The 72,089-nt window shown below is 42.7% G+C and overlaps 1 protein-coding gene across 1 annotated transcript; it reads right to left on the bottom strand.

Annotated features, from left to right (window-relative positions):
* Positions 1–21,274: 21,274 nt before the first annotated feature.
* LOC139020035 (semaphorin-4F-like) lies at positions 21,275–61,053 on the bottom strand. The gene is given in 15 exon segments (XM_070429558.1): positions 21,275–22,524; positions 22,526–23,048; positions 23,311–23,369; positions 26,499–26,659; positions 26,766–26,875; positions 27,015–27,237; positions 27,365–27,512; positions 27,723–27,901; positions 28,509–28,660; positions 28,763–28,888; positions 47,129–47,222; positions 56,929–57,027; positions 57,258–57,317; positions 57,919–58,070; positions 60,884–61,053. Coding segments are annotated over 15 exon segments (2,373 nt in total). The 5' UTR covers positions 61,011–61,053; the 3' UTR covers positions 21,275–22,364.
* Between the last annotated feature and the right edge of the window lie 11,036 nt (positions 61,054–72,089).

Genomic DNA, 72,089 nt, shown 5'->3' with positions numbered 1-72,089 from the left:
ATCAAATGCTCGGTTGGCCATTATTGTTAGATATTCTGATGGTCTCACAATGAGAGAAGAGTTGAGAAAGTTAGAATCAGTGCCAATAAGTACATCAGGAAACGAAATATGTAAGGTTGTTATAAAAACATTCAGTGACCTAAACATTGATATCTCTAAAATTGTGTCAGTCACGACAGATGGGGCACCAAATATGGTGGGAAAAAATGTGGGGTTCCTGAAATTGTTTATGGAAGCTATTAGACATCCACTTGTACCTTTTCATTGCATTATCCATCAGGAGGTGTTGTGTGCCAAATCGGGATTCTCAGAATTGAATGATTTAATGTCAGTTGTAACAAAAATTGTGAATTTTATAGCTTCTCGACCCCTTCACAAGCAAGAATTTTCTGCACTTTTACAGGAAGTTGATTCAACCTACAGTGGATTATTGATGTTCAATAATGTGAGATGGCTGAGTCGAGGTAAAGTACTTGAGCGATTTGTGGAGTGCTTTGAAGAAATTACAGTATTTATTGAGAATAAGGATCTGGCAAACTTTCCTCAGATCAATGATCATAAGTGGGTCAGCAATTTGATGTTTTTTACAGATCTCTCTGTTCATATGAATGAACTGAACTTAAAATTACAAGGTTTTGGCAAAAGTATTGACGTTGTGTTTGGATACATCAAATCTTTTGAAAGTAAACTTAAAATTTTCAAGCGAGATATTGAAACTAAAGCTTATAAGTATTTTCCTCAGATAAAAAAGTATTTCGAGAAGGCCACTACAACGAGTGTAATGGAGTCCATACTTATGTACCAGAATATAGTAAACTCGTTATTTGAACAGTTCAGCAAAAGATTCGACCAATTAAGAAGCCTAGAACAGACCATAAAATAATTAAGTATCCGGATACAGTTGTTTACAGTACTTTGAAATTAAAGGATTTCCAATGGATGCAAATTGACGATTTAGAGATGCACTTGCAGATTTTCAAGGTAGCATTTGGATTCATGTGTTTGTCGACTTAAGGTCAAAACTTGAAAATATGGAACGAAATCGTTTGAAAAATGAAGAAGAGTGCAACTACGAACAAGAAATTTTGAGTGCTTGGAACAGAGTACCTGACACTTTTAGCAACATAAAAAATCTAGCGATGGCTTTGCTAACAATTTTTTCATCAACATATTTTTGTGAGACTTTGTTCTCAGCATTAAATAGTATTAAAACATAACAAAAGAAACCGGTTAACAGATGAAGTTAGTGGTGCTTGCTTGGCCTTGAAGTGCACCAAGTATGAACCTGCAATCAAAGAATTAGCAGACAAACTTCAGCACCAGAAAAGTCACTAATTTATAGTTTTCATACCATTTGATTATCATTGTTTTTATTATTATTTTTTCCTAAATGTACATTGTTGTTCTGTTTTTGTTCATTTTATACATATTCTTGCTTGATTTTTCTTTGATAAATGGCATTTAAATATATAAAATAAATATCAAAAATATAAATCTTTTTTTTTACTATGGTTGCAAATATAAAAAAAAATTATGACTATTTCTATATGTGACACAGCACCAGAGTTAAGTTAGGGTTTTTCAAAATTTTGACACACCGAGCTCAAAAGGTTCGCCATCACAGCTCTAGGCCCTGCAAATTTCTAGAAGTACCAGGTATGAAAATGAAAAAGGGCCAGTCCATGGCCTCAGGAAACATCAAAGACACAGCAAACCAGGTTTTAAGGTGAACTTGAACTAAAGATTGTTTCTGTCTTCTTGCTTAAACCCAGACCCTAGAGCCAGCCTTTAATATACTATTCTCACTACATGACCTGCATCTCCCCAGCTCAAAATTCTCCCCTCTTAAAATGTTCTCAGTGGAATGTAAAATCCATTGTTAAAAGCTTTGTTCTGAATAAATATTTATCTTTTGTATTGCTAAAAAAATAAAATAAAAATGCTCCCCAGTTCATCAAGACATCAATCTTACATCTGAGTTACACTCCAGAAGAGGAGAGGGCAATAAGAGAGTGCTGTCTCACCCCTCTGTGCCTCGGTTTCTTCATCTGTCAAGTGGAAATCACGGTAACTACCTCTCATCCCAAAGGATCACTTTGAGGATAAAATTAGAACTGACCACCTGATAACCCACATCCAAGGCCACTTCAAGCAACGGTGTCTCAAGAAGGGCAGGGAAGAGCTAATTTGGGGTGAGAGACACTGATACTCTGGACTGTATGTCATGCACTAGCTATGCCAAGGTTTTAAGTGCCCATGTTACCCAGCATGTTAGCCTCAGGACTAATGGCCCTCAATTGATGCCATCTGGTATTTACTCAAATGATAAAAGAAAATTTAAGATCAATCCAAGCAGAACATAGTCTGGGAACAGCTCTGCAACAAAGACTAACTCTTCTACTCTGTTTATGTGGAAGGCAATTTGCAATATCTAACAACTCATGTGATGACCACACAAACCCATTTCTGGGAATTTATCCCACATGTACGGTACACCTACATTCCTATGAGATGGCATATATACCAGATTATAGGGTAAACACAAGGATTAGAAATAACCCAAGCTTTTATAAATAGGGACTAGTGAAATATACTATGGTACATCCTTACAACTCAATATCTTAAAATGGAACAAGGAAGCTTTCTACGCATTGATGTGGGAAGATCTCCTTGACACACCTTGTTAGAAAGAGTGGGAAATAAGAATGCACTTTACTATTTTTTTATTTGCTTGTATTTTCACAAAGAGTCACTAGAAAGATACATAAGAAATTTCATATGAGAGGTGGGAGGGGGGCTTTTCAATTATACCTTTTTATATTTTTACTTTTAAGTCATGTGAATGTTTTAACTTAGAAAAAATAAATTAATGAAGGGGGTGGGAAACCCTCTAGAATGCATTCCAAAGGGGCGAAGAGTGCTCACTGGGTGACTATGATCTGCCTGGGCCTCTGACCGCCCTGAATTTCCTCAACTGAAATACAGGAGACAGTAGCCCTGTCAGCTCTCAGTTCCTTCCAGCCCCACTCTTCTATAAATAAGATTCTTTCCTGGATCACTCCCTGTTTTATATCATCGCTACCTTCTGTGCCCTTTTGCTTATACAAATGATTGCAAGTTGACTGAGCACCACTGTCCAGAGAATTCCCAGAATCTTACAACCCATATTTGGTTCCTCCTCATTCTTGGATTACATTTGGCAATTGTCCATGACCCTGTGCTTCTCTCTTAGGCTTTGTTCAGAAGTTTTAAATTTGTACTTTACCTTGGACTACTCACTTTAGAAAGCAATTTGGTCATATAAAGAGTAAATACAGCATCCTGTTTCTTGAGTAATCACTTTCTATATGAGAAAGTTCAGTACTGCTCAATGGATTCATTTGGCAGTATTTCTGTTAAGGGCAATGGGAATGCAATAAAAACCCGTGAGTACGGCATATGGAAACTGCATGAGCTGGGTTGCCCTGCTGTGTCATGAGAGACAAGGGCAAGTCTGGGGATTGAAGAGGAGCCAAGAGGGCAGTGCACTGTGCCTGTGGCTTTTTGGTGCTGCTGTCCCCTAAAGGTTGCACATTGTAGGAGAGAGTGGAGAGAGGGCTAGGCTAAAGGCTAAAGGAAGAGGGAGGAGTTTTATGAATGTAAGACACCAGCTCCAAGATTGGGTCTGGGCCCAGCTATAAGAGGAGATGGCTCTACTGTCCCATCAAGGCAGTGCCTGATGCTGGTGTAGACAGTGTTGGCATAACCCACTGAGACACCCAGATATCCCAAGAGCACAATTTTATTTAAAAATCATTTTTGTCCAAAAACTTCACATTTTTAAATTTAAAAAAGTTCTAATTACTCTCCTCCAAACACAACTAATTTCATTTATCCATGTTTACTTCCAGGCCCTGAAGATAAGAACTTTCTTTTCCAGAAGTGGAATACTTGTGTGGGTCAATTTCTGCTATTGTTATGTAACATGACTTTCTAAGCCTGTGGCCTTGAAGTCTTTTAATGATTATTTTGATGACTGAATACTATTTCATTGCGTGTATCCCCTAGGGGTTAGTTGACCATTTCCCTATTATGTTGGAGCTCCTCAGACACTTAGCTTCTCTAGCCTTAAGAAGATTTTCTTTCAAATAAATTCTTACGCGGGAGATAATTAGGCTGAAGGATATGAACATGATAGACATTTTCATTACTTTCTTTCTTTTTTTTCCTTTCTTCACCTTATCCTATCTCCAGCCTGGAGTTTACTATACCATAAGGCAGAATATCTGTTTATATTGGTGACCAGTATTTAGAGTCAAGGTATTGTTTTCCTATTATTTAAATAAGATATTTTTAACTTGAGTTTATTTTACTGTAACCATTATCTTTTTTTTTTTTTTTCGCTAAAAGTATTACAAAGTGTATTACATAAGTGTCCTTTTTTCCCCCCCGCCCTTGACAGACCCCTGCCCTCCCTTACCCCCCAGTGTCTTATGTCCATTAGTTATGGTTATATGGATGCATACAAGTCCTTCGGTTGATCTCTTAATCCCCTCCCTCCTCCCCCCCAACCCTCCCTGGCCTTCCCACTGCAGTTTGACAATCAGTTTGAGGCAGCTCTGCCTCTGTATCTATTATTGTTCAAAAGTTTGTAATGGTCTTTATTATCCATGAATGAGTGAGATCATGTGGTATTTTTCCTTCATTGACTGGCTTATTTCACTTAGCATAATGCTCTCCAGTTCCATCCATGCTGTTGCAAATGGTAAGAATTCCTTCTTTTTTACAGCAGCATAGTATTCCATCGTGTAGATGTACCACAGCTTTCTAATCCATTCATCTACTGATGGGCACTTAGGCTGTTTCCAGATCTTAGCTATGGTGAATTGTGCTGCTATGAACATCGGGGTGCATATATCCTTTCTGATTGGTGTTTCTGGTTTCTTGGGATATATTCCTAGAAGTGGGATCACAGGGTCAAATGGGAGTTCCATTTCCAATTTTTTGAGGAACCTCCATACTGCCTTCCATAGTGGCTGCACCAGTCTGCATTCCCACCAGCAGTGCACAAGTGTTCCTTTTTCTCCACATCCTCTCCAGCACTTGTCCTTTGTTGATTTGTTGATGATGGCCATTCTGACAGGTGTGAGATGGTACCTCATTGTTGTTTTGATTTGCATCTCTCGGATGATTAGTGACTTTGAGCATGTTTTCATATGTCTCTTGGCTTTCTGAATGTCCTCTTTTGAAAGGTGTCTATTTAGATCCTTGGCCCATTTTTTGATTGGATTGTTTATCTTCTTTTTGTTAAGTTGTATGAGTTCCCTATAAATTTTGGAGATTAAGCCCTTATCAGATATGACGTTGGCAAATATGTTTTCCCACGAGGTGGGTTTTCTTGTTGTTTTGTTGATGGTTTCTTTTGCTGTGCAGAAGCTTTTTATTTTGATGTAGTCCCATTTGTTCAGTTTCTCTTTAGTTTCAACTGCCCTAGGAGCTGTATCAGTGAAGAAATTGTTTTGGCATATGTCTGAGATTTTGCTGCCTTTGTATTCTTCTAGAATTTTTATGGTTTCCTGTCGTACATTTAAGTCCTTTATCCATTTTGAGTTTATTCTTGTGTATGGTGTAAGTTGGTGGTCTAGTTTCATTTTCTTGCATATATCTGTCCAATTTTCCCAACACCATTTATTGAAGAGACTATCTTGGCTCCATTGTATGTTCATGCCTCCTTTGTCAAAAATTAATTGAGCATATTGGTTCGGGCTAATTTCTGGACTCTCTATTCTATTCCACTGATCTATATGTCTGTTCTTGTGCCAGTACCAGGCAGTTTTGAGAACAGTGGCTTTGTAATACAGCTTGATATCTGGCATTGAGATCCCACCTACTTTGTTTTTTCTCAGGATCGCTGCAGCTATTCGGGGTCTTTTTTTATTCCAGATGAATTTTTGGAGAGTTCGTTCTAGATCCTTGAAGAAGGCCATTGGTATTTTAATGGGAAGTGTGTTGAATGTATAGATTGCTTTGGGTAATATGGACATTTTAATGATGTTGATTCTACCAATCCAAGAACATGGTATGTTCTTCCATCTGTTTATGTCTTCCTCTATCTCTTTTTTCAACGTCCTATAGTTTTCTGAGTAGAGGTCTTTTACCTCTTTAGTTAAGTTTATTCCTAGGTATCTTAATTTTTGGGGTGCGATGGTAAATGGGATTGTTTTTATAATCTCTCTTTCTGAAAGTTCACTATTGGTATATAGAAATGCCTCGGATTTCTTGGGGTTAATTTTGTATCCTGCTACATTGCCAAATTCATGTATTAAGTCTAGTAGTTTTTTGATGGAGTCTCTAGGGTTCTGTATGTATAATATCATGTCATCTGCAAATAAGGACAGTTTTACTTCCTCTTTTCCAATTTGGATGCCTTTTATTTCTTCTTCTTGTCTAATTGCAATGGCTAATACTTCCAGGACTATGTTGAACAGGAGTGGAGAGAGTGGACATCCCTGTCTTGTTCCTGTTCTTAGGGGAAATGGTGTTAGTTTTTGTCCATTGAGTATGATGTTGGCTGTGGGCCTGTCATATATGGCTTTTATTATGTTGAGGTATGATCCTTCTATTCCCACCTTGCTGAGAGTTTTTATCAAAAATGGGTGTTGGATTTTGTCAAATGCTTTTTCTGCATCAATTGATATGACCATGTGGTTTTTTTCTTTCAATTTGTTTATGTGATGTATCACGTTTATTGATTTACGGATGTTGTACCATCCTTGCATCCCTGGGATAAATCCTACTTGGTCATGGTGTATGATCCTTCTGATGTACTGCTGGATCCGATTTGCTAAGATTTTGTTGAGGATTTTGGCATCTATGTTCATGAGGGATATTGGCCTGTAATTCTCTTTCATAGTGTTGTCTTTACCTGGTTTTGGTATTAGGGTGATGCTAGCTTCATAAAATGTGTTTGGAAGTGTTCCATCCTCTTGGACTTTTTGTAGTAATCTGAGGAGGATAGGTTTCAGTTCTTCCTTAAAAGTTTGGTAAAACTCCCCTGAGAAGCCGTCTGGTCCTGGGCTTTTGTTTGCTGGAAGCTTTTTGATGACTGCTTCAATTTCTTCCATCGTTATTGGCCTATTGAGATTTTTAGATTCTTCCTGATTGAGTTTTGGAATGTTGTATTTTTCTAGGAATTTGTCCATTTCCTCCAGGTTGTCTAGTTTGTTGGAGTAGAGTTGTCCGTAGTATTGTTTAACAATCATTTGTATTTCTTTGGGGTCTGTTGTTATTTCGCCTCTATCATTTCTGATTTGGTTTATTTGGGACCTCTCTCTTTGCTTCTTGGTGAGCCTGGCTAGGGGTTTGTCAATCTTGTTTATCCTTTCAAAGAACCAGCTCTTGGTTTCATTGATTTTCTGTATTGTTTTTTTGGTCTCTATTTCATTGATTTCTGCTCTAATCTTTATTATCTCCTTCCTTCTGCTCACTCTGGGCTTTTCTTGTTGCTCTCTTTCTAATTCTTTGAGTTGTAGAGTTAGATGATTAACTACCATTTTTTCTTGTTTTTTGAGGTAGGCCTGTAGAGCTATAAACTTCCCTCTCAGGACTGCTTTCATTGTGTCCCAGAGGTTTTGGATTGTTGTGTTTTCATTGTCATTAGTGTCCAGGATGTTTTTAATTTCTTCTTTGATGTCATCGGTAACCCAATCAATATTTAATAACATGCTATTCAGCTTCCAAGTGTTTGAGTATTTTGGGTTGTTTTTATTGTGGTTTATTTCTAACATTATGCCATCGTGGTCTGAGAAGATGCTTTTTATGATTTCAATCTTCTTGAATTTGTGGAGACTTTGCTTGTGACCCAATATGTGGTCTATTTTTGAATATGTCCCATGAGCACCTGAGAGGAATGTATATTCCGCAGCTGTGGGGTGAAGTGTTCTGAAGATGTCAATTAAGTCCATCTGATCTAGTGAGTCATTTAGGATTGCTATTTCTTTGCTGAGTTTTTGTCTAGCGGATTTATCCAGTGATGTTAGTGGTGTATTAAAGTCCCCTACTATGATTGTATTGTTGTCGATCTCTCCCCTGATACCTTCCAGGAGTTTTCTTATGTATGTGGGTGCTCCTGCATTGGGTGCATATATGTTTATCAGGGTTATATCCTCTTGTTGTATTGATCCCTTTAGTATTATGAAGTGGCCTTCCTTATCTCTGGTTATGGCCTTCACTTTGAGGTCTATTTTGTCGGATATAAGTATTGCTACCCCAGCTTTTTTTTCATTTCCATTTGCCTGAAAGATATTTTTCCATCCCTTCACTTTCAGTCTGTGTGAGTCCCTTCTAATGAGGTGGGTCTCTTGTAGACAGCAAATGTATGGGTCATGTTTTTTTATCCATTCAGCCACTCGATATCTTTTGATTGGACCATTTAGTCCATTTACATTTAAAGTTATTATTGAAAGGTACTTGTTTGTAGCCATTTCTATTTTTTTGTGGCTGCTTTCTTTCTGGGCTTTTTATTTCTTCTTTTTACACCAGTCCCTTTAGCATTTCTTGCATTGCTGGCTTGGTGGTGATGAACTCCCTTAGCCTTTTTTTGTCTGTGAAGCTTCTTATTTCCCCTTCAATTTTGAATGATAGCCTTGCTGGATAGAGTATTCTTGGATTCAGTCCTTTGCTTTGCATCACTTTGTAGATTTCCGTCCATTCTTTTCTGGCCTGATGTGTTTCTGTTGAGAAATCGTTTGATAATCTGATGGGGGACCCTTTGTAGGTAACTCTCTGTTTCTCTCTTGCAGCCTTTAAGATTCTCTCTTTGTCTTGTACATTTGCCATCGTTATTATGACGTGTCTTGGTGTCGGTCTTTTGGGGTTCATCTTGCCTGGGACTCTCTGTATTTGTGTAACTTTTTTCTTCCCCATATCTGGGAAGTTTTCTGTCATTATTTCTTCAAATAGATTTTCTAATCCTTGCTGCTCTTCTTGTCCTTCTTGCAGCCCTATTATGCGTATGTTACTTCGTTTCATGTTGTCCTGAAGCTCCCTTAGGCTCTCCTCCTGTTTTTTAATTCTTTTCTCCAGTTGCTGTTCAGATTGAGCTTGTTTCTCTGCCTTATCTTCTAACTCACTAATTCGGTCTTCTGCTTCTTCTAGTCTGCTGTTGAAACTTTCCATGGTGTTTTTGATTGTAGCTATATCACTTTTCATTTCTTCCTGATTCTTGCATAGGTTGTTGATTTTCTCATCCATCCGGTGAATGAATTGTACAACCATCATTCTGAATTCTTTTTCTGTCATGTTGCACGCTTCAGCTTCATTAATTTCCTTTCTTGGTGATTCTTCATTGTCTTTCCTCTGGGTATTGTGTCATCTCTTCATTCTGATTATCTCCTGATGGTTCAAAGGTTGAGTTGCGTGGGCCTGGGCCGTGCGCAGTGGGAGGCTCCCACCACCCTAGTGTCACTGAAGAGCTCTGACACTAAGATGTGTGGTTGTTGTTGGTTGGTGGGAACCAGGCTCGCTCTGTGTCAGTGTTGCCAACACTCAATGTGGCCTCGCGCGTGCCCTTAGAATTAGGGACCCTGCCTGCACTGTGCTGAAATAGAGGCCCCCCTGATGCGTGTTTAGCACCAGAGCAGAGCCCCCTAGCTTGCGCCAGGAGTCAGAGTTCCCCAAGAGTTCAGTATCAGAGTCTCTGTTGCTTCGCGCAACCTCACCTTGAGAATCAGGGTCCCTGTGTGCCCTCGCACCAGGAATTGGATTCACTGGCTCTTAGTATGAATGCACAGGAAATCAGGATCTCAGGCGCAGGTGATAAGAAACACAGTCAAGTCACTGGTGCTTGGTGCTGCCTCCTGCCCTGAGAAACGGGGTTTCTGGGCCTGTGCTAGGCGGACAAACTCCCGTTCGCGCGATTGCTCCCAGCCCAGGGCTCTGATGCCAGCAGTGCGCGCAGGATTAGTTCCTGGTGCTGTGCGCGTTTTTGCTCCCAGCCCAGGGCTCTGATGCCAGCAGTGCGCACAGGATTAGTTCCTGGTGCTGTGCGCGTTTTTGCTCCCAGCCCAGGGCTCTGAAGCCCGAAGTGCGCATAGGATCAGTTCTAAGGTGCTCGCGCACTTTCAGGCCAAAGTTTCTGCAGCGCTGAGGCCCCGGCAAGGGGTAGGTCTATCAGTTAGTTACTCTGGCACTGCCCGCGATCCTGGGGGAAGGGGGGATGGGCTCTGCTACTCACGGATCTGCAGCAGGGATCTCCGAACTTTCCGTGTCTGCAGGTCTGTAGCTGTGGTCACAGGTCTCTGTCCCCAGTGGCTGCAGGGTCCTGGTATGCGTCTGAGATCAGACTGGGTGGTGCTGAGGCCAGGATCCTAGTCTCAAGCAGCTCTGTTTCCCAAGATGGCGTGGTCGCTGTGCCTCTGCTGGCCGCCCAGGAGTGTCCGCCCCTCCGTGGAGGGGCGCAGGCCTCCTCTGGGCTCCCGCAGTCGCGCCGCCTGCAAGTCGCCGCCTCCGGGTTAGTAGCCGCTGGGTTAGTAGCCGATCTCTGGATGCCGGAAACCGCTTCCCAAGATGGCGCGGTCTCGCCGCTGCGCTGGCGCCCAGGGGGAAGTTTCAGCCTCAATCTCTAACCATCCGCATTTTTCAGGAGTTCTCTGTCTTTCCTGGCTGCAGACTGTCTCTCAGCTGAACCTCCCCAGCTTGATCGGGCTGGTTGTTACCCGTTTCAGCTGCTCGCCCCTATCTGCTCCGGGACGAAGGACCAACACGTCCGTCTAAGCCTCCGCCATTTTTTTCCTCCTCCCTTATCATAAAATTAATGCTTGCTCATTGTAAAACTTTGAATGTTTTTATAATGTTTTATATAATCAATTACATCTACACATATAATCTTATTATATTCTTATTGATGTTAATTCTTTTTTGAAATTTTCCAATATTATCTATCAATCAGTTTCTTTATCGTTTTTGCTATAGTTTCAATTCTCATAAAGATATTTCTCCACAATAGAAACAAATACTCTCATGTTGCTAGTTTTCCCATGGCTCGATTTGGATGTTTAATGAGCTATAGACTTGACATTTACTTTAGTGTGTGGTGTAGGAGTGGTAGGAAGTAGAAACCAGACTTGATTGATTGTATTGATGTTGTAAGGTATTTAGTCCCACTCTTGGGACGTCAGTTTGGCAAAATTATCAGGTTGCAGTACTTATTTTTAAGGTTTACCAGTCAACTAACACATGTTTTTGCAAGCAGAGGCATCAATTTGCCCACGTATGAGCCTTGCTTTACACTTCTATATTTCCTGCATGAGGCTAGCAAGCAACTAGCCTCATGCCTTCTACATGGCAGATGTTCCAGAAGCATTTGTTAAAATGGAACTAGCAGCACAGAGCTGTTATTTAAAAGAATAGTCCAGAAGCTGACGGTACTGTCGTTAACCATCAGGACATATCCCCACGGATCAGCCTTTCCCAAGTCATTGTTAGATGCAGAATGGGAATACTGGAGTGGGAAAACAGCTTTATCATTATTTCCAGATGATGTGATGTTAAGCAATAGAGGATTCATTAAAATAAGAAATATCAGTCCAACTGGTGTAGCACAGTGATTGAGCGTTGACCTAGCAACCAGGGGATCATGGTTCGATTCCCAGTCAGGGTACATGCCCTGATTACAGACTTTATCCCGGGTAGGGGGCATGCAAGAGGCAGCCAATCAATGATTCTCTCTCATCATTGATGTTTCTATCTCTCTTTCTCCCTATCCCTTTCTCTCTGAAACCAATAAAAACATATTTTTAAAAAAAAAAAAAAAAAAGAAAAGAAGAAGTATCAGGCAATAGGATTCTGTACAGCTACCACAGATGATGGTGTAGAACCACATGTATTGTTGTGGGAAAGTGTCCAAGATAGAGTACCAAAGGGAAGAAGCAGGTTACAGCCAGTTTTATACCATGATTTAATTTGAAATACACATGTACATACTATGTTGAATATATACTTAGAAATCAGGAGGAAAATTACCAAAATATTTTTAGAGATTATATATCTGGCCTATGGAGTTCCAGGTGGTTCTTATTTTTCTATACTTTTCAGGATTTTCTGAATGCTTCATAATAAGCATATTTATATAATTGAAAAAAACAATAAATCTCTTTTACTCACAAACAAACCCACATGGATGTGCATGCAAAACTCATTTCAAGTTCATTAGGAGCTGTGTTTCTCCCAAAGTGGTTAGTGTTTGTGACCTAAGGCCACTTCCCAACCCATCCCCACCTCCCTGAAAAACCAGATTGGTCTGCTCCACCTAGTTCCTTCCCTGAGAAAGGGGAGCCCTAGATCTGTGGATTCCAGAAAGGCCTAGTCTGGGCCTGATTCCCCAGGTGACCATGGGCCCTGGCATCAGCACCCACACCTAGTCCTAACTTCATCCTCTAAGGCTGCCCACCTTCTCCAAAGTTAACAGGGCTCTTCCTTGTGGTCACACAGAAGAAGCTTTTGCCTCCCCAGTGGGTGGATTTGGAAATCACTCTGACAGTCTCAAGCCTCCATATGCCAGGCTGCTCTGCCCCACTACTGGGCTGACGGTCATGAGCAGAGCATGCCAGGTCCAGTAACCTGATCCCAGGTCTCTTGGGGGTCTTAAATATCCCTCATCTGTGCCCATCCTGAAGGTCTCACACTGTACCTCAAATGGCTGGTTGAGCTCATTCTGCTACCTCATTCCTGTTGGCCACAATTTTGTGTCTGAACCTACATCTGCTGTTGCCCATCTCATTGTAGAAACATTGCCTGGCTATATGTGATGCATTCAGTCCTCTTAATGATTGTCCATTCTGCACCCCAGAGGTTGTAAGAAGGTCCTTATTTGGTCTCAATGTTTGCTGGAAAGAGGACTGGATTTGCCATCTCCCTGTTTCAACTTCAGTCATAATCTAGCAGCTGCTCCCTGGAGCCTCTTCTTCTAATCTCTCCTGGGCCAGAGACCACCACTCTGTGAGAGGATGGTCAGGTCAGCTCCAAAAGGCTGGACTCCCTCCTTCCAGCCTGGAGCATTCTCTAAATTGCCGCAGCATTGGAGTGAGCGACCAGGTCTCAGGGTGACTCAGTAGACTGAGATCAAGGCTGGCCTTGATTATCTCGAGACTTTTAAAAGATTGGTATAGTCATTCCTCATCTCTCCAAAACCAGCTCCCTGACATCTCATCTTGGTCATTTGCTTTCTAACTCCATAACATTTGAGGAAGAGCAAACAAGAAAAACGGAAAACAGCATCTACAAGGCAAGCATCAGGAAGTGAGATTCTGAGAATGACCACATGTAGGAATTGGAAAAGTATGATATCTCAGAGGGGAGAAGCAAACAGCCCTGTGTGTCTGATATACCTCCGAGTACAATAACTGATGCTTCTAATGTAAGCCCACCTCACATATAAACATGGGTCCCTTTCAACATGCTCCCCAAGAGTGCCAGGTGTTTTCAAAGAAGTCCCAGACATCTGAAGACTGCCTACCCTGCCCCGGTGGAGAGGGTTCCTTTTTGCCACGCATCCATCAGAAGCTTTCACACAACCACACTGCACAAGCAGCATGGGTTGGCTCTCATCATTTGAATGGCATTTCTCAGAAACTAATCCAAATGTATTTTTACTGTTGATATATTTGTATACCAATATACTTAAAGCGCATATAGTATTGTTTTACTGCATAGAACTAACCAATGATGGGAAAAGAAAACTGGACCAACAAACTGTTAATAACTTCAGTTTTCTATGTAACTTCATTTTCCTCATCTGTAAAATGAAGTACATATACCTGCCTGAAGTACTTCAAAAGACTACTTTGAAGATAGGGTGGCTATGTGAAAGCTCTGCCTATAAAAGGAATGTGTGTTTTACTGTAGTGATCATTCTTCTTATCTAAATTGGGTTAAAATTACAAGAGGAAAGAATGTTACTTATAATTAAAGTACTATGTAAAATTACAAGTACAAGTGCATAAATCAAAGATTAGTGATTAGGTATATCTTGCAGACAGGTACTTGATCTAGAATTGGGCACAGCTCAGAGAGGGCTTCCAGCCAGCATTAGCAATATGAAGTTCTCAAGGAACAAGTGACACCTATTGCACTGTACTGCAACTGACCTGGAAAATCAGAAGTCTTCAAACCAGCCATGACTTATATACAATTTTAGTCAGGCACAAAATGCCATTGCAAAAATAAAAATTAAAAACAGTCAGAGTATTTTCCTTGGAAAAGTCATGATTTTCACACATTTAAAAATAACTTTTTCTTCATGTTCAAATGTAATGCAAATTAATTGTAGAAAATAAAGATTGTCCAATAAAATCACTATCAACACATAGTTTAGAGCCACTACCTCAGAGAATGACATCACTCCCAGTTCATTCTTCTTTTTTTTTTAATTTAATTAAATCTTTATTGTTCAGATTATTACATTTGTTCCTCTTTTTTTCCCCCCATAACTCCCCTCCTTCCAGCACCCACCCCACCCTCCACCCTCACTCCCCACCCACTGTCCTCATCCATAGGTGCACGATTTTTGCCCAGTCTCTTCCCGCATGTCCCACACCCCTTTTCCCCCCAAGAATAGTCAGTCCATTCCCTTTCTATGTCCCTGATTCTATTATAATCACCAGTTCATTCTGTACATCAGGTTATTTATTCACTTGATTCTTAGATTCACTTGTTGATAGATGCATATTTGTTGTTCATAATTTGTATCTTTACCTTTTTCTTCTTCTTCCTCTTCTTAAAGGATACCTTTCAGCATTTCATATAATACTGGTTTGGTGGTGATGAACTACTTTAGCTTTTCCTTATCTGTGAAGCTCTTTATCTGACCTTCAATTCTGAATGATAGCTTTGCTGGATAAAGTAATCTTGGTTGTAGGTTCTTGGTATTCATCACTTTGAATATTTCTTGTCATTCCCTTCTGGCCTGCAAAGTTTCTGTTGAGAAATCAGCTGACAGTCGTATGGGTATTCCCTTGTAGGTAATTGAGTCTCTTTCTCTTGCTGCTTTTAAGATTCTCTCTTTGTCTTTTGCTCTTGGCATTTTAATTATGATGTGTCTTGGTGTGGTCCTCTTTAGATTCCTTTTGTTTGGGGTTCTCTGCACTTCTTGGACCTGTAAGTCCATTTCTTTCACCAGGTGGGGGAAGTTTTCTGTCATTATTTCTTCAAATAGGTTTTCAATATCTTGCTCACTCTCATCTTCTGGTACCCCTATAATTCGGATGTTGGTACGCTTGAAGCTGTCCCAGAGGCTCCTTACACTATCTTCGTATTTTTGGATTCTTTTTTCATTTTGCTTTTCCGGTTGGGTGTTTCTTGCTTCTTCGAATTTCAAATCTTTGACTTGATTCTTGCGCTCCTCTGGTCTGCTGTTGGGAGTCTGTATAATATTCTTTATTTCAGTCAGTGTATGCTTACTTTCTAGATGGTCCTTTATCACACCATCGAGGGTCTCATTAGATTTCCTGTACATCTCATCAAGTTTATCGACAGACTCTAGAAGCCTCTTGAGAGACCTCAAAAGTGTGGTTCTGAACTCAATATCCTCCCTTGATAGTTTTGTCCTGTTTCTTTGTCTCCGCATTTTTTACGCTTTCTTGGTACACCCCCTAGTGGTCTTTGTGCACAGTCTTGTTGTAGTTAAGCCTTGATTGTTGTAGTTAATACTAGAGGGATTTGACCTCCAGGCCGACTAGCTGTGATAATCAGCTGTGTCTGCAGTGGAAGAACTTGTGTCCTCTAGGGAGGTGCTAATCTAGCCTTTGCCTGAGGCTATCCAGCAAAAGCCTCCCTGCAGGGCTTGGGTGGGGCGGGTCCCACGGGATCAACAGGGCAGAGGAGGGAACAGTTATGGCTGCTCTCAGTCTGTCCCCAGGGGCTCTGCCTCTCTGTCCCAGCAACCGCTGCAAACCTCGGAGGGACCGAAGCCAGACAGTCCTGTTTCTCCCGTTTGAGTCTGGGTCCCTAGAGACTCGCCCGGATCTGGAGCTCAGTGTCTGAAGCTCCCTCTGGATTGAAACAGTCAACCGCACCCTCAGCCACCTGCCTGCACCTCGCGCACTCCGCACCTTAGTATTTTACTTCAGCACTGCGCCTCCTCTGATTCTCGGTTCCTCCTAGTTGTAGAACTTCCACTCAGCCAGCCTTCCTGTGGTTCTGGATGATGTCCGTTCCGTCTTTTAGTTGTATTTTTGAAGTGGTTGTTCGAGGCAGCAAACTCCTGCGTTAACCTATGCTGCCATCTTGGTTTCTCCTCCATTCTTCTTTATTTTCTTTTCATTTCTTCTCCTCTCTCTCTCTCCACGCATATTGTTTTGTTTTTTTTTTAAAAGGTAAAAATTGCCCAGTTGATGCAGCTCAGTGGTTGAGCATCTAACTATGAACCAGGAGATCCCCAGTTCAATTCCCAGTCAGGGCACACGCCCAGGTTGCAGGCTTAATCCCAGTGTGGGGTGTGCAAGAGGCAGCCAATCAATGATTCTCTCTCATCATCAATGTTTCGATTTTTCTCTCTCCTTCTCCCTTCCTCTCTGAAATAAATAAAAATATATTTTTTAAAGGTAAAAATTATTCATCAGGGATAACCATTGTTAACAGTTCTGTGTGTATTATTCCATACATATTATGACTATGGAAATATATATTACAAACTCATGGGGAACTGTGGGACGTTTCAGGAAGAGGCTATTAGAAGGAACTTAGGGCTTGCACTAGGGTTTGCAGGAGGCTTTAAGGAAGCAGGGGTTTGCTCTGCGTGGGGTTTTGCCAGGAAGTGGGGTAATTCTATGATGGGGTGTCTCACTAAGTCTCATCCAGACAGAGGGACGACTGGAGCAGGTGAAGGATTGGTAAAGCATCAGCAGCCACTCCTCCAGCCAGAACAGATGGATGCCTGGTCATTTTCGTGGTTTGGACAATGTTCCCGTTTTGTCTGTGTGCAGACACGATTATGGAGTGATCGTGTTTTTTCTCAGTCCGTCACATCCCAGCATGGCCTTAGCAGATGCTGGTGGCACTATGAGATGGGAGAATGCCAGGGCAGCAGACACTTTGGTTTGTCAACTAGGACACCTGGGAATTGCAAGGTGATCACAATCTATGATGAGTTATAGTATTACTAGAGGCCCGGTGCACAAATTCATGCACCAGTGTGGTCCCTCAGCCTAGCCTGCAAGATCAGGCCAAAACCAGCTCTCGAACATCCCCCTGGGAGTCCCAAATTGCGAGAGGGTGCAGGCCAGACCAAGATAAACCACCGGTGAACAATCAGGGAAGCGGGAGGTTGGCCAGCCAGGTAGGGACCGCAGGATGGATCCAAGGGATGTCTGTCCCATCTCGCTCAGTCCTGACTGGCTGGACCCCAGCAGCAAGCTCAACTAACAGTCAGCATCTTCCACCTGGAGGTCAATGCACATCATAGCGAGTGGTTGAGTGGCCTTAGCATATCATTAGCATATTATGCTTTGACTGGTTGAACAGCCAACCAGATGACCAGACACTTAGCATATTAGGATGATGAAATCATGGGCAAATTGCCTAAATCCAGTAAATCTGAGAGGCTATAGGTTTTAAGTGTTGATAACAGATTGATTTGGTGGCTATGTGTTGGGAGAAGCTACCTTTGGAGAAATGGCTTCTTCACTTTAGAAGAAGCCATCCAACTCTACCCTTCTACAGCTAGTTCTGTTCCCTCAGTCTATAGGCCAGTTCATAATGCAGACATCCAGACTCAGCTAATTCTAGAAATGCTGATGTTACAGTAGGCGTGAATGTTTCTCTACAAACTCACAGGGGCCAAGAAAACATTACTTTATTTCTGTGAATCAATTTAACCTGAATTCCCAGTCACTTCAGAAGAAAAATATTTTATCTCAGGCATCTTGAGGGTGGCCGTCTCTCTCCCTAGAATTGAATATGAATTCATGGGACTCATGTGGCTCCCAGCAAAGGACAGAAGAGTCTGTTTCCCCTGACTGTTGCTGCTGAGAAGCTCATTCTATGAACCCACTCAGCCAATGGGCAGGCAGCTCCATCCTTTCACACTGAAGACTCTTCACCCTCATCCTCAAGGCCCCAACTATCTCCAGCATCCACCCCTCCATCCCACAGGGCTTGTGTCAGTTTCTGGAGAAACAGTGTAGAAACACAGCACAGGTCTACGTCACTCAAAGACTAAAACAGCCACCCCCACTCTCACCTCAGGCAGGGGCCACTTCTGCCTCCTCGCTTCTTATAGAGGAAGGAATAGGAGCTTACCTATCATACATGAGTAAGCATGTCTTGAAAGGAGAATACTAAAAATGTGTGTTGACTCTTTGCATTCCTGGGCTTGCAGGGGAGAATTCTAGGAACTCCATCTGAGGCCTATTGGAGCCCCTCACTTGACAGATATAACCTATGCTTATGCAGGCCTGAGCTTTCCCCAGGACCTCTCTGCCTCAGCCTCTGAGCAGAGAGATCTAACCAGCTTCCTCAACACTGACCCCTCAGAGAGTGCCTACTGTGAACCTCAGTCCTGGAAGGACTTTGATGCCAGCCTCAACTCAAAGGACTTGCTTGAACCTGAGGGTGAGATGTTGGTCTTTGGATCCAGCATCAGTTGCTGACTCTTCCTGCCCCAATCATGGTTCCAGCTGTAGGTGGTGAAAGCCTTTAGCTTGTGGTCCAGGACTGCCAAATCTCGGAGTGCCAACACTGTCATAAATGAGGAGTGCCACACCCACCAGTGGGCAAGTCCAAGATGCATCTGTAGCCCTAAACCCCAGTCCCATGGGCTGGGAACCAAGGGGAAAGAAAAGAGAGGAAGAGATTTTGGCTCGCAATTATTTGTCCACAGGGCCTGGTGCAGCCCTCTTAACCTGACCCCTGGCTCCACCTAACATCCTCAGGAAACTAGACCCTTCCCTATTGCTTGCCGTTCCCCACCTCAACCAGGACCTGGTGTTTCACATCAGTCGAGATGGACCTGTCTGGAACCACACCTGTTGTCTACTGGTCACACAAGTTGCCATGTCACACAGAGGCCTGTGCTGGGGCCTATCAGGGAAAATTTAAAAACTGCAGAAAGATTTCTTGTACTTTCATTGCTAGTTTTTCCTCTAGTTGGTAAAAACAATCTTTCAAAATTCCAACTTTGCCTCTGCTACAACCAAAAAAGGCAAGTCTTATCACTACACCCTTGAGACAGGCAGGACCTGTGTATGGTTTGTTGCAGCCATGACTGCCCCCCTCTGACAGAAGCAGAGTAGCCAGGACAGACAGGACCCAGCAGATCCCAAAAGGACGTTTCCCGCCATCACTGAGGCCACCAGTGAAGATTGGGCTGCTGGGGAAAGGGAGGGACTGGGGGTCTCCAGGGGAAAAATGTGAGTTGGGCTCCTGTTGGGTTAGGCCAGTGCTGTGCTAGAGCTCCCTTGGCTCATACGAGCCAATAATGAGCATCTCTTTCTGGCTCTATTTTCAGTAAGGCGACGTGGGTAGCAGCAGGCAATGATAGGAGTGACAAGCTGAGGGTAACAGTTTAGGGATCAGGGACCAGAGCCAAAAACAGAAGGGAATTTAAGAGTGAGGGCCAGGAAGTGAGGCACAAGTCCCGTCTTCACCCCTGAAGTCAGCCAGGTCTCTGGCTGCCAGAATCCTCACAATTGTCCCTGTAGGAATCCTGCACCCTCCTTCAGCTCTCTTCCCTTCCCACACCCCAAAGATAGTGCAGTTACTCACAATATTTCTCTAGGGCAGGGGTGGGCAAACTTTTTGACTCAAGGGCCACAATGGGTTCTTAAACTGGACCGGAGGGCCGGAACAAAAGCATGGATGGAGTGTTTGTGTGAACTAATATAAATTCAAAGAAAACATCATTACATAAAAGGATACGGTCTTTTTTTTTTTTTTAGTTTTATTCATTTCAAACGGGCCGGATCCGGCCTGTGGGCCGTAGTTTGTCCACGGCTGCTCTAGGGGTTGGCTTCACATTCCTGAGCTCTCTCACTCTTGTGGCTTGAACTTTCCAACTAAGAGGTGATTTTCCTCACCTCATGTCTATTCCCATCATTCCTCATTTTTCCTACATTCCTCATCCCATTTTCCTCAAATCAGAACCACTGTTCAAGAACTGAATGCTCAAATCCACCATGATCTAATCCAAGCATGTCAAACTCAAACTCGTGGCCGGTGGGCTGCATCACGAATTTGATATGCTTGAATTCCTCCCCTCCCACCCGCCTTGGAAAACTCTTCTCATCCCCTCCTTAGAGACACCAGGCGCCTCTGGCATCTCCTCATCTCCTTTCCTCCCTCAAATGGAATTAACACATAACCTTGAGAGAGTAAAGTGAGGACAAACCCAAGAACACACACCTTCCTCCATTCCCACAGAGAAGGACTAATAGGTCACTAAGTCAGACATCTGAGGATTACAATAAACCAAGGGCTCTGTCTCCCATGGGCCTTATACACTGGCTGCTAAGATCTGGCCAGAGATGACGTCTGTGTGAGGCTCCGTCCACCAAATGGAGCTTAAAGTGATACATGTGTCATGGTTACCATTTGGTTAAGCTATATGATTATGGCGTAATAGTTCCATTTTTACACAACCACCTCTACTGGTATGCATAGAGCTTTATTGTTTACATGTTCTCATTTAATCCTTGTAGCAACCTTGAGGTAGGTATTATTATCCCCACTCTACAGATGAGTAAACCAATGTTCCTAGGTTAGATTACTTGCTGAAGATCATACACTTATTAGGGCACAGCCACTGATAAGTCCAAACCCAAGGGTACTCTTTTGGGTAATTCACAGGCTGCCGCCAAGGAATGTAGAGCTGAAAACATCAACTGGGAAGGGCTGGATCATTCATTGGAGCTCAAAGGGGGTGAGGAGGGTTCACTCATCAGGGATGGATGAGGCACATTTACAGGCCAAGACCAGAACCGAGCTGGAAAAGCCTAAAGCAAGTGCGAGCCATGAAGCAGGAAAAAGTCTTTAAGTTAGTGAGAGTTGATAGTGTCTTCAAATATGCACAGAGCTCAGCTTCCAGGGTCTGGAGAAATGAGAGGGCATCCAGGAGCTGCAAGTCCAGTGACTGGCCACAGAGCTGGTGGGCCGAGGCAGAGAGCTGCTGCTGAGTGTCACCATCTCAGCTTGGCCAATGGTGTCATGACTTGGGGGCAGTGGTCCTTTAACTTTGTTAAGGCCTTGAGAATCTGATGAAAGCAATAAAACATCGCCGCCCTCACCCCCCCCCCCCCCCGAAAAACACAGACACAGACAGACAGACAACATTTTGCATACAATTTCAGGGAGTCCATGGACCCCCACTGGAGAACTAACTGCTTTAGGGCAAGGGTGCCAACCTGAGTAAAGTCACTGATACAAACTTATCTTTACACTGCTTGTATTTCCTGACTGTTCCCCTTTTGTTGTTCCCTAATATTTAGAATGTTGTGAAATTTATTTTTAATTGGAGTCAAGGAAAGGGGGTCCAGCCTGAACTCCAGTCAGAGAAAGAGACCAGCTGTGCATGGCAGTGGTAGCAGCCAGGAGGCAAAAACAAACAGAAATGTGGGGTCACATGTGCTGCTACCGTTCCCACCCATGTGCTTTGGGAGTTTTTCTCAACTCAAGAGAAGGGTGGTGAGAAGTGATTGGGGGAGTGGGGGCAGTTGTTTATTTCCTTTTAGAAAGCCAATCCTTCACTGGCTCTAGGGTCTAAAGTTCTGCACTCAATCCCCCACCCCAACCTTCCCCCTCCTTACCCCGATGAATACACCTGAGCAATGGCCCCGTGATTCATGCACATTTGGCAGGTGTCCTATTAACACTCATATATACACATGCTTTTTCATGGAAGAAGGAAAAGTGGGGTGGAGGGGGATCATGCACTCTCTACAGAGAATTAGACTAACTGGAAGAATCAGCAAAACCACTCCAAGGACTCAGTGCACATTAGCTTCCAACCACCTCCATAGTTCCTCCTTCTGGCCAAAGCCCAACCAGAAGGCAAAGTCATAACTATGTCCTATGTCCCTCCCCAAATTTACGAGCCCAAAATAATGGGCCAGGACTGAAGGGGTCACCAGGGTTCAGAGAGCAGGGGTGGGAAAAGCCCTGATTCACTGCAGAGAGAAGTTCTGATCTCTCATGGGAATCAGGAATCAGGACACAGACAAAGGCCTAGACTGGAACCCATCTAGGACCAGAGAGGGCTGACACTGAAGTCAAGTGATCACTCAAAGGCCAAAGAGAACTCAGAGGCCATGATGGTTTTCTAGGCCCAGTGACCCCAACATCTCAATGGTCACTCCATTCCAGTGGCCAGTCATGCACTAGTGGTCACTTGCCCAGCCCTAGATGGGTGTTTCATCACATGTGGCCAGAGGAGCCCCAGTTAACCGAATATGGGCTGGGCTCGGGCAAGGATCAAGCAGAATAGGTGGAGGGAAGCCACCAAAGCCACTGCCCCTCTTGCCTAGAGCCAGGGGCAGCCGCTCATCTTCAGGAGAGGGAGGGAGGATCCTAGCTGGAGCTTGTGGTCCCAGATGGTGGCGCCCCCAGGTCCGAGCCCACCTCGCTTCTAGCCAGAGGTTCCCTCTCTTGCTGTCGCTGCTGATGTCGACCAATCAGGTTGAGAGTTAGGGATGCTGCAAGAACCCCCAGAAGGAAGCCAGCCAGTCCAGCCCCCACAGTGTGGGCCCAGCATGAAGGGGGGCTTGAGGAGGGGGGCAGAAGGGGACTTGTGGGGGAGGCCGGCGAGGGGTTTATGCGGAGGAAGTGGGGAGGGACCTGATGGCTGCCCCATACCAAGCTATAAGCTGCTACCACGCGGGCTGCCCCACCCTCCTGACATTCACAAGCATAAGCACCCATGGCCCCTGGGGTTACCACCACCTCTAGCCCATCCCTCCGGGGGGTAAAAGCAGTCACTCCACTGGGCTGGTGCCACACACAGGATGCCCAGGCTGAGCTTGGGGAACATGGCAAGACCACATGCACAGCTGTAGCCACAAGAACTTCAAACACTACTGGGTGTTCTGCAGAGAAACAGCAAAGGCATAAAAGGTAGTGAGACTATAGGCTGGGGGGTGGAGGGCTGATGAAGAGACACATAGAGGGATATCAGATTTGAGAAGGAACCATGGGGGCAAAGCTAAAAGGGGATTCCCAAAAAGGGTAAGGCCCAGGTCACTGGCTACCATATCTTCCAGGATCCAAGTTGCAAAGTGGGTCCAAAATGGACAACTTTCTAGCCTCTTTCCACCCAACTCCACCCACATTTCCCTAAACCAGACAGACCTCCAGGCTCTTTAGGACACGAAGAAGAGACATCCGCTGACTCTATGTCTTGGACCAGCCTACAAAGAAGAGAATATTTGATAAATCCAGTGTCAATATTCCCTTCTATACTCCTCAGTACCACAGAATACTCACTCACTCGTTATATCTCCCATCATCTCATTAATCACTCCTGGAATTATCAGTCAACATTCTCATCATTAAAATTTCCCCCAATACTCCTCATGACGATTAACATGTCAAAGTCTACATACGTTCTAGCAGACCATAGAAAATTAAATCTGCACTAGGTCTGTTGGAAGGATGTTTGGTGGTGTGCTTTAAAAAAAACATCGGAACCTTCCAAGAAACATGGCTGACTGTCCAGACCATAAGATTTCTCTGGAAAAAAATATTAAAACTACAGTGTGGTCTGTTTTTTTTTTTTTTTTTTTTTTTCTGTTAAAAGAAAGTGAGGACTTCTCTATAAAAGTTAATCAAAATTCTGTGAGGGTCAGTGACATGACTTTGTTTCCTAATGCTGCTCATCTCTATGTAGGAACTCTTTCTTCAACAACTCTTGGTACCTATTGGCCTCTAACAGGTGTGTTTCAAATCATACAATCTTGGTATTTTCAGGGTTTCAATGAACTGTGTCTGACAGAAGGACAGCAAGACAGGCTGCTCACTCTGAACTTCCTGGCACCACTACCACAGGGAGGGAGGGAGGCCAGGGAGACCTCTAGTGGGCTGTCAGTGAAGACCAGGTGGAACCCACAAAAGCTTCAACCAAAAGGAGATTCCCTTTGAGTGTGAATTCCTTCAACATGAACTGGAGCCCCTGAAATAAGCTCTGAGACTAGTATGAATATGTTAAAGTCTCTGGGTAAAACCAAGTTTGCTTAGTCTAGCTGACAGTGGGGAACATGGGAAGGCCATAGGTGTGGCTATAGCCACAGGAACTTCATGGTCTATGTTTTCTCCCTTATATGAATTGAGATATGAAGGGTAGAGTGCACAGAAGTACCAGCTTGGTCATTTCTCATATTGCTAAGAAGTATACTGGCATGTATGCACACCCCACATCCTACACACACATACATATATATGTGGAGGGGACCCCAAGGCTCAAGTACACAGGATATCCTACACCAATTAAATTCTTATTTTAATGAATATTAAAACAATAAAGGAAAGAATAAAGCACTTGTTTTCATGTGAGATGTGTCAAAGTTCTCCCAAGAGAAACTAAAATACCAGATCAAAGTTCTTAACCAAAATCAGTTCCCAAGAACAAGTACTTTTATTTCTAAAATATTTAAAAGATTGGGATTTAGCAATATGCACAAATATACAGTAAATTTACTGGACTTCAAAATAGGAAGTCATGAAGTCAGTCTGAAAAAATACTTTCCAAGCAATCAATTAAAAATTACTCATTTGAAAGGAAACTCAATTAAATAAAGATTAAAAGACGTACAACTGATGGACATTATTTTGATTCTGACTTAAGCAAACTATCTTTAAGTATATGTAATTTTGAAAACCAGACATTGATTAGATAGTTGATGACATTAAGAAAGTGAGTTTGCAGTATGATAATGATAATATGGTTACATTTTTAAAAAGCCTTTCTGTGTTACAGATACATGCGGGAAGATATATGGATGAAGTGGTATGATGTCTAACATTTGTTTTAAAATAATTGGGAGTGAGTGAAGATAATGATCAAGTAAAACTGGTCAGTTGATGGTTGTTGAACCTGAGTTATAGATACATGGAAATTCATTATACTATCTAGTTGTTGAATATTTGAAATTTCCTATAATAAAATGTTTTTAAGAGAGTTCTTATCTGATATAGATATATAATGAAATACTGTAGATGAATAGAATGTCAGGGATATGCTTCAATGTGGCACATGATTTTAAGTTAACTGCTGAGTTGAAAATGGATGATGGGATTCCCAAATGGATAAAACAAGACAAATTTGGAGGTTATTGGAGTAATGCAATTAAGAAATGATGATGGCTAGGACAAGAGTGATAGCAGTAGAGAAGGAAAGAAGTTGCTGTGGACTGAGGATATAACAGACGGAGCTAGAGTCAGTACCAACTGCAATATAGTGCGGGCAATTTCCAGCTTGAGCAACTGGATTCACAGAGGTCCCTTCAGAGAACCATGTGAAAGAACGAGAAAACAACAGTGCATGCTAAGACCTGCTAAATTTCAGCAGTTTATAAAGCATCCAAGTAGGCAGTTGGATAAGGAATTGTGTAGCTCAACTACAGATACATCTGTAGTTGTCAACAATACTCAGTTGGTGTTGAAAATATTGGAAATAATATCATCTAGAGAGTGTGTAGACATGTAAAAATGTAAGAGGCCGTGGGGGTCCAGGAAAGGCCTGACCCCACTCCAAGTCATGTAAAGGACATGAACTTGGCTTGCACCCCAGTTCTTGTGATCTAGCCAAGCAGACATTTTGTCATAGCAACTGTTTGTCATAGCAACTGTCAAACATAGATGGAACTAGACAAACCTTGCCCAGTCTTGCCCAGCCTGTAACAATCTGCTACTTCCTCATCAGAGGCCAAGCCCTAGCAGTGATCTATGAAGCATGACCAGCCACAGCTTAGCTATAAAACAGTGTGTGTAAAAAATGAACTTCCTGGTGCTTTGTGCCAGTCCTCCTAAACCCCAGTCTCTGGTGCTTTCATCCCACACTGCCATTACTCCACGGGACCATTTGGGAGCAGGTCTCCGCATAAAAAGAAGGACTGAACCATGAAAAATATCAAAATTCAGAAAAAGGATGGAAAGGAATGAGTAAAGGGAGATGGCTGGTGAGACAGGGAGGAAAACTGGGAGAATGCAGAGTCATAGAAGGCAACAGGAAAGAGTACTTCAAGGCAGGAAGGAGGGAGTGGGCAGCTGTGGAAACACTTCTAGAAGCTATTATAACAGGGAAACTGAGCAGTGTATGGCACCATAAAAGTCAGTCACATGGTCTGGGGCAGGTCCAGCAAAGTGGCAGGAACATGCATAAGGCCGCATGATGGACAAACAGATGAGTTAGTAGGGACTGACAAACACAGTGACACTAAAAGAAACACACATGGCAGCATGAACAGATGAAAAACAGGCAGATATATGGAGAAGTCGGAGCTCTGTGACAACAGGCAAGAGGCCAGGGCAGCCACACTCACCCTCCATGCTCGTCAGCATGGGCCACACACGCATATAGCCGGAAGCTCCAGGCACAGACAGGGTCTTGGGCCAGGATGCACTCTGAGCAGCTCTGGAGACGTCCACAGTTGGTTGTGTTCACTTGTGTTACCTCAGTATGGGAGCCAACCAGGAGCCAGCTCTAGAGAATGTGAGTAAAAAGGAGGAGTATGCTGCATCTCCCAGACTTCAGAGTCACAAGCTAGCTCAGATGTCTCCCCAACAGACTCCCAAAATCTATGACTCACTTGATACAATTTCAAATTCTCAACTGGCTGTGGCTCTGGGAATAAGGCCAGATCCTCAAGGACGCTGAGCTTGGCTCCAATCCGCACAGCTCTGTGGAGGTGTCCATCCTCTAGGAAGCAGGCAGAGGGCACGACATAATGACACACTGTACCTGTGCCTGGGACTCTCATACTTGTAAGTATACAACCCTCTCTTTGACAAGAGCATGTGTGCATGGAATGGGCAATATACTTGGCTACTAAACATACCTGTCCCCAGGTAGAGCACATCATACTCTTTCCCTGAGAGGCTGGCCACCCTGTGGCCCACAACTCTGAGATAGACTGTATCTGTAGTGACCAGCAGGGAGTGGCCATCAGCTGGAAGCACTGGCCTGTACATGAGGGGGTGATCCCGGATGAAGGTGAGCACACGGTCAGGCAGGGAGAGTGATGAGTTAAACTGCTGGAATTTCGGGTTATTAGCGATGCACTAGGGAAAACACAGGATAGGTGACAACGTTTCCCAGGGGCCAGGAAGAATCCGCAATGCTTACTTGGGCTCATGCTCTAATGAGGCGATTCTGGCATGGGGTGAAGAGCTGCCCCAGACCCCTTACCTCTCCAGGTCTGGGCTGGGGTACCTCACTGTCTGTGACAGGCTGTCCCCTGTTGCAGACATCTTTCAGCTCTCTGAAGGGACCATTCAGCACTGTCCGAATGTCTTGTGGTCGGAAGGCACAGATAGCCGAGATGGCAGCCCCCTCCCTGGAAGAGACACAGGTTGGAGCCAGATATCTGAAGAGCACTAGGGACCAACTCATGCCTTGTTAAATGAGATGACCCATAAGAAATGCATAGGAGCCATGCAGCCGGCTCCTGGGAGAAGCCACCCCCTCTGGAAGAGACAGCAAGGAAAGGTGCCAGCCCCACGTATCTCCCACCCTGTCATTCTCCTCCACACCAGGACCCCCTCACCATTGCGAGAAAAAGATGCCATAAAAGATGGGGGCCCCCACTCCAGTCTCAGGTCGAAGAATAGCCATGTCCTGCAGGACACTAGAGGCCCGGCCACCTTCAGGCCCTGGACACCGCAGGTCAGCCTTCAGAAAGGTCGTCCACCTCTTCTGGAGGCTCCTAAGGCCCCCAAAGTCCCCCTGGGGTGACAAGCAAATGGGCATTTCTCTTTTAAAGACCAAAATTGTAGGGAAAATGTGGAGACCAATACAAGTTTCCCCCAGACAAGGAGAGATGGAGAGACAGACACTTAAAAATTCAATGTAGAGAGACAGACAGAGTTAGCAGTAGGGAAGGATACATGGGTAGACAGGGTCACAATGACGGGGACTAAGTTCATTGTTGCCCTTACGAAGTACTATACTATGTGCTTTACATACCTTATCTCAGGTAGGCCTCACAACAACCCTTATAGCTAGGCATCATCAATATCTTCATCTATAAGGATGCTAAAGAACCTGCCCAAGTCACAGAGGCAGGATGTAGTGGAGCAGGGTCTGGAGCCCAGGTCTGTCTACAGTTCCCACCTTTCACCTCTACACCTCCTAGGAACACTGTGTCACAAGGGTAGTTATGGAGTTAAAGGGGCAAGAGCCCTTCCCCATACTCTTCAAGCTCCCAGAAAATAAGTCAAGACAGGGAAAATGGAGACAGAGGAGAAATCTAAAGATGGAGACCCAGAGAAGAAAAGATAGAGACTAGGCAGAGCAGGAGACAACAGACAGACAGCTGGGCTCAGAGTCTCACCGCACACACACGGGCCACCCGAGGAACTTTAAGGCGCTCCTTTGAGTCAAAGGCTTGAGAAGTCTCCGTAAAGAAGAAGTAGATTTCCTTGTCTCCGTCTTCATCCCCCCACTCAGCTGGCCTCAAAGCCATGGCAGCGACAAAGGCTGAAGCTGGGGAGACCTGTGGCCTCAGATCCCACAGACTCAGTGAGGGGCCAACCAACCTCCACCCCTACTCCGTGTCCCCAGAGTACCCCTCCTTCCTCTCCCCACCGTCAAGCCAGTATGCCTCTGTCCGAATCCAATCCTCAGCCTGTCCCTCAGCATGGCGCACAGCCCGGGAGATAAAGGGCTCTGTCCCCAGGAAGTTTCTCACAGTGGCAGCATAGAGAGCCCCCCCTGCAGGGAGACAGGGAGAAGATGAGCTGTGAGACCTGCTGAAGGATGCAAAAGGGACCACAGGCAGGGCAGGGATAAAGCAGGGGTAGGAACTCTCAGGGGCTGAAGGCCCATTAAGTGCAGGGCACTGCTAAGCACAGGAGAGGATTCCCTCATTTAAAATCATCCTGGATATAAAGTGCTCCAGGACAGAGTGGGGAACCAGTGTTTACAGGAAAGTGCCAGAATGTTAATGTATATGAAGGGAGAATGAAAGCTGCCCTCGTATCCCGAACAGTGTGGCTCAATGGGTGAGCATCGACCCATGAACCAGGAGGTCACAGTTCAATTCCTGATGAGGGCACTTGCCTGGCTTGTGGGCTTGATTCCCAATAGGGCACATGCAGGAGGCAGCCAATCAGTGTTTCTCCCTCATCATTGATGCTTCTAGCTCTCTATCCCTCTCTTCCTTCCTCTCTCTGAAACCGATATACAAAGAAGAAAGCTACCCTTGTGGCAATCAGGCTGTTTGGTTTGTTTGCTTGTGTTGTCTTTGTTTTAGGGATTTCTCTACCCTGTAATATGCTAATTATACTGCTATTCTCCAGGAAGGAGGTTTGCTTTGCAGCAAGTCCCAGTCTTACTTAAGTTCTCCCCCTGTGGTAAATGTCTGAAGGGACTAGCATTCTTTCTCAACATTAGAGGGTGTACACTGCTCTGGAACTAGTCACAACCTTAGGGAATACTAGCATCATTTGGGGAGTTGATCAAGATGCAGATACCTGGGAGAGAAGGGAGTGGTGCAGTTCTGGGCTGAATGTGAGAGCATTATAGCCACTCGGAGTACCACTGCCAAGGGCTCAGACATGAGCCAGAGAAAATGATTCGGGCGAGTAAAAGGTCACAATCCCTCCTCCTCACAGTTTTGTGTATCACAGGGGACAGCAGTTCTGGAGAGAACAGAGTGGCATTACTTTATCACTTACTACATACAAGGCACTGTGCCAGGTGTTAAGCACGTCAATGACCCCAAGAACCCTCATCTGACTCTGTTTAATCAGATGGATACCAAGAGGTGTGGATGCACAGATGTGTGCAGGAGCACAGAGGACAGCCCGGCCACATCTGACTGGGTAGCAGCATCTCAGAGGTGACATTATAGCCAGGTCTGAAGAATGAGCATTTGCCAGGTAGAAGGGCTTCAGGGAGGACAAAAAACATGTGGGAAGGAGGATGCCATGTTTAAGGATGTGGGCTACTCCCCAGGCAGAAGTGCTGATGGGATACAGGAGCTGACAGGCAAGCAAGCAGAGGTGCAGTTGGAGCAGAGATGGGCACCCAATTATGATGACTCTGCTCTGCCAAAACCAGGAACATGGACTTGATCTTACAGGTAACAGCACAACTGCAGAGATTTTCTTGAAGACAGGTGACATAATCAGTTTCAGTTTTTAAGAAGCTAATGCTACTTAAGAGGCCATTCATACAGTGCAGGCAAGAGTGTAGTGCCTAAATTAAGGCAGGGGCAGAGGGAATGAAGGGACTGGACTTGGGAGATACTTCTGAGGTAGAGTCCATTAACAAGGTTTGAAAATCAATGGAGTATGAGATGTGAAAGAATGGAATAAAGTGTTTCTCTAAGGTTTCCTGTTTAGAAGATGGATGATAGTAGATAGTGATATTATGAACCAGGAAATGACAGGAGAAGGCCCCTAAAGGAGGTGGCTGGAGAAGAAGTGAGCTTAGTTGTTGGACATGCTAAGGTTGAGGAACCTTCAGGACATCTGGTCACAGATATTGGAAGGCAATCAAACAGAAGGAGTTAGGAAGCAGTGCTATGACAGGCTAACTGGGAGTCATGCTTAAGTCATGACGTTAAGGTCATAGACAGGAAAAGCGAGAAGAGAGCCCTAGGACATCACCCTTTAAGAGAAACTACTGAAGCCAACTCAGAAGTTCAAGTCAGAGAGGATGGAGAAGCAAGAGAGGCTGGTTTGCCAGAAGTCAGTGCACAGAAACCTCAGCAGGAGCCATGGGGCTCACCCACTTAGAGTAGCTGTAGAGTGGAGCCACTACAGGGAAAACAGTCATGATGGAGCAAAACTTCATGCCTCAGGTACCATAAATATCACCACTATGGAAAAAAGGTTATGCAAATCAAAATAGAGTAAGGAGCCCTCAGAGGGCAACAGTAGAGGATTAGAAACAGTGGAGGGGCGGGGAGGGGAGGGGTGACTATACTTTCTCTTGTGATTTGTGTTTGTGATAAGAATCTAAGCATGTTAGAGCCAGGGAGTTTGGGGTTTGAACCCTGAATACATACTGGTAGTATGATCTTGAGCAAATTAACCTTCCTAAGCCTCAGGTTCCTCTGATTTGGACACAGAGCCCAGGTGGGGCCTGGCCCAAGGCTGGCATTCAATACTTGTTGGGGATAGCTCCTTATGAACTCTCAAGGGGCCATGTGCTTGAATTGTTGCCTGAGGTGAAGGGATTTAAAAAATGGCATTTATTTCCTTGCAGTGGTTTCAGGAGGGAGAAACCAGGTTTGGGGCACAAGTCCTGGTACCAAATGGAGCAGCAAATTAGCCAGTCCTCTGTACTTCCAAGGGAAAGTAAAAACTGATAAAGAAGTCAAAGTTGGAATGAAAATTTCCCTAAGAGTGTTGTAAATAAAACACTCTAAAACCAAAAGTGTGCTAGAAGTTGTGTAATGGATAACCTGAGAATGGAGGGAGATGTTGTGGAGACAGTTATAAATATGTTGGCAGCATGGTTTGGGGTACATGTGTGTGTAGAGAATCATAATTATTCTGCAAACAGTAATGGACCTCTGTTAACCATGCAAGGATCCAAAGATAGATAAAGGTAAAGGGTCCCAAACTTTCTAACAGATCATCAAGGGTACTCAGCAACTCTGGAGCCTAGATTGCTGAGGAGCACACTCAGGATGGAATAGCAGAGGATCACTGACACTAAGGGACTACAAAAGGGATCAGACACTTTGGGAGGAAATAGCACTGTTTCAGGTGTACCAAGGAACTTGCAACTGTCTTACAAACACAGAGAAAGAACAGCAACCATCAGTTAATGAGGATAAGAATCTTATCCTAGATTCTCCCGGACAGTCTCACTTCCAAATATTTTGTTTTACTGTCCATATAATAAAATATTCCTGAATGTGCAGTTTTTGGTGGATTATTACTGAATGGATCAAGTCAGTAGACATTAAGATATACATTTTCAACTCAAAAATGGCGGAGGTATAGACGGACGTGTCCCGTGCCTTGTCCCGGAGCTATTAGGGTGAGCAGCTGAAGCAGGTAACATACAGCCTGAATAAGCAGAGGATATTCAGCTGAGAGACAGATTGCAGCTGGGAAAAGCGGAGGAATTCTGGAGAAAGAGGATTGAAAGTTGGAGACTGTGGCTGAAATCTCTCCCAGAGCGCTGGGTCAGCTGCGGAGACCGCACCATCTTGAGTGGCTGTTTTTTGGAAACGGATACTGTACACCCAAAGACCCGGCATCCAGAGATTGGCTGCTAACCAGGAGACACCAGATCTGGGACAGCACGACTACGTGGAGTCCTGCTTCTCATGGAAAGGTCAGGCCTCCCCTGAAGGTGCGGTTGGCAATTCAGGTTGGGGAGAAGAGTGTGTGCGGGAAGGTCTGTGCCCCACAAAGACCAGCGTGATCCTCGAGTGTGGAAGAGCTCCCACAGGGCTGCTGGCAGAAGGGAACACTTAAAATTAGCCCATAGCTGGACTGGATGCAAAAAGGCAACCTCAGATTTGGCGAGTGGGCAGGCTACTGAATGAAAGGAGAGAGAGGGCACGTGGAAGAGACTTCGTGGGCTAGAAGGTGCAGGGTTGCAAATTCGCGCAACTCCGCAGGCTCTTGTTTTTTTTGTTGTTTTTGTTTTTTTTCTTTCTCTTCTCTATAAATCTTGGCGTTTGATTATTAAACCCAGTGCATGGGATTGCCCAGGTGGGGACTCTCGCAGACACTGCAGGGGAAAGTTGTTTTTGTGGAATCTGGGAAACAGAGCAGGATAACGATTAAAGAACCAGCTCTGGGCAGTGGACTTCCTCAAACCAGTTTTAAGTGCAATAGAGAAAATAAACCCCAACTATTGGATAGAGAGGCCGTATAGCCTTGGAGGTCAATCCAAAAACACTGCCACCCAAAGGCTGAGCCACAAAATGACTCTTATGTAAACACAAATTGAGACAGTCTGGGAAACAAATATGGCCTGCTTTAAAATCAGGACTGTGGTTTACAACACGGAGGAACAGTGTATCACAGGGAAATTCAACACTCTCCTGAATATCTGGCAGGACTAAGGCATGCCAGACTGAAGAGTAGAAGAACCGAAGGACCCTCACTACTGCAAATTTTTATTTATTTTTCTTATTCTTTTTTCACCTTTTAACTAAGAAACCAATTATTTTTCTTTTTTCATCACCTGATTTTACCCTTTTAATTACTACATTTTTATTTTTAACTAGTATTATTACTGCTACCATTTTACCATTTTTAAAGTGTCATTTTATTTTCTCTTAATTTTATTTTGGGATTAGTGTTCTACATTCTATTTTCATCGTTCCTTTAACATCATTTTTCTCTACCTCAATTTTACCTCTATGCTAAAACTTTCTTCCTCACTTTTCCCCTTCTGTTGTCCTGTTTCTCTTACCCTATTCCTACTTTAGATTTTCCCCTGTCAAACTTTTACCCCCTGTCAAAATTTCACCCTACTTATATATCCTATTTCCAACCACCTTCTCTAAATCCTTATACACTCTTATCTTTCTTCACTATCCAAATTTTTTTCTTTCTTTTTTTCTTTTCTCTCTCTATTGTTTTGTTGTTGTTTGCTTGATTGTTGAGTATACTGGTTTTTTTTAGAATTGTTTGTGAGGTTGTGTTGCTTTTTATTTTTATTTTTCTGTTGCCCCCCCCCCCCCCCACTCACCCCTGGTTATTTTTGTGCTTCTATTTTCCCTTGCCTCGCTTGATATTATTGGTTGTTTGTAGTTTGCATTCATCTCCAGGGATCTGTTGCTGGAATTTGTTGGATTAGTGGCGGTTCTATTGAAGTATTCTCTTCATATAAATAGTCTCTTCCCCTCTTCTACTTCATTCTCTCTTTGCTCTCTTACTTTTATTTCCTCCATTTTCCCAATTTCATTTTTGCACTTCTTTTTTTTCTTTTATCTTTTGCTCTTCTTTCTTCCTTATCCCCTAATTCTCTTAGCTCGAGTGGTCAACTTTATTTGGGGTTATTAATATCGTGAATACATTTGTGTTCAGTACCTGATAGGTTGTGCCTTGTTGTGTTGTATTTTGTGCCTCTAAATCAATGCAGCAGATCCAAGCAACAGCAGTCTCCTGATCACCGCACTCCCTGTCTGAGGATCAGCAGCTGCGTGTGAAGCCTGCCACCACCAGCCAGAAGAGCCACCACAGCTGTGAACAGCACCCACCAGAGGAGCTGCTGCCAACTGAGGAGCAGCTGCTACCACAACCACCCAAGGAGCAACCACAGCTTGAGGAGCCACTGCCACCAGGGAGCAGCCACTAAATGACTCAACATCTAGATATGATGGTGAGATCAAACATGGGTAGAAAAAGAAACCCCCAAAGGAAAGAAAAGTAGGACTCACCAGAAAAGCAGCTAAGTGATACAGAGGCATGCAACATGACAGAAAAAGAATTCAGATTAAGGGTCCTAGACTGCATAAACCGGTTGGAGAAAAAAATCAACAACTTATGCAAGAAGCAAGAAGAAAAGGATGAAAAAATCAACAACTTATTTAAGAATCAAAAAGAAATGGATGAAAAAAATCAATAACTTAGGTAAGAACCAAGAAGAAATGAAGAGCGATATAGCTGCAATAAAAAAACACCATTGAAAGCATCAACAGTAGACTAGGAGAAGCGGAGGATCAAATTAGTGAATTAGAAGAAAGGGAAGTAAAACACATCCAAACTGAACTGCAATTGGAGAAAAAAATTAAAGGACAGGAGGAGAGCCTAAGGGAGCTTTGGGACAAGATGAAACAAAACAACATATGAATAATAGGGAGCTAGAACAAAAAAAGAGGAAAAAGGATTAGAAAACCTATTCAAAGAAATAATATCTGAAAACTTCCCTGAGGTAGAGAAGAAAAAAGTCACACAAGCACAGAGAGTCCCAAACAAGGTGAACCCAAAAAGAACCACACCAAGACAAATCATAATTACCATGGTAAATGTTCAGGACAAAGAGAGAATCTTACAGGCTGCAAGAGAGAGATGGAAAGTTACATACAAGGGATCTCCCATTAGATTATCAAATGATTTCTCAACAGAAACACATCAGGCCAGAAAAGAATGGATGGAAATTTACAAAGTGATGCAAAGCCAAAGGACTGAATCCAAGAATACCCTATACAGCAAGGCTATCATTCAAAATTGAAGGGGAAATAAGAAGATTCACAGACAAAAAAAGGCAAAGGGAGTTTATCACCACCAAGCCAGCCATGCAAGAAATGCTAAAGGGACTGGTGTCAAAAGAAGAAATAAAAAGCTCAGAAAGAACACAGCCACACAAAAAAAGAAATGGCTACAAACAAGTACCTTTCAATAATAACTTTAAACATAAACGGTCTAAGTACTCCAACCAAAAGATATTGAGTGGCTGAATGGATTAAAAAAAACCATGACCCATACATTCACTGTCTACAAGAGACCCACCTCAGATGAAGGGACTCACACAGACTGAAAGTGAAGGGATGGAAAAATATCTTTCAGGCAAATGGAAATGAAAAGAAAGCTGGGGTACCAATACTTATATCCGACAAAATAGATTTCAAAGTGAAGGCCATAACAAGAGATAAGGAAGGCCACTTCATAATACTAAAGGGATCAATAAAACAAGAAGATATAACCCTGATAAATATATATGGACCCAATCCAGGAGCACCCAAACAGATAAAAAAAACTCCTGGAAGATATCAAAGGAGAGATCGATAACAATAAAATCATTGTAGGGGACTTTAATACACCACTGACATCACTGGATAAATCCTCTAGACAAACAATCAGCAAAGAAACAGCAATCCTAAATGACTCACTAGATAAGATGGACTTAACTGACATCTTCAGAACACTTCAACCCAAAGCCACAGAATATACATTCTACTCAAGAATTCATAGGACATGTTCAAAAATAGACCACATATTGGGTCACAAACAAAGTCTCCCCAAATTCAAGAAGATTGAAATCATACCAAGCATCTTCTCAGACCACAATGGCATAATATTAGAAATGAACTACAATAAAAACAACCCAAAATACTCAAACACTTGGAAGCTGAATAGCATGTTATTAAATATTGATTGGGTTACCAATGAGATCAAAGAAGAAATCAAAAACATCCTGGAAACTAATGACAATGAAAACACAACAATCCAAAACCTATGGAACACAATGAAAGCAGTCCTGAGAGGGAAGTTTATAGCTCTACAGGCCTATCTAAAAAAAAAACACAAGAAAAAATGGTAGTAAATCATCTAAATCTACATCTAAAAGAACTGGAAAGAGAGCAACAAGAAAACCCCAGAGTGAGCAGAAGGAAGGAGATAATAAAGATTAGAGCAGAAATAAATGGCATAGAGACCAAAAAAACAATACTTAAAATCAATGAAACCAAGAGCTGGTTCTTTGAAAAGATAAACAAGATTGATGAACCTTTAGCCAGGCTCACCAAGAAGCAGAGAGAGAGGACCCAAATAAACAAAATCAAAAATGATAGAGGCAAAATAACAACAGACCCCACAGAAATACAAATGATTGTTAAAAATACTATGAACAACTCTACTCCAACAAACTAGACAACCTGGAGGAAATGGACATATTCCTAGAAAAATACAACATTCCAAAACTCAATCAGGAAGAATCTAAAAATCTCAATAGGTCAATAACTATGGAAGAAATTGAAGCAGTCATCAAAAAGCTTCCAGCAAACAAAAGCCCAGGACCAGACGGCTTCACAGGGGAGTTTTACCAAACATACAACAAAGAAATAAAACCTATCCTCCTCAGACTACTACAAAAAAATTCAAGAGGAAGGAACACTTCCAAGATCATTCTATGAAGCCAGCATCACCCTAATACCAAAACCAGATAAAGACAACACAATGAAAGAGAATTACAGGCCAATATCCCTCATGAACATAGATGCCAAAATCCTCAACAAAATCTTAGCAAATCAGATCCAGCAGTACATCAGAAAGATCATACACCATGACCAAGTAGGATTTAAACCAGGGATGCAAGCATGGTACAATATCCGCAAATCAATAAATGTGATACATCACATAAACAAATTGAAAGAAAAAACCCACATAGTCATATCAATTGATGCAGAAAAAGCGTTTGACAAAATCCAACACCCATTTTTGATAAAAACTCTCAGCAAGGTGGGAATAGAAGGATCATACCTCAACATAATAAAAGCCATATATGACAGGCCCACAGCCAACATCATACTCAATGGACAAAAACTGACACCATTTTCCCTAAGAACAGAAACAAGACAGGGTTGCCCACTCTCACCACTCTTGTTCAACACAGTACTGGAAGTATTAGCCATTGCAATTAGACAAGAAGAAGAAATAAAAGCCTTACAAATTGGAAAAGAAGAAGTAAAACTGTCCTTATTTGCAAAGACATGATATTATACACAAAAAACCTAAAGTCTCCATCAAAAAACTACTAGACTTAATAAAAGAATTTGGCAATGTAGCAGGATACAAAATTAACCCCAAGAAATCTGAGGCATTTCTATACACCAATAGTGAATATTCAGAAAGAGAGACTAAAAAAACAATCCCATTTACCATCACACCAAAAAAAATTAAGCTACCTAGGAATAAACTTAACTAAAGAGGTAAAAGACCTCTACTCAGAAAACTACAGGACGTTGAAAAAGGAGATAGAGGAAGACATAAAAAGATGGAAGAACATACCGTGTTCATGGATTGGTAGAATCAAAATAATTAAAATGTCCATACTACCCAAAGCTTTCTATAAATTCAACGCACTTCCCATTAAAATACCAACGGCATATTTCACAGACCTAGAACGAACTCTCCAAAAATTCATCTGGAATAAAAAAAGACCCCGAATAGCTGCAGCGATCCTGAGAAATAACAAAGTAGGTGGGCTCTCAATACCAGATATGAAACTGTATTACAAAAGCCACGGTTCGCAAAACTGCCTGGTACTGGCACAAGAACAGACATATAGATCAATGGAATAGAATAGGAAGCCCAGAAATCGAACCAAACCAATATGCTCAATTAATATTTGACAAAGGAGGCAAGAACATACAATGGAGTCAAGATAGTCTCTTCAATAAATGGTGCGGGGAAAATTGGACAGATACATGCAAGAAAATGAAACTAGACCACCAACTTACACCATACACAAAAATAAACTCAAAATGGATAAAGGACTTAAATGTATGACAGGAAACCATAAAAATTCTAGAAGAATCCAAAGGCAACAAAATCTCAGACATATGCCGAAGCAATTTCTTCACTGATACAGCTCCTAGGGCAGTTGAAACTAAAGAGAAAATGAACAAATGGGACTTCATCAAAATAAAAAGCTTCTGCACAGCAAAAGAAACCATCAACAAAACAACAAGAAAGCCCACTACGTGGGTAAACATATTTGCCAATCATATCTGATAAGGGCCTAATCTCCAAAATTTATAGGGAAGTCATACAACTTAACAAAAGAAAGATAAACAATCAAATCAAAAAATGGGCAAAGGATCTAAACAGACACCTTTCAAAAGAGGACATTCAGAAAGACAAGAGACATATGAAAACATGCTCAAATTCACTAATCATCCAAGAGATGCAAATCAAAACAACTATGAGATACCATCTCACACCTGTCAAACTGGCTATCATCAACAAATCAACAAACGACAAGTGCTGGAGAGGATGTGGAGAAAAAGGAACACTCATGCACTGCTGGTGGGAATGCCGACTGGTGCAGCCACTATGGAAGACAGTATGGAGTTTCCTAAAAAAACTAAAAATGGAACTCCCATTTGACCCTGTGATCCCACTTCTAGGAATATATCCCAAGAAACCAGAAACACCAATCAGAAAGGATATATGCACCCATATGTGCATAGCAGCACAATTCACCATAGCTAAGATCTGGAAACTGCCTAAGTGCCCATCAGCAGATGAATGGATTAAAAAACTGTGGTACATCATCATGATGGAATACTATGCTGCTGTAAAAAAGAAGGAACTCTTACCATTTGCAACAGCATGGATGGATCTGGAGAGCATTACGCTAAGTGAAATAAGCCAGTCAATGAAGGAAAAATACCACATGATCTCTCTCACTTATGGATAATAGAGACCATTATAAACTAATGACGAAAAATAGATACAGAGGCAGAGCTGCCTCAAACAGACTGTCAAACAGCAGCGGGAAGGTCGGGGAGGTGAGGAGGGTAGAAGGGGGGGTAAGAGGTCAACCGAAGGACTTATATGCATGCATATAAGCATATCCAATGGACATAAGACACTGGGGGTAGGGGAGGCCAGGGGATTGTCAAGGGCGGGGGAAAAAAGGAGACATATGTAATACACTTTGTAATATTTTAAGCAATAAAAAACCAAAATAACAAAATTATGAAATAAAAAAAATAATATATACATTATCTACTGGCAAAAGATGATGTGCAAAAGAGAAAGATGCCCACAGTGTTGAGTTTAGAGAACAAGCTGGTTAGAACAAAACACGGGGTACAATTCAACAAGACGTTTAAAGATATGTATACATGTCTGCAGATGTAGAAAAGATTGTTGAAGGAACTATAGGTCTATAGTGTTAATGAAGTTTGTTTGTGACTAATGAAATTATAAGTGATATTCATTTTCTCTTGTATTCTTCTTGTGTTCACTGGTTTTTATAGTTAGCATCATTTAATTTTATAATCCAAAAAATGGAGATATTTTCATTATGGTAATACAAAAAAAAGATTGAAAGTTGCAAAAGATGAAGAATCACAATTATTTGTGGAAGTCAATCCACATCTCTACCTGCCCAGATGTAAGCCTGTGAGCACAGGCTTCCCAGATGTGTTAGAACATAACACTGATAGACTAGGGTAAGTGTCATGGCAATGAATAATTCACTCCCCTGGGGTTTCAAGTTTTCACTTTCTTATCAAAATGCTCAACTTTAGAGATTTACAATAGGAATTATCATTCATTAGCTTTAAAACAATTTTAAACAGCCCTAGCTGGCTTAACTCATTGGATAGAACATCGGCCTGTGAACTGAAGAGTACAGGGTTCGATTCTGCTCAAGGGCAAATGACCTGGTTGCAGGCTCGATCCCCAGTGGAGGACATGCAGGAAGCAGCCAGTCGATGATTTTCTCTCATCGTTGATGTTTCTATCCCTCTCTCCCTCTCTCTTCCTCTCTGAAATCAATAAAAATATATTTAAAGAACAAAACGATTTTAAACATATGCTGGCTTTCCTTCTTCCACTTCCTTTTCTTCTCATGATCAGAGCTTTGCAGGATAAACAGCTGCTACCCTAACAGTCTCCATTTCCTTATCTAAGAACTGGGGCAGCTAGATAATTTTCTTTAAAAACACAGTCTATTATCAGGTCATAGACTAGTCTTATTAGATAGTTGGAGATGTGGCATTTCCTCTGTTGACCTGACCGTATAGCTGTCCTGTTTCAGTGTGTGAATGCTAGTCTTGGGGCAGATACACCTGGATTTAAGAGGTGGGCTGGCAGCACCCAGTGCATCTGGAATGTTTGCAGTATTCCTTGGCAGATGCAGTAACACAAGACACAATGAGACCAAAAAGAAATGATACAAACCAGGACAGGTTCCTAAAGAGAAAGTGCAAAGCTCCCTCCCTCTGCTCTTCTTGATAAAACCCCCCCCTTTTTTTTTAATAGGATGTGATAGGAAGACCAGCAATGACTGCTATCTCTAGGTTAGGTACCTGGGTGGGAAAGCACTCAGCGGCCAGGACACTGATGAAGGAGCAGGTTTAGGGGAGGTGAGTGAAGATGATGCGCTTTGGGACATGCTGATTTTGAGACTCCTATGGTACATTCAAATGGAAATGTCAGGAAGGCAGCTGGATGTGCGGTCTGTAGCTCCAGATAAGGTCCGGGAGGCATCAGGAGGCAGTGAAAACAGAATCCACTGGGCTGGTTGAGATCATAACCACACAGAATGAGAACAGAAGAGGATCCTGCATGGAAATCTAATGAGCCCCAACATTGATGAGCAGAATACAAAGACCCTACAAAGGAGACTGGGAAGGAACTGCTGATGTTTTCTGCCAGGGGTGGGCAACCTTTTTGTGCGTGCGTGCCAAAACCAGCAAAATCTCTGACTCAAAATTCTTCTGCGTGCCAACCCTGATTTTTTGAGAACATGTTACGCCTACCCAATTATCTCTTAAGGTGTACGTATATGAAGAACCTTGAAGAAATAATAAAATTCATTCGAGTGACGAAAACACAGTATATGATGATGAAAAATACATTTATTTTTTAATGTATACATGTACACTGATAGTCCGACAGAAAACTTTATGCCTCCATTTGATATTATCAGTGGGACTTTTGCTGCTGCATCACTGATGACAGAGATTTTACATCAGGTTTATATTTCATGACCTTCAGAGATATGCACGAGCTACTACTTTCATCCGTCAGGCTACTACTATTATGAGACTTAACAAAATTCATCACTGAAAACAAAGATTCACAAGTGTATGTGGATAAAAACATGGAGAGTAACGCTATTGCCAGGTTTTTTAAACAGAAAAAATTTTCTGGACTGGCATTCCAAGTCCTCAGTAGTTCGTTTTTGACATTTCTCTCTGGTACTCCTGTCTAATTGCTTTTTTTTTTCAATGTTTTCCAAGTCAACTCTAAGGTCAATAAATTTCTGCCTCCAAATTGAACTACTCTGAAATTCAATCAACTGTATTTCAGAGTCAGCCATGTCTATCCATGAAAACATTTGTAAGTTTAGTTCCTCCAGTTTCATGCTGTCTGGAAACCTCATGAATTTTGCTGTTTCTTCCAGTTCTCTGAATTTCACAAATCTTGAGAAGAACTGCTCAATAGTTGACTTGATGATGTTTAAAAACAGCTTTTGAAGGCTTTGACAGTCTGTTCTGTCATCTTTTGGGAGGCCTTTGATGTGCCTCTTGAGGTTTGGGAAATATCTAAATCTCTCATCATCCACATCCCTCTTAAAGACTTCCAGTTTCTTTTCAAAAACCTTTATGTAACCAAACATCACATCAAGTGTCTTGCCAGTTCCCTGTAATTTAATATTTAAGTCATTCAAATGTTTACAAAAATTGTAAATGGAAGATTTTAAGAGAGGGTTTTGCGTGCCAACAAAAGTTACTGGCGTGCCATCTTTGGCACGCATGCCAGGTGTTGCCCACCCCTGATTTAGCTAATGTGAATGTTACCTTCAAAATATTTTATAACATTTTCAAATCTGAACAGTGCAAATAGAGACACTGACATAATTTTGTTAATTTTATCTAACTGCAGTATTTATAAATGTCATATTTGAAGACATGATTTTAAAGGCTTTTCCCAAAAGAAATACAAATATCAATAAACAAATGAAAAGTTGTTCAGTCTCACTAACAGAGATATAAGTAAAAAATACATCAAATTGGCCTTTGTAGGAAGTCACTGTTTGTATGCTTTATTCCATATATCACTTGGGACTGACAAGGATGCAGTGAGACAGGCCTTCTCACCACTGTTGGTTGAACTAAATAAAAATGAATTTAGGTAAACCTATTGAGCACAATAAAAATCTTTACACCCTTTGGCCATGCAATTCTACTTTTTGGATTTACTCATATATAATTAATATCATTTATGTGAAGAATTTACGTAAAAAGATGTCTTCTACAGTATTATTCATAAAAACAATAGTTTTTAAATCTGAATGTATATTTTTATAGGAATTATTAAATTATGCTATGCAATATTGATGATGGAATAAATGTTATGTAGTCTCTAGAAATCATGTTTTGAATAATTAATTTCTAGAACAAGAAAATGTTTACTATACAATAGTAAGTGAAATATGCATAATATTTCCAATTTATTATAAATACACACACAGAAGACACAGAAAAAGTAGTCTAAGATAATAGTAGTTACCTGGTATCATTGAATTGCAAATAAACCTTTCACTTTCTTAACATTTCTACATTTTTTCAACATTCTACAATGCACATTCATTGTAATTTTATAATTTAAAATGTTATTTTATTATATTCTATTAATAAATATTATAGTCTAATAATATTTTCATTACTAAAACTTTTTATTTCAAAATACCTCTATTATCTTTAAGGACATTTTTATATCTCATAACTAGGAATTTTGGTTCTAGTTCCTACCTAATGTTGGCACTATTTCTATTTCACTGTTTTCTAAACAGAGGATAGCAGGGCATAATGGATCACATTGTAACTTCCAACTAAATACTGGCACCTATTCAGATCAAGAACAATTTTAAATTATAACGCTTTTAAGTCTAGAATTTGAGAGAAAAATTTATATTGGTATTGACTGTGACATGGAAATAAGACAGAAAGAGACATGGAGGTTGTATGTTAACTGTCTGAAGCTAGTCATTCTAAACTCTTAGAAAGTGATTTCTGATCAATTATCAGATGAAAGCCAACATCATTATCTGGAAGAAAAGACAACTTCATTATTTCAAAAGAAAACTTGAAACCTTTTTGAAAATGTTACTCCTTTTTGAAATTTTTCTTTATCATGCAATGATCTCCTTTAAGAAAACTGTGCCCTTGAACCACATGCTAATGCAAATTCACTTGCTGATTGGAACACTAAGAAATTACAATCAGAAGGTTGAATGTACTTGAAGTTTACCACTTGAAAAAAAAGGAAAGTATGTTAAATGCTTATCTTAGATTGTTGCAAGTGAGACATCATGTTGTTGATAAGCAATTATGTAGAATCAAGACACATTCACAGGCCTGGCTGGTGTAGCTCAGTTGATTGAGCACTATCCCATATACCAAATGGTCTCTGGTTTGATTCCCAGTCAGGGCACATGCCTGGGGTTGCAAGCTTAATCCCCAGAAGCTGACTGATGTTTTTCTCTCACGTTGATATTTCTCTCCCTCTCCCTTTCTTTCTCTCTAAAAATAAATCTAAAATCTTTTTGTCTTTTAAGAAATTCACAAATGGGAAGTATCTGTAATACTCTCAACAATAAAATAAATTTTTTTAAAAAGAGAGACATTCACAACCACTATCTTTCTTAATGTTCCCAATGACTGGCTCAGAATTTTGCCACACATGCTTGATAAAAAGTCAAGAAAAATAAACAATCAATTAAATATTTCATTCAAATATGTTTGAATATAAAAAAGGTCTCATCAATATCAACTATAGATGAATGATAGAAATGGCAACCCAACCCAAATATTGTATTTATCATATATACTTATGTTCACTTTCAAAACATGTTATTTCTTTTCAAAAAAGGGCCTTAATTATCTCACTAAAATTTATTTAATTTGTATAGCTTTTATGACTTTGCTTATGAAGCCTTAAATAAGAAAAAATTTATTGTTAGTACTTACATTCCAATTTTTTTCATAAAATATTATGCAAAAGTATAGATAAAAATTAACTTTATAACAAAGTTCACAGCTAAAGTCAGTGAAGAAAGAAAAAACAGTATGATGAATGAGTCAACTGATTAGCTAGTTGGGAAAAATTAATTTAGGTCTCCATCTCATGTCACTCATCAAAATAAGTTTAAAAAAAATGAAAATGTTAAGTGCTTGGGGAAAAGAATTTAAGAAAAAAGTTTTTATCTGCTCTTTAACTGAAGAAGGACTTCACTTAAAAAATGTCATTAGAAAGGAAAATATGTAGATTGAAACCTTAATATTCTACCTGGTAAATGACCCAAGAAAATAATCAGAGGACTTCTGAGAGAAGAAATAAAAATAGTACTAAAACATGAAAAATGTTCAACTTCACTAATATGCAAAGAAATACAAATTAAAACAAGGTACTATTTTTAGCCTCAACAATCTTTTTTTCCTTTTTTAGACTAGTTTATTGGTTGAGAGAGAGAGAGAGAGAGAGAGAGAGAAAGAGAGAGAGAAACATCGATGTGAGAGCACATTGACTGCCTCTAGCACAACCCCACCTGTTATCGAGCCTGCAACCTAGGCATGTGCCCTTCACCACAAATCGAATCCATAACCTCCTGGTGCACAGGATGACACCCAACCAACTGAGCCACCTCAGTCAGGAGTCAAAGATCTTTTAAAGTGACAACAATATATTTTGGTGAAATTTATGTGAGAAAAAAAGCACTCTCATTTACTGCTGATTTAGGCTGTAAATTGGTACACTCTTTCTAAAAACCCAATTAGCAACAGATAATGAGCCATAAAATGCTCACACCCTGTGGTATAGTTATCCCTTTCCAGAAATCTTAAGGAGACAATCTAAAATAAGGACAAATATTTATACACAAAAATGTTCATTACAGTATTAATGGGTAATAGCAAAAACTTAAAATAAATAAAATTAATTTATAGAAATTATTTGGAGTTGCTTCATTAAATTACTGTATGTTTACAGGATGAGTAATAGCATGATGTCATTAAAAATTCTCTTTACAAAGAATTTTTAAATTATACAGAAATGCCTATGATATAAAGTTACATAACAAAATTCAAAATTATACCCCTGTAGCATGACATTTAAAAGTTTTATAATATGCACACACATAAAATTTCTACTAACCTGCTTGTTTTACACTATCATGAGAAAATAGCTAGATCCTCACTGAATTTGGAGGGTGCATGTGGAGTCCTCTAATCTAAAATACACGCTGTGTGGGGCACAAACAATTCACTTTGTGGCTACCAAAGAATTAAGCAGTCACTCTCCAAAAAAGATTTATATATAAACTGTGAAAGAACCACTCAACACTGGAACAACTATATATGGCTTATTCAAAAGAAGTTAACAGCAGGAACTTACTGAATAGTCATTCCTGACTCATCTGAGCTACAAAGAACTGGCCAGAAAACATGCGCTTGCATACACATTACAACAGGCTAAAAGGAAATATCTTAAAATATTAACAGTGGTTTTCTGAGTAGATACTCCAAATCTTTGCTAATATATTAGCCCTATACACATGTAACTACTTACATTTAAACTGAAATTAAATACAATCAAAAACCCTTTCCTTTAGTCGTACTAGTCATATCTCAAGAGCTCAATAGCCATGAAAGGACAGAACAGGACTGATAGCTGTGTCCTTAACCCCTCTTCCAAGAAAAAGCTGCAAAATGTATCAGTTACTCAGCCTGCCCTTATCTTGGCCAATGGGAAAGTGGGGAAAACTAGCCCAAGGCCAAGAGTATGCTAGCTACCTGCACTGTCTTTGTGTAACCAGACCCTAGCTGCACACTGCCCTTGTGTCACTAGCCCCGGGCACTCACTCAACCAACTGGAATCGACCAAATCAGTGGTCAGAGTGTGCCCCCACGCCCCAACCCCAAGCCGTATAAATTCTTTGTTCTCTTAGAACTCCTGGCTTTCTCTTGCATCCAGTAATGGAGGCGGGGGAGGGGGGGACCAAGTCCCGGGCTTGAATAAAAGACCCTTTGCTTTTGCATCGGAAAAGGCTCCCTGGTGGTGGATTATTGGGGACCCCGAACTCTGGGCATAACAGCCACATGTAGCTAGTGGCTACTTTTGGACATTACTATCATCACAAAAAGTTCCTTTGAACAGTTCTGTTCTAGAAGACTTTATATGTTCTTTATACTTTTTCCAAGTATATTACAATATGCATTGTAGCAGAGTCCTCTTATGAACAGAAATAAAATGGGGGGGAGGGAATAAGGTTAGCAGAGGAAACACATTAGAGGTGCAGAGAACATATTCTCTAGGGAGAACCAAGGGAAATAGTATTCTGGAGAAAAGCAGGACACAGGCACGCTGGGGAGAATAGGAAAGGCTAGAAAGAGACATGGGAATAATAGACATTCCTAGGAAAAGAAAGAAAGGACACAGAGATTCCAACAGCAGGGGTGGGGAAGGCAGCAATTATAGCAAGAAGTCACAGGTTCTTATCTCTCCCACTCACCAGCCATTACAGATGCTGATCGCTGAGCTGGTCCAAAAGGACATTTCCCCCGGCCACTCTCAATTCTTTCAACCTGCTGGAAACTGGACAGGGCCTACAGAACAGAAGGAGGCAATTGGTTTAGGGGTCATAGGGTTCATGATGAAAATCACAAAGATGTTCAGATGAAGGAAAAGCCCAATTCCCATTCGTCTGCTACCATCCCCATATTCCCAGTCTGTTACTCCTGATTCCCCTGCCCATTCCTGTATTTCCTATCTCTGTCATCCCTTTTTCGTTAGTTTATTCTTCTTCCTTCAATCCCCTAATACCCAACCACCACATGCTCTAATGAAGGAGCACCTACGATGGCCCTAGATGACACGGAGAGGCTAAACGGCAGATCTTTCCTCTGAAATGCTGTATTGTAGGGTTTACAACTGGCTGGAGAATGTGCTACTGGACAAGTAGGACAAAAGCAGGCCTGCTGAAGTCTGAAGCCCGTAGGAAGAATAAAGAAAAGTAGAGACTGATACAGGACCATCAGAAGCCCAGGAATCTAACGAGAAGGGCCATCCTTTTCCCACACCCCAAGGATAAAAGATAGCACCAGAGCCAAGGATACAGAGAAGGGGGAAGAGAATCTGCTTCAGCTCAGGTCAGAATCTGAGGATTTGTGAATTTAATGCCTTCCTCATCCAGAGACTCCAAGAAGAATTACCTGGGTGTGGGCGAAGGGTGTAAGAGCCAGCCAGAAGTTACCTTAGCTAGGCATCATACACTAAGAGAGGCTTCAAGATAACTAAAAATAGAAATCAAGGATGATTCAACCTAGAGCTAATAGGAAATGTTAACTGTGGCTGATTGAGAATCAAAGTTATGACATGGACGTGTCAGGATATCTCTGGCTCACAAATGAGTATGGACAGATGATGTTGCTGGAGCCTAATAACCTGAATGGTAGTTGGAGCTGCAAAGCAGATATATGTCCCCTGAGTATAAGTACACTACTGGCCCATTCTGACTGCTTGTGTGTTCACTGTAATTGGCAAACAATATTTTATTTTATGGAGAGAGTCTTGGCCAAGGCCTGTTAAAATCAGATGTCATATGAGATTCCCAAATGTGAATACTGGGTCAAAGAGTTTTCTGGAATGGAGGACTAAGCACCTTACCTGTGTGGCAGTGGGAGCAACCTAGCCTGAGGAGAAAGATGACAGTTCAGTAAGAGATCACCAAGTTATGTGGGCACTTTAGGGACATGGTTAAAATCTACTATGTCCCCTCTTAACTCAACTATGGCAGTAATCCCCTTTCTGCCACACTGCCTACCATCATCCTCAATTTACTCTACATATCCACCCCAGAATAATATTCCTACTCTATCAGTCACTGATTTGACTAATTTTTGAGCAAAGAATGACAAAATGGCTCACCATTGCCTGGAGTACAAACTCTTTAGCTCAAATTACTTATTCTCTAATACTTCTTAAAAGGAACTCTTTCTTCTAACCTAGTGATTCCCAAAGTGGGCACTACCGCCCCCTGGTGGGCGCTGCAGCGATCCAGGGGGGCGGTGATGGCCACAGGTGCGTTTGTTTTAACTTTTTTTGTATTACCTTTCTATTCTGAGTTCAATAAATAGTTCCATAATTTCAAACTTCAATGTTTCTAATTTACACCTTTCTTTACTATATTTTACGAAAAAGGTAGAAACATTAATACATATATCTTTCTGTTTAATTGCTATTAAAATTTTTTAAAAAATTAATTTCCAGGGGGCGCTGAGTAATATTTTTTCTGGAAAGGGGGCGGTAGGCCAAATAAGTTTGGGAACCACTGTTCTAACCAAACCTGGATCACCTGTTATTCCTAGAAAACAAATTATGTTTTCCCATCTCTATGCCTGAAACTACTCCCTTACATTTCACCAAGGACAGAAAATATGAGCTTTTTTTCAATTCTCATTCTCTTTAATATTTAGTTATTTTGTGCTACTTTTGACTCACTCCCCTCCTTGAAATATTTTATTTCTTGAATTTCTTCAAATTATACCTTCCTAGAGTCCCTCCTCCTACATAATTGTTGTTTCTCTATCTCCTCTGGTTGTTTCTCTTCTTTCTAGCCCCTAACTATGAACCATAAAAACCATATCCTTAGTCCTTTTCACATATACTTTAATTATGTTGTCAGCCAGACCTATGCAAATCATTCCCCAAACTCTACAAGTTTCAGGTCTTCCCACTCTAGTCCACATTTGCAATTGACTACTGGACTTCCTCACAGAGATGGCTTATCAGACCCTTCAAACTCATCATGTCAAAACTAGTCCTCTTCCAGTTTCCCCAAATAGAATCATTACGTCATCTAGGCTTATAGCCTTAGAGCAAGTGAGCCTCCTATTAACTAAACAGGTTATGATTACTGTATGGTCAAAATTGCATTTAATAGGGTCTGAAAGGGGCCAGACCACTCGATTACATTCTATCTCTGAATGTTGAGCTTCTTCATTGTATCATCATTGTGTGAATGAGCATATCAGTTGTGGCAAAGGCAAGTCCCTCAAGCTGAAAGCCAGAGCTAGGTAAGAAGGCCATCACTGAGCTGTGGGGCTGGAATCCATCTTCTGTCTTGGCAAAGGGCCTTTCCCAGGTGGTTGGGGTGGGAGTGGGGGTGGGGAGAGATGGTCCCTGTTACATGAAACAGGTCAAATGTCACAAAAAATTGAAGCCAGGTAAGGTCTCTATATTGCAGTTTGGACTAAAGGGTGGGAGTAATGGAGCAGAGCCAGACAAACCTGGATTTGAATCTTGGCTCTGCCTCTGCTAGATATATAATATTAGACATGGTACCTAACTTTTCTGAAGTTACGTTTCACTATCTGTAAAATGAAGGAAATAATACCTAAATATTATAATGGGGTGATGAGAATTAAACTCAATCATGGGAGAAACCAAGATAGTGGCATAGGTAAACACCAAAAATTGCTGCCTCGAACAACCACTTCAAAAATACAACTAAAAGACGGAAAGGACATCATCCCGAACCACAGGAAGGCTGGCTGAGTGGAAATTCTACAACTAGAAGGAAAGAGAAAAGCATAACGAGACTCAGAGGAAGTGCAGTGCTGAAGTAAAATACTAAGGTGCGGAGTGCATGCGGAGTAGGCTGGCAGCTGAGGGCGTGGTTGTTGTTTTCAATCGGAGGCAGTCTCAGGTTCTGAGCTCCAGTTCCTGGTGAGTCTCCAGGGACCCAGACTCATATGGGAGAAGAGGGACTGTCTGGCATTGGTCGGAACCCGAGGGCAGCTTTCTCTCCAAGGGGCTTGCAGTGATTAATGGGACACTGAGAAGCAGAGCCTCTGAGGGCAAGTCTGAGAGCAGCCATAACTACTAGCCCCGCCCTGTTGATCCCGTGGGACCTGCCCCACCCAAGCCCTGCAGGGAGGCTTTGGCTGGATAGCTACAGGCAAAGGCTAGATTAGCACCTCCCTAGAGATCCAGGAGCCAGGAATCCCAGAGGTCATAGTGGGACCATCCAGTTTGCAGCTCCATGGAACCATAAAAGACACACTCGGGGGCAGACTCAGTGAGCACCAAAGCCCCATTGAAGCAAGTATTGCCCCAGAGGGGTGTCTCCAGTACAGAAGTTCTCCCACGGCAGACACAGCTGATTCTCACAGCCAATTGGCCTGGAGGTCAATTCCTCTCAGTGATAGCTACAACAATCAAGGCTTAACTACAACAAGACTGTGCACAAAGACCACAAGGGGGTGCACCAAGAGTGTCTACCTCAGGTAATTGGGACACTTAGCACAGAAAGGCACTCTATCGACACAGCGAAGCATAAAAAAATGCCGAGACAAAGAAACAGGAAACAAATGACAGAAATGGAGGAAAGCAAACTGCTGGATATAGAGTTCAAAACCACACTTTTAAGGTCTTTAAAGAACTGCCTAGAAGCCACTGATAAATTTAATAAGGCCCTCGAAAAGACTGTTGAGACCGCTGATAAATGTAGTGAGATCTTCAAGAAATCTAGTGAAAACCTGGATGTTGTGATAAAGAACCAACTAGAAATTAAGCATACACTGACTGAAATAAAGAATATTATACAGACTCCCAACAGCAGACCAGAGGAGCGCAAGAATCAAGTCAAAGATTTGAAATGCGAAGAAGCAAAAAACAGCCAACCGGAAAAGCAAAATGAAAAAAGAATCCAAAAATATGAAGATAGTGTAAGGAGCCTCTGGGACAGCTTCAAGCGTACCAACATCCGAATTATAGGGGTGCCAGAAGAAGAGAGAGAGCAAGATATTGAAAACCTATTTGAAGAAATAATGACAGAAAACTTCCCCTACCTGGTGAAAGAAATAGACTTCCAAGCCCAGGAAGCGCAGAGAACCCCAAACAAAAGGAATCCAAAGAGGACCACACCAAGACACATCATAATTAAAATGCCAAGAGCAAAAGACAAAGAGAGCATCCTAAAAGCAGCAAGAGAAAGAAAATCAGTTACCTACAAGGGAATACCCATACGACTGTCAGCTGATTTCTCAACAGAAACTTTGCAGGCCAGAAGAGAGTGGCAAGAAATATTCAAAGTGATGAATACCGAGAGGAGACCAAGATGGCAGCGTAGGTAAACACCGGAGACCGCTGCCGCAAACAACCATTTCAAAAATACAACTAAAAGACGGAACGGACATCACCCAGAACCACAGGAAGGCTGGCTGAAGAGAGACTCTACAACTAGAAGGAAAGAGAACAGCAAATCGAGGCTCAGAGGCGGCGCAGTGTGGAAAATACAAAGGTACCGAGGTGCGCGCGCAAAGCGGGCTGGTGGCTGAGGGCGCGGTTGTCGTTTTCTGACGGGAGTGAGTCTCAGACTCTGGGCTCCAGATCCGGGCGAGTCTCTAGGGACCCAGACTCAAACGGGAGAAGCGGGATTATCCGGCATCAGTTGGAACCTGAGGGCAGCTTTCTCTCCGATGTTTGCAGCGGCTGCCGGGGTTCTGAGAAGCAGAGCCTCTGGGAACAGGACTGAGAGCGGCCATAACTGCTCCCTCCGCCCGCCCTGTTGATCCCGCCCCGCCCAAACCCTGTGCACAGCCATTTGCCGATCGCCTCAGGCAAAGGCTGGATTAGCGCCTCCCCAGAAGGCAGATGTTTTCCATACAGCTGATTCCTATAGCCAGTCGGCCTGGTGGTCAAATCCCTCTAGTGTTAACTACAACAATTAAGGCTTGGCTAGAACAAGACTGCGCACAGAGACCACAAGGGGGTGCACCAAGAAAGCATAAAAGATGCAGAGACAAAAAAACATGACAGAAATGGAGGATATGGAGCTAAGAATCGCAATTTTGAGGGCTTGCCATAAATTTGTGCAGAGCCTCACGAAAACTAATGAGACCCTCGATGCTATGATAAAGAAATTAGAAAGTAAGCATACACGGACTGAAATAAAGAATATTATACCCAATAGCAGACCAGAGGAGCACAATAATCAAACCAAAGATTCGACAAAAAACACCCAATTGGAAAAGCAAAATGAAAAAAGAATCCGAAAGTGTGAAGATAGTGTAAGAAGCCTCTGGGACAGCTGTAAGCGGACTAATATCAGAATTATTGGAGTGCCAGAAGATGAGAGACAGCAAGATATTGAAAACCTATTTCAAGAAATAATGGCAGAAAACTTCCCCCATCTGAAGAAAGAAATGGACTTACAGGTCCAAGAAGCGCAGAGAACCCCAAACAAAAGGAATCCAAAGAGGACCACACCAAGACACATCATCATTAAAATGCCAAGAGCAAAAGACAAAGAGAAAATCTTAAAAGCAGCAAGAGAAAGAGGCCCAATTACCTACAAGGGAATACCCATACGACTGTCAGCTGATTTCTCAACAGAAACTTTGCAGGCCAGAAGGGAATGGCAAGAAATATTCAAAGTGCTGAATACCAAGAACCTACAACCAAGATTACTTTATCCAGCAAAGCTATCATTCAGAATTGAAGGTCAGATAAAGAGCTTCACAGATAAGGAAAAGCTAAAGGAGTTCATCACCGCCAAACCAGTATTATATGAAATGCTGAAAGGTATCCTTTAAGAAGAGGAAGAAGAAGAAAAAGGTAAAGATACAAATTATGAACAACAAACATGCATCTATCAACAAGTGAATCTAAGAATCAAGTGAATAAATAACCTGATGTACAGAATGAACTGGTGATTATAATAGAATCAGGGACATAGAAAGGGAATAGAATGACTATTCTTGGGGGGAAAAGGGGTGTGGGAGATGCGGGAAGTGCCTGGACAAAAATCATGCACCTATGGATGAACACAGTGGGTGGGGAGTGAGGGTGGAGGGTGGGGTGGGAGCTGGAAGGAGGGGAGTTATGGGGGGAAAAAAGAGGAACAAATGTAATAATCTGAACAATAAAGATTTAATTTTAAAAAAAAATCTTAAAAAAAAAAAAAAGTGATGAATACCAAGAACCTACAACCAAGACTACTTTATCCAGCAAAGCTATCATTCAGAAGTGAAGGCCAGATAAAGAGCTTCACAGATAAGAAAAAGCTGAAGGAGTTCATCACCACCAAACCAGTATTATATGAAATGCTGAAAGGTATCCTTTAAGAATAGGAAGAAGAAGAAAAAGGGAAAGATACAAATTATGAACAACAAATACACATCTATCAAAAAGTGAATCTAAAAATCAAGTGAATAAATAATCTGATGAACAGTATGAACTGGTGATTGTAATAGCATCAGGGACATAGAAAGGTAATGGATTGATTATTCTTGGGGGGCGGAAAGGGGTGTGGGGGGTGCGGGAAGAGATTGGACAATAATCGTGCACCTATGGATGAGGATAGTGGGTGGGAAGTGAGGGCGGAGGGTGGAGTGGGAACTGGATGGAGGGGAGTTATGGTGGGAAAAAAGAGGAACCAATGTAATAATCTGAACAATAAAGATTTAATTTTTTAAAAAGAAAAATAAATAAAAATAATAAAACATGAAATAAATAAATAAATAAAATAAACTCAATCATGAATGTAAAATACCCAAAACCAAGTCTGGGATAAAGCAGATGCTCAATTGAATGTGAAGTCTTGTTGTATGTAAGTCTAACATTTTTCTCTGCTAAATGCTGGAGTTCCCTCAACAAAACAAATTAAAACATTGACCTCCAAAAGCTAATGAGCTATCACTGAAGGGCAGCACTCCACGTGGCTGGAACTGATAGGTCCAGTGCTTGAACTTCCTTGTATAAGAACCTTCATTTCTCTGAGCAAGCTGTTGTGTCTGGAGCAGCTAGCTAGTCAAAGCTCTCAGAAAACAGTTATGAATAGTCTCAAAGTCATCAGTCTGGAACATGAGAGTCTCAGAATTAAGGATAAGGCAAGAACTTCCTCAAGCAGATGGGCATGGGCAGATAGGATAAGACAAGCAGGTAAAATCAGAAGAGAGCATCCAGTATGTCTGGAGGGCAATCTTGGTATGTAGCTTGAAGGGTTAACAAAGCTGACATTTCTGTGCCCTATATTCTCCTAAAACAAGCCTCGACAAAACGACAGTCCTTCCTTTCATGAGCCTGCTAGATAGAAGGTACAGAAAAAGAGCTGAAAGTCATGGGGCTGCAGAACACAGACCCCTGATTTTACTCTGGGTGCTGATGTTCCTTGCGAGTGTCCAGGGGTCCAAGTCACGCCAATCCTGACAGGTATGTCCAGAGCATTTTCTGTCTGGATACCTAACATCCATTAGGATCCCACCTCCGAGAGCCAAGGGAGAATAGATGACCCTGGGAGATTAGCTGGGAGTAAGTCTATTTTCTGTAAGCCATTGTTCATATTCATACCCATGGGCACCCTGAGCCTGCACAGACTCAAAAAGGACAAATATGGCAATGACAATTCTACTGCTACTTTGTGAGTTTTGTAAGGACTTTAGGAAAACTAGAGACTCAATATTACCTGATAAAATATAGAGATTTTCAATACCACTTGCCCTAGGAAACCTTCCCAGGATGACAAGATGAGGGAGCTATCCACACCCAGCAGGGAGCCTATCATTTGCATTATGAAAAGGACTAGGCATAAGCCCAAGGACAGCCCACAGGGACTGGCTATATATCAAGTATATACAATTATAATGGTGTCCCAAAATTCACGCAAGAAATAATTTTGATAGAAAACACAGGTTTGTTATTAAAAATTGTAAATTTTTTATTGATTGATAAGATATATGTAATAGGGTTATTTATAGAATAGGACATGGGGTAAATGCCCTCCACAGCTTTGCTGGCAAATACGCAAAGCCAAGGTCTAATTTGGTCTTCATTGTCCCTGCTCCTGGGCCATAATTGGTACTTGGTAATGCTTATCAAATTGAAGGGCTTGAAATCAAAGGGCAACAGATATTAGAATCTAATTCAATAAATCAAGTAAAATAAGGCTTTTATTTTTTGTTGTTATTGTTGTTAATGCTCACCCAAAATTCAAATCATGCGTGAATTTGGGGACACCATTTAGCATTCTAAGCCAGAGATATGAGGATGGCCTTAAACAGAGAGAGGTTTGGAGTTAAGCACTGACTAGACCCAGGTTGCAAGGATTACTGAAGTTTGCAGAAGGGTGACGTCAAAATTGAAGTTAAAGATCAGGGTCAAAAAAAGAATTCATTGCACTCCCTCCTATTGCTTCATGGAGTAGGAAGGGAAGTCACCGGAGGCAAAGGATGTGTGAGGCTTTCAACTCATCCTCGGGCCTTGTCACAAAGAGGTGCTACCAGAGGACCAATGGCTGACTACTGGATAACTGATGGGAAAAGATGAGGATTCAAAAACATCAAGACCCTTCCTGAGATATCACAGTCCCAGGGACTTTTGTTGCCAGGACCAGCCTAGATGTGATTAAGGGTAAATATGTCCCAAGACTGCCAGGGTGTGAGGGTGGAAATGCCAGGGCTTCAGCAGCAATGACCAGGACCTGGAAGAAAACATGGCTGACAGAGCAGCCACCTTGAAGGCAAGATCCATCCAGAGTATGGTGCCAGCAGATGCTAATTAGTAGGCAGTGACCTAAGAAGCTCATGGGAGGAGAGGGCCACAGGCCACATACAGTAAAATTGGCAGTAAATATAGGAGAAGGTGGTGAGAGTTACATGCTATGGGAGGAAGAAACAGGCATGGACAGTGCTGATTAAGAAATGGATTCAGAAGCTGAAACCGGTTTGGCTCGGTGGATAGAGCGTCGGCCTGCGGACTGAAGGGTCCCAGGTTCGATTCCGGTCAAGGGCATGTACCTGGGTTGTGGGCACATCCCCAGGAGGAGATGTGCAGGAAGCAGCTGATCAATCTTTCTCTGTCATCGATGTTTCTAACTCTCTATCTCTCTCCCTTCCTCTCTGTAAAAAATCAATAAAATATATTTAAGAAAAAAAAAAGAAATGGATTCAGAAAAAAAAATAAAGAAATGGACCCAGGCTCTTGCACAAAACATACATAGGACAAGGTAAACGTGAGTTACAACCTCTGAAGTTTCTCCTGGATTTCTCCTCTCCCCAGCTCAGCTAGCATCCCTAACTTCCTTCACTGTCCCACTACATCTCCCTTTAGACTTTGTATAACTTACCTTCTACAGACAACCTCCCTCCCCACCATTTCGTACCTCCTCCAGTGGCAAAGGCTCCACCCAGTGAGGCCATCCCTCACCCCCAATGCCTTTCATGCACATTGGTTGCCTTAAGCATGACCCCCCCCCCCCCATCATGGTCACTCACAGATGACCCTTCCCAACCTCCCACCCCTGTCACTCACAATAACCCCGAACTTCGGATCAAAAGCGAAGGTGCCACAAGTGAGGAGGTGAGAGGCATTGGCAATGGCGAGAATCTGGACAAAATTGTGACATTCATCCTGGGGGTCAGAGATGGTTAGAGAGAATCAGAAGCAGCAGGTACAAGGAAAGGTAGGGTGGTGTCAGGCCAGTTAGATGCAGCTCTGGGGTCAGTAATGATGGGTAATGATATGGTGTTAGAGTTCCTGCCTGGGCCCATTGGGATGGCAGCACTGCAGGGGACTGACAGAGTCAGGGCTGGGCCAACATTTCAATTGACACTCAGGACGGGGCCCAGATTTACACCTACCTCCTCCTTGCCTTTCGCCATACAGTTCTGTCTCTGGGCCTCAGGCACCATCCAGTCAATCTGAGAAAGGAGGAATGACCATTTCCCCCTGATTCTCCCCAAAGTCCTCCCGAGTCAGGGTAGATAACACAGTTCCACAAACTCCATCAATTTGGGAACTGCAGAGACACCTCTCACCCCCAGAGCACTGTTTTTAAAACTGGAGGTCCCCAGCTATTAATGAGTAATAAAATCAATTGTGAAATCATAGCCAACATTACTTTTAACAAAATATATCTGAATGTATCTCATATAGGAGAGTAGATATTGGTTCAAGTACACACTCTGTACAAAGTCAAAAGATACCATATATTTCTTATTAAAGGCTGATCAAAAAAATTTGAAAGCTATTGTCCTAGATTAATGTGATTCTAATGATCCTCTGCCCACTATCACCTATAACCTGGTCACTGTGGCCTCCTCCCCTCATCGTGAACCTCCCTCACACCCTCCCCCATCACCATGACCCCCCAAACACCCTCAGCTGAGATAATGTACTTGATGGTATCCTGTACTCATTTTCAATAACATTTCACCTCCTACCACAACACCCCTCCCTGACCTCCCATAAAACCATGGATCTAATCACATGCTCTGGGGTCTTCCCACTCTCATCTCTCACCCTTCGAGGTCTCCCCCCTGAGAAGGGCAGAGATAAAGCGAAGATGGTGTCCCGGGCGCCAACATAAAGTGTATGGGAAGCAGGATCCACAAGGAGAACAGAGTAATTGTATGTCTGAGGGATGCTGAACCGGGTAAGATAAGTGTCAGCCTCTGGTGAAAGAGAGGGAAGAGTGATATCAGCCATCGCTTCAGAAGGGTTAGGTCCACACGGCTAGAACAGCCATTTTTGTGTTCTACCATTTATTTATCAGCCATCAGGGGAAAAAGACAGAGCCTGACAGCCATGTAACTTTCCCAGAGATAAATAACTGATGAGGCCAGAATATTTAGCACACAATTCAGTCAAGTATGCTATTTCCATAAAAATAGAACACTTTATTAAAATAAAAACATAAACATAAGTCTGTAAAATCTATTCATAGCAACATGACACACAATTAGAAAATATCTATAAAAGCTTCAAGTACTCTCCTCTCTAAATTTCCCTTTTTAAAAAAAAAACAAAAAACACCCTACTTAATAAATTCCTTTTACTTAGAAGGGAAATGCTACATTCTTTTCATGAACACATTAGGAGACTACCTCCTCTCTCTCCCACAAAGCTTGATCCCTCCCACCTCCATTCTACCCAAAGAGCAAAAAGGTATACAGCACCGGTTCTCAATCTGTGGGTTGAGACCCCTTTGGTGGTCGAATGACCCTTTCACAGGGGTCCCCTAAAATCATCCTGCATATCAGATATTTACATTATGATCCATAACAGTAGCAACATTACAGTTATGAAGTAGCAATGAAAATAATTGTATGGTTGGGTCACAACATGAGGAACTGTATTTAAAGGGCCAGAAAGTTGAGAACCACTGATATAGAACATGGTGGGCAAGAGCATATGCTTTAGAAATGGATCAGCCCAAGGTTAAATCTGGCTCTTTCACTTACCAGCTGTATGATCTTAAGTTACTTGCCCTCTCTGAGTATTACTTTCCTCTGTAAATACCACCATCCAGGGTGGTTGAGAGAATTAAATGAACTAAGATGTGGAAGCATCTGACGCATAGTACAAATCGTTTCTTTCTTCCTTCCTTAAGTATGAGCTCTGTTTTGACCAAATCTAAATCTCACATCAGCATTCAAAATTCTTATCTATTTGTGTCACTCTCACATCGATGTTTCCCTCGCTTCCATCTTGCTACCTCCCTCTCTCTCCCTTCCACTCTTTCTGAAAAAAGAAAGAAAGCAATGGGGGGGGGGGGGGAATATTCTCTAATCTATTTAAAGATTATAACAAATAAGTTAGCATACCTTCTTAGCGCAATGTCTGGCCCCTGGGTTCCTATGCTCCCACTAATGCAACTCTATTCTACCTGTTTCATCTGCTCAGCTACCCTCAAGACTGATAGAATGCCAGCAGCCATTCATTCCTAGATAGGCTGATATACGGAGCCCCACCCATCTCCCTACAATCATATTCATGACTGTGCTGTCTCTCTCATGCTTAGAATAAGCCCTGGTCCCCTCAACCTCCTTTCGTATCCCCAGCTCTGCTTCACCTTGCCATCGGGACCTCTCTGGATCCCTGGACATCAACCCAGCCTGGTAATCACAACTCTACGTAGTGGCTATTGCTCCAGCACAACCTGAAAGCCCACACTCCAATCATTTGTCCTCTCAACTCAAAACATCCTAAATGTCACTGGTCTGAAGTTAAGAATAAATTAATATCAATTAGTTGAGGGCTTTTGCCAACAGGTTGTACTCTCAGCTTCACTGGTTCTGTCTGCCCAAAGTGCTAACACTCTATGCCCACTGAGAAGAAAACAAAACCCACAGCCACACTCATGCCCACCTCAGCAGAAAGCCTCTAAAGCAGTGGTTCTCAACCTTCCTAATGCCTCGACCCTTTAATACAGTTCCTCATGTTGTGGTGACCCCCAACCATAAAATTATTTTTGTTGCTACTTCATAACTGTAATTTTGCTACTGTTATGAATCATAATGCAAATATCTGATGTGCAGGATGTATTTAGGTGACCCCTGTGAAAGGGTTGTTCAACGTCCAAAGGGATCTCGACCCACAGGTTGAGAACCAATGCAAGTGTGAATCACTCCAATGACCCCTTTTAACCTTGTGGCATCCCCTGGCTTCTTGCCCCGCTTTTGAAAGGACCATATCTACCTCTTCCTTTTTGTCTTTCTGGAGACTTTAAAAATCATTTAAACAGAATTTTAAGTCAACTCACTGAGCGGTTTCCCAACATTCAATGGAGGGAAGTGGTAGGGAGAGCAGGCAATGGCAACGTTAGGAAATTAGGGGTGTGACAGATCAGATTGTGGGGGAATGGGAGCTGGTGTCAGAGATGGAAGGGAACTGGGAAGTGGGTTGGGGAATATTAGGGCTGTGGGCAGGACAAAGGGGGGTGGGGAACTGAACTAATGAATGATGTGCGAATGAATTTGAGAAGTGGGCAGATAGAAATGCTGAGCTGGTCACCAAAAGAATGGGTGGGTGGAATAGAAGGGAATGGAAGATCTCTGGGTTTGGAAGCCAGGATGGGTACCAAACTGGCGTGACCAACACAGGTGCGTGTCTGGTAGGAGGATAATAAGGGAGAGAGAACTGCGAACAGATGACCTCGGGCAACTCCCAAACCCGCCCTGGGCCTCAGTGCCCATGTCTGCACCGCTACAGACTTAACTCTCCGCGGTTCTGCGAATAAGGGGCCGCGGGAGCCGCCTGGGCGTGTCACCGGGGCCGAGGAGCGGGGCGCGAGACCCGGCCGGGATGCGATGGATCAGCACCGCGTGGAGTCACGCCTGGTCTCGGGCGCGGATGACCGTTATGGCCGGCGCGGAGGGGACCTGGATGCGGCTGCCTGGGTCCGGGGAGCAGGAGGGTGTAGGCACCCGCGGGCGGCGCCTGGGCGCGGCGCAAAGGGCTGAGGGCGAGGGCGCCCGCGCCTTACCGGAGACGGGAAGCGAGGTCCTGGGCACCGAGCGGGGAACCAGACCGCACACCGGGCCGCTCAGCACCGCCAACAGCAGCAGCGGGAATTGCGAGCCGGGGCGGGGCGGCGCGGCCGAGGCCGGCATCTTTGGCTCCGCCTGGCCCCGGGTGGGGCGCACCCTACCGGTTCTGCTCAGGGCCGCGGCGCCGTGGGCCCGGGTCCCACTGGTTTCTCCTCAGCCAGGTTCGGCCTCCGGCGGGCGGACCACACGCCACCCGGCCCCGCCCCTTCAGGAGGAGACCAATGGCGGTGCTGGTTTTCTCCTCCAGCCAATCGGGGTTGAGTGCGGCGCGGGCGGAGCGGAGGTGCCCCGCCCTGTAGGGCGGAGCCAGGCCCAGGTGTGGGCGGGCGTTCTTTCCCCACCTCGGGCTGCAGCCGTCCTCTCCAGCGCCAGAGCGAGAGCTGAGCAGAGAATTCCTGGCCAACCAGGTAGAGTTGGAGACCCAGGTGTCCCGCTGATAGGACCGGGCACTCCTGTCCCAACTGGGTTTTGTCAGGGGGACTATCGGAATCTACAGCAAGTGAATGAAAATGGGAATGAGGAGCGCGGGGCAGAGCCGCCTGCAATGGTGGAGGTTTGAAAAGACTTCCGAGAGCTTCCCAAGGGAAGACTAAACTCTGACTTCCATAAGGGCAGGCGCCATTGTGTGTGTGTCCACTGTACCCCAGTCCTAGCACAGCGCCTGGCACAGAGTATGCCCTCAGCACATATTTATTGAATAAAAGAGTGACTGACTCAGTGAATGGATGAGTGAGTGAGTGAGTGAGTGAGTGGATGATGGAGAAGAGAAAGGTTAAAGCCAAGAGCACAATGCAAGTACCACTGGAATGTTCCATGGGGGTAGCTGACAGGAAGTGTCAGGTGTAACACTGTTCTTTACAGAGATTCAAACCTCTATCCACACACCTCACCCCCCACCCCGTGGCCTTGGAGACCAAGCTCCTGGGGTGCAGCCTGAGCTGGACCCGGAGGTGACTCCCGCCTCCAGCCGCCGGCCTGAGGGGGGCGCCTTCCGCTGCGCAGGCGTGTACGGGGAGCTCAAGGGCGGGGTGATGAGTCTTGGCCTTCCCCCAGCAAGTGGGGACCCCAGCGCTTCTCCACTCCTCAGGGCAGGAGAAGGGCTAAGGAGACCCGAGGGAGGAAACGAGGGAAACAAGAAGCCACCTGGGCTTCAGCCGGCTCGCGCGCCCCAGGCGGTGTTAGCAGCTCGGGCTGGGGCAAGAGGGCGCCCAGAGGCCCAAACCCACCGGGTGCGGGTGCGGCTCAGCCTGGCAGGTTCAGCCCTGGCAGGGGGTTCTGACCAGAGGACTGCAGACCCTTGTCTCCCGAGGGCTCTCCCCAGCCTGGGCACGTGGCCACCCATGTGTCAGCACGCTGAGGGAGAAGGCTCTCACCTCTGGCTGGCTAGCCTGCCTCCCAGGAGTGGCAGGGCAGCAGCTGCTGGCTTGCTCAGGAGAGGTGCCTGATGTGGAACAACGAACGCGCTGAGTGTGTGCATGCTTCCTACCCCATCTGTCTGGCTTCCTTCTCTTTGATTTACTTTGCATTTCAATTGGTTGAGGTTTATACCAGAGTCATCTTCTTTGGCTCCTTCCCTGCCTGTGTCTGGCACTCCTGGCCTTACTCTGGCCCCAGAGTGCTCTCTCCCCTAGTTCCTGGCACCAGGGCAGGAGGCAATATCCAGTGTCAGAGAGCAGCAAAGCCCTCCATGTGACAGATGAGCACTTGCCTTCCCAGCTGACTGCGCCCATGCCTCTGACGAGTGGTTTCAATGACTGTCAGTCAGTCAAGACCTTGTCTCTCCCCCAGCAAGTCCCAAATGCCCAGCTCACAGGGAGCAGCTGCTCCTCACGTGCTCCTGGCCCCAAAGGCCAAACGTTTCCTCTTGGTTCATACAGTCCTGAGCCTCCCCATTCTCTTCCCATAGCCTTGTTTGTTTCTACCCATAGGAACCCGACTTTATAGAGAATGGATTCTTATTGGATTTATGCAAACAAACACATTACCCCGAGAATGATAATATTCACTCATTAAGGGTTGTTAAATTCTGGAGGAATCAGGTAGGGAGAGAAATCTAAATGATTCCATATTGCTTATGTAGATATAATTTACCAAATCATTCTAGGGAAATAAATAAGCTTCCTAATATCTGGAATAAATGATAATCTTAAAATAGCATGTTTATAGACTTGACCATAAAACAACTGACAAAGAATTTTGCTTTTCTGTAAGATATAACATTCCAAGATACTAGTAACAATTACTTGGCAAATAATAATTATTATGAAATAACATTAAATTTATATTCTCAGAATTGATGTAGAGTTTTAATATGTAAAGAACAAATAGCCCGGCTGGCATGGCTCAGTGATTGAGCATAGACCTATGAACCAGGAGGTCATAGTTTGGTTCCTGGTCAAGGCACATGCCCAGTTGTGGGTTTGATCCCCAGTGTGGGGCGTGCAAGAGACAGCCGATCAATGATTCTCTCTCATTATTGATGTTTCTATCTCTCTCTCCCTCTCCCTTCCTCTCTAAAATCAATAAAAGTATGACTTTAAAAATTTCATTGCATTTTGTCATAGCAGGCTAAGACCAGTGTCAGCCCGAGAGGGTGCTTAGGTTCTCTATGTAGGGTAAAAGTATGCCATGTAGGGTCAGGTGGGTGCACCAGTCGGTCAAGGGAGGGGAGTGCACAGGTAGGTTAGGCGGAGAGGAGTTCTTATCTTGTTTCTGCAGGTGCCGGCCATCTGCCCCAAGCCATGGGGAAAGATTCATAACAACATGTATTTCCGAAAACATGTCCAAGCAGGAGAGACAAAGGGTAGTTCATCCTAACAGATTTCTCCCTTTGTTTTTCTATCTGATCCTCACAGAAAAAGACAGCTTAGAAAACTAATTCAGCCATACCTGTCTTATATCCCATAATCTTCCTAGAGATGGTCTTTAAGTTTTTTAAACAATTTTACTGAGATATAATTTATATATAACTTAAAAATGTTATATTTCATAAGTTTTCACATACCAATACACCTGTGACATCCTTCCCACGGTCAAGATAATGAACATATCCATCAGTCCCAAGTTTTCCTGTGTCCTTTTGTAATCCCTCTCTCTACATCCCTGTTCCAGTGCCTAGGCAACCACTGATCTTACCTTTGTCACAATAGAAAACTTTGAATTTTATACAAATAAAGATGTGTGTGTGATAACTTATAATGTGTACTCTTTTTTTATCCAACTTCTGAGCATTTTGAGATTCATCCTAGTTGCTGCATGTATCAATACTACATTCCTTTTCATGGCTGAGTAGTGTTCCAATGTGTAAATATGCCACGATTGGTTTATCCATTCACCTGTTGATGGACATTATTTTTTATTTCAAGTTTTTTATTATTACAATAAGGCTTCTATAACATTCATCTAAACTCTTTATACAGACATATGTTTTCATTTCTCTTGGTTAAATATCTAGAATAGAATGATTAAATCACATGGTAGGTATATTTTAAGTTTTTAAGATACTGTCAAACTGCTTTCCAAATAGCTATACCAACTTACATTCCCGCCAGTGTGTACGAAAGTTTCAAGCTCTCCTTCTCAGCACTTGGTATGGTCAGTGTTTTTAATTTTAGCCTTTCCAATAGGTCAGAGGAACTCTCTCATTGTGGTTTAATTTGCAGTTCCACAATGACCAATGATGTTGAGCACCTTTGCTTGCACTTATTTGCCATCTATATATCTTCTTTGATAAAATGGCTTTTCAAAATTTGGTCCATTTGGTGAAGGATGTTATTTTTTTATTTATGGACTTTTTAATCGTGGTTAAATCAAGAGTAGTGTGTTAAATCATTGTATTGTGAAAATATTCCATACATTATGTCCTTTATTTACCCAAAGGCACAATTTGAGTTTTTAAAAATATGAGCGAATGAAAAACTAAGTGTTCCCTATAGAGTAGCGTAAAATGTTTATAAAATCATTAAACAGCTCAAAGGGGAAATTAAATGCTTATCTAGATCCAAGAATTGCCTGGGTCTGCTCCTAAAAGCTTTGTAACTTAAAAAGAAATTAAATATAGAAAAAGAAAGAACAATTTTAAAGCTTCAAATTTTTTTTTTTAAATATATTTTATTGATTTTTCACAGAGAGGAAGGGAGAGAGATAGATAGTCAGAAACATCGATGGGAGAGAAACATCGATCAGCTGCCTCCTGCACATCTCCCACTGGAGATGTGCCAGCAACCCAGGTACATGCCCTTGACCGGAATCGAACCTGGGACCTTTCAGTCCGCAGGCCGACGCTCTATCCACTGAGCCAAAACGGTTTCGGCATAAAGCTTCAAATTTATAAAATAAAGCAAGCTCTTGAAAACGATTCTAGGAGGAAAAAACACACACACACAGAAGCCAATGTTCTCACACTAGGAAGTTTGGCTCGGTGGATACAGTGTCGGCCTTCGGACTCAGGGTCCCAGGTTTGATTCTGTTCAAGGCCACATACCGCAGTTGCAGGCTCAATCACTGGCCCTGGTCGGGGAACACATGTGGAGACAACCAATTGATGTGTCACTCTCACATTGAGGTTCCTCTCTCTCTCTCTGTGTATCTCCCTCTCCTTTCCACTCTCTAAAAATCACTGGAAAAATATTCTTTGGTGAGGATTAACTAACACACAAAAAAGCCAGTTTTCTCAAGAGCCAAATACTGAACCAACAATTCAAAAACTATGGATTACACAGTGTAATTAACTGTTGCAATGAAATGCTTTAAAGTGTGCAATCTGCCCTAACCGGTTTAGCTCAATGGATAGAACGTCAGCCAGCAGACTGAAAGGTCCCAGGTTCGATGCTGGTCAAGGGCATATACCTCGGTTGCGGGAACATCCCCAGTAGGGGATATTCAGGAGGCAGCTGATCGATGTTTCTCTCTCATCAATGTTTCTAACTCTCTATCCCTCTCCCTTCCTTTCTGTAAAAAAAAAATCAATACAATATAAATTTTAAAAAAATAAAGTGTGCAATCTATGTATATAAAATTTGCTGGGTTTACAAACTAGCATCTCCATTATTTTGAATTCAGGTTGCTTATAAAATAACTTTTCTATCTTAAACATCAGAAAGCAGTAAAATCTGGCTAAAAATGCCTAAAAATTGCATTTAGCTAAATTGTAATACTTTAATATGGTTAGACAATGATGCAATCATCAGAGAGATCATAGCAGGCCTCAAAGCCCCTATTTCAGTGAGCAATGGCAATGGATCATACACATTATTTGATCCCAGTGGGACCCCAAAGAGAAGGCAAACTTGAGCTTTGGGATGCAGCAGCTGCAGCAATGCAGGGAACAATGAAACCTAAACATGGCACTCATCGACCTTTCAAAAACATTTGGCAGTTTCAGGGCTGGGCCTCTGACAGCTAAGAAGAAAGCTTGGCAGCCTGGAGGGCATCTGCTTGGACAAGTTTCCATGATGTTGTCAACTTCCAAACTTTATCCTTAGCCCTCTTGCTTGAACTTCATGTTCCCATATTCAACTGTTTTTGCAACATCTGCCCTTATAGAACAGCTCTCTCAAACTCAAGTTGACCCAAACTCAACTTTTCACTCTGCCTGAAATGTGCTTTATTTATAGTCATCTCCATCAGAGTTAATGTTTATGGTGTACCTACAGGACGTTGAAAAAAGAGATAGAGGAAGACATAAAAAGATGGAAGAACTTACCATGTTCTTGGATTGGTAGAATCAACATCACTAAAATGTCCATACTAACCAAAGCAATCTATAAATTCAATGCACTTCCCATTAAAATACCAATGGCATATTTCACAGACCTAGAACGAACTCTCCAAAAATTCATCTGGAATAAAAAAAACACCCTGAATAGCTGCAGCGATCCTGAGAAAGAAGAACAAAGAAGGTGGAATCTCAATACCAGATATCAAGCTGTATTACAAAGCCATTGTTCTCAAAACTGCCTGGTACTGGCGCAAGAACAGATATATAGATCAATGGAATAGAATAGAGAGCCCAGAAATCGACCCGAACCAATATGCTCAATTAATATTTGAAAAAGGGGGCAAGAAAATACAATGGAGTCAAGATAGTCTCTTCAATAAATGATGTTGGGAAAATTGGACAGATAAATGCAAAAAAAATGAAACTAGACCACCAACTTACACCATAAACAAAAATAAACTCAAAATGGATAAAGGACTTAAATGTATGACGGGAAACCATAAAAATACTAGAGAAATCCAAAGGCAACAAAATCTCAGACATATGCCGAAGCAATTTCTTCACTGATACAGCTCCTAGGGCAGTTGAAACTAAAGAGGAAATAAACAAATGGGACTACATCGAAATAAAAAGCTTCTGCACAGCAAAAGAAACCATCAACAAAACAACAAGATAGCCCACTGCATGGGAGAACATATTTGCCAATGTTATCACCGATAAGGGTTTAATCACCAACATCTATAGGGAACTCTTACAACTTAACAAAAGGAAGATAAACAATCTAATCAAAAAATGGGCAAAGGACCTTAAATAGACACTTTTCAAAAGAGGACATTCAGAAAGCCAAGAGACATATGAAAACATGCTCAAAGTCACTAATCATCCGAGAGATGCAAATCAAAACAACAATGAGGTACCACCTCACACCTGTCAGAATGGCTATCATCAACAAATCAACAAATGACAAGTGCTGGAGAGGATGTGGAGAAAAAGGAACACTCATGCACTGCTGGTGGGAATGCAGACTGGTGCAGCCACTATGGAAGACAGTATGGAGTTTCCTCAAAAAACTAAAAATGGAACTCCCATTTGACCCTGTGATCCCACTTCTAGGAATATATCCCAAGAAAACAGAAACACCAATCAGAAAGGATATATGCACCCCTATGTTCATAGCAGCAAAATTCACCAGAGCTAAGATCTGGAAACAGCCTAGGTGCCCATCAGTAGATGAATGGATTAGAAAACTGTGGTACATCATCATGATGGAATACTATGCTGCTGTAAAAAAGAAGGAACTCTTACCATTTGCAACAGCATGGATGGATCTGGAAAGCATTATGCTAAGTGAAATAAGCCAGTCAATGAAGGAAAAATACCACATGATCTCACTCACTTATGGATAATAAAGACCATTATAAGCTTATGAACAAAAATAGATACAGAGGCAGAGCAGCCTCGAACAGACTGTCAAACTATAGTGGGAAGGCTGGGTAGGATTGGGGGGCAGGAGGAGAGGGTAAGAGATCAACCGAAGGACTTTAATGCATGCATATAAGCATAACCAATGGACATAAAACACTGAGGGGTAGGGGAGGCCAGGGGAATGTCAAGGGAGGGGAAAAAACAATAAAAAACAGTCATTTTCCTTTAAAAAATCATGATTTCCACACATTTAAAAATAACTTTTTCTTCATGTTCAAATGTAATGCAAATTAATTGTGGAAAATAGAGTTCGTCCAATAAAGTCACTATCAACACTTAGTTTAGAACCATTACCCCTGGGAATGTCATCATCACTCACAGTTCATTCTTCTCCTTTGTTTTCTTTTCATTTCTTCTCATCTCTCTCTCTCTCTCCATCTATATTGTTTTTTTTAAAAAAGGTAAAAATTGCCCAGCTGATGCAGCTCAGTGGTTGAGCGTCTACTTATGAACCAGGAGTTCCCCAGTTCAATTCCCAGTCAGGGTACATGCCCAGGTTGCAGGCTTGATCCAGGTGTGGGGTCTGCAAGAGGCAGCCAATCAATGATTCTCTCTCATCATCAATGTTTCTATTTTTCTCTCTCCTTCTCGCTTCCTCTCTGAAATGAATAAAAATATTTTTTTAAAGGTAAAAATTATTCATCAGGGATAACCATTGCTAACAGTTCTGTGTGTATTATTCCATACATTTTATGACTATGGAAATATATATTACAAACACATGGGGAACCGTGGGACATTTCAGGAAGAGGCTATTAGAAGGAACTTAGGGCTTGCAGTAGGCGTTTTTAGGAGGCTCTAAGGAAGCAGGGCTTTGCTCTGGGTGGGGTTTTGACAGGAAGTGGGGTAATTCTATGACTAGGTGTCTTACTAAGTCTCATCAAGAAAGGACAACTAACATGATGCTGGAGCAGATGAAGGACAGGTAAAGCAGCAGCAGCCACTCCTCCAGCCAGAACAGGTGGATGCCGGGTCATTTTCGTGATTTGGACAATGTTCCTGTTTTGTCCGTGTGCAGACATGATTATGGAGTGATCTTGTTTTTTCTCAGTCTGTCACATCCCAGCATGGCCTTAGCAGATGCTGGTGTCCTGTGAGGTGGGAGAATGCCAAGGCGGCAGACACTTTGGTTTGCAACTAGGACACCTGGGAATTGCAAGGTGATCACAATCTATGATGAGTTATAGTATTACTAGAATCCTGATGCACAAATTCATGCACCAGTGGGGTCCCTCTGCCTGGCCTGCAGGATCGAGCCAAACTGGCTCTCCGACATCCCCAAGGGGTTCTGGATTGCAGGAGGGTGCAGGCCAGGCCGAAGGACCCCACCGGTGCACAATCGGGGAAACGGGAGGTTGGCCAGCCAGGGAGGGACTGCAGAAGGGCTCCAGGGCATGTCCAGCCCATCTCGCTCAGTCCTCACTGGCTGGGCCCCAGAAGCAAGCTCACCTACCAGTCAGAGCATCTTCCACCTGGTGGTCAATGCACATCATAGCGAGTGGTTGAGTAGCCTTAGCATATCATTAGCATATTATGCCTTGATTGGTTGAACAGCCAACGGGATGACCAGACACTTAGCATATTAGGCTTTTATTATATAGGACGATGAAATCACAGGCAAATTGCCTAAATCCAGTAAATCTGAGAGGCTACAGGTTTTAAGTGTGATAAAAGAATAATTTCGTGGCTATGTCTTAGGAGAAGCTACCTTAGGAGAAATGGCTTCCTTACTTTAGAAGAAACCATTCAACTCTACCCTTCTACAGCTAGTTCTGTTCCCTCAGTCTATAGCCAGTTCAAAATGCAGACATCCAGACTCAGCTAATTTTAGAAATGCTGATGTTACAGTAGACATGAATGTTTCCCTACAAACTCACAGAGGCCAAATAAACATGACTTTATTCCTGTGAATCAATTTAACCTGAACTCCCAGTCACTTCAGAGGAAAATATTTTATCTCAGGCATTTTGAGGGCGGCCGTCTTTCTCCCTAGAATTGAATGTGAATTCATGGGACTCATGTGGCTCCCAGCAAAAACAGAAGAATCTGGTTCTCCCGACTGCTGCTGCTGAGAAGCTCATTCTCCGAACCACTCAGCCAATGGGCAGGCAGCTCCATCCTTTCACACTAAAGACTCTTTCCCCTCATCCTCAAGGCCCTGACTGTCTCTAGCATCCACCCCTCCATTCCAAAGAGCTTGTGTCACTTCTGAGTGACTGCGTGGAAAGAGCATAGGTCTACGTCACTCAAAGACTAAAAAAGCCATCCCCACTCTCACCTCAGGCAAGGGCCACTTCCGCCCTCTCGCTTCTTATAGAGGAAGGAATAGGAGCTTACCTAACATACGTGAGTAAGCATGTCTTGAAAGGAGACTACTAAAAATGTGTGTTGACTGTATGCATTCCTGGGCTTGCAGGGGAGAATTCTAGGACCTCCTCCTGTTGGGTTAGGCCAGTGCTGTGCTAGAGCTCTCTTGGCTCATACAAGCCAATAATGAGCATTTCTTTCTGGCTCTATTTTCAGTAAGGTAACGTGGGTAGCAGCAGGCAATGATAGGAGAGACAAGCTGAAGGTAACAGTTTAGGGATCAGGGACCAGAGCCAAAAACAGAGGGGTATTTAAGTGTGAAGGCCAGGAAGTGAGGTACAAGGATAGTAGAACTGAAAACATCAAATGGGAAGGGCTGGATCATTCATTGGAGCTCAAAGGGGATGAGGGGATTCTCCCACCAGGGATGAATGAGGCACATTTACAGGCCAAGACCAGAACCAAGCAGGAGAAGCCTAAAACATCTGTGAGCTGTGAAGCAGGAAGAAGTCTTTAAGTTTAGTGAGAGTTGATAGTGTCTTCAAATATGCACAGAGCTCAGCTTCCAGGGTCTGGAGAAATGAGACGGCATCCAGGAGCTGCAAGTCCAGGGGCTGGCCACAGAGCAGGTGGGTCGAGGCAGAGAGCTGCTGCTGAGTGGCACCATCTCAGCTTAGACAATGGTGTCATGACCTGGGAGCAATGGTCCTTTAACTGTGTTAAGGCCTTGAGAATCTGATGAAAGCCATAAAACATCCACCCCCCCCCAACCCCCGGACCCCAGAAAAACACAAACACACACATACAGACAACATTTTTCATATGATTTCAGGGAGTCCATGGACCACCCACTGGAGAACTAACTGCTTTAGGGCAAGGGTATCAACCTGAGTAAAGTCACTGATACAAACGTATCTTTACACTGCTTGTATTTCCTGACTGTTCCCCTTTTGTTGTTCCCCAATATTTAGAATGTTGTGAAATTTATTTTTAATTGGAGCCAAGGAAAGGGGGTCCAGCCTGCACTCCAGCCAGAGAAAGGGAGCAGCTGTGCATGGCAGTGGTAGCAGCCAGGAGGCAAAAACAAACAGAAATATGGGGTCACATGTGCTGCTACCCTTCCCACCCAGAAGGCCTCTTTGGGAGTTTTTCTCAACTCAAGAGAAGGGTGGTGAGAAGTGACTGGGGTAGTGGGGGCAGTTGTTTATTTCCTTTTAGAAAGCCATTCCTTCACTGGCTATAGGGTCTAAAGTTCTGCAGTCAATCCCCCACCCCAACCTTCCCCCTCCTTATCCCGATGAATACACCTGAGCAACGGCCCCGTGATTCATGCACATTTGGCAGGTGTCCTATGAACAATCATATATACACATGCTCTTTCATAGAAGAAGGAAAAGTGGGGTGGAAGGGGTTCCTGCACTCTCCACAGAGGATTAGACTAACTGGAAGAATCAGCAAAACCACTCCAAGGACTCAGTGCACATTAGCTTCCAACCACTTCCATAGCTCCTCCTTCTGGCCAGAGCCCAACCAGAAGGCAAAGTCATAGCTATGTCCTATGCCCCTTTCTAAATTTACGGCCCCAAAATCATGGGCCAGGACTGAAGGGATCACTGGGGTTCAGAGAGCAG

The sequence above is a fragment of the Myotis yumanensis genome, unplaced genomic scaffold, assembly GCF_028538775.1.
Source record: "Myotis yumanensis isolate MYYU_CA2020_CCGP unplaced genomic scaffold, mMyoYum1.0.hap1 SCAF_11, whole genome shotgun sequence".
NCBI lineage: Eukaryota > Metazoa > Chordata > Mammalia > Chiroptera > Vespertilionidae > Myotis > Myotis yumanensis.
The sequence above is the reverse complement of the archived record's forward strand: the minus strand, read 5'-3'. Positions and strand labels throughout refer to the sequence as shown.